Source organism: Enhydra lutris, unplaced genomic scaffold (genome assembly GCF_002288905.1).
Source record: "Enhydra lutris kenyoni isolate GAN:26980312 unplaced genomic scaffold, ASM228890v2 scaffoldscaffold93, whole genome shotgun sequence".
Classification (NCBI taxonomy): Eukaryota; Metazoa; Chordata; class Mammalia; order Carnivora; family Mustelidae; genus Enhydra; species Enhydra lutris.
In genome coordinates, this window is record NW_019154177.1 from 60,556 (window position 1) to 121,503 (window position 60,948).

Here is a 60,948-nt window from a genome sequence, read left to right on the forward strand (position 1 = left end):
ATTTGAATGTATTTTGGGGTACACTACTTCAAACACATAGGATGTGTTTTGGGGACACATAGGTATTTTGGGGACACTACTTCAAACACATAGGATGAGTAAGGAGGGAGAAGAGTGTCTGATGGAACAGACAGGAAACAGTGGCCCCTGCCAGTCTCCCTTCAGAGGCCTCTCCAGGCTCCTACCATCCGCTCTGTGCAGAAACCAGGACTGTGTTCTTGGATCTGCAGCTCGTGCCCCCGCCCTCCCCACCCCACATGCAGCAGCCAATAGGATCTGCGAATTCTGAAACATCACCAGTAACTGAGCAGAAAAGGTCAGAGCAGGTGGACAGGGGGCCGGGAGCAAGTCCACAGCAGGAAGAGAGGTGAACCTCACAAGCCCAGGCTCCTCACTTCCACATTTCATCTGCGCCCATTACCTTCTTAGCCCTTTGCCTCATTCCTGGAAAAGGAAGCAGAGAGGAGGCATCTAAAGCTGCTTAGCATTAAATCACTCTTCTCCTCCTCCCCCTTCTAGTCTTTCCTGCCTGGGCAGCCTACACCATCTTGGGGCAATGATCTCCCTTCTCAGGCAAGCAGGGAACCTGCAGAGAAGCTCCTGCACGGAGAGCCCAGGAACCACGTTTCTCAGGATGGTGTCTGTCAGAGCTGTACCCGCAGACCTGATTCGAGCTGCAGATCTGCAAGTCTAGCAGCTTCTGTGCATGGTTCCGAGTTCCCTGCCACTAGGTCAGAGAGCATGCATCTCCTTCCAGCTCTACCCGGTGTCAGGGATTTACACAGAGACAAGATGTAAGCCCTGCCTCCTCCAGGAAGCCTTCCCTAGCTCCTGTCCCGGTCTGGATCATGTGCCCATCCTCTGTCCAATCGTTCACCTTCCCCAAGCCCCTCAGAACAAGTGTCTCCAGCAGGAAGATTATCTGTTTATTTGTCTATTCGCCCCCATGAAACACTGGAGATCTGGGGTGGGGGTGGGGTCCATAATTGTGTCTTTTCTTTTTTAATATTCTTTTTTTTTTTAAGATTTTATTTATTTATTTGACACACAGAGATCACAAGTAGGCAGAAAGGCAGGCAGAGAGAGAGGAGGAAACAGGCTCCCCGCCGAGCAGAGAGCCCCATGCGGGGCTCGATCCCAGGACCCTGGGATCATGACCTGAGCCAAAGGCAGAGGCTTTAAACCACTGAGCCACCCAGGCGCCCCTCCATGATTGTGTCTTGACTAACTTGGATCGCTAGCACTTCCCAGGCATGCTGTCTGGTACACTAAATACTTAGCATTTACCGAATGCATGAATGAACTAAAAATTAAAAAATGAGTAAGTAAGTGAATAACAAAATTGGAAAATAACATTTAACGAGTACTTGCTAGCCTTCAGGAGCTGCACAAGGTGTTCGCAAATGGCCCCTGATGCACTGTTCTAGCTTTCTAATGAGGTAAGTGTCTGTTTCCCCACTGCGGGGCACGCAGTGAGCTCACCCACAGTCACATCGGGAGGAGCAGGTGAGCAAGTCTTCAGGTGCACATCTCAATGGCTGTCCTTCTGCTCATCTCCTCCCAGTGGAAAGGAAGGGGGGCTTGACATGCACGCCTTTGCATTACAGGGAGGGCACTCATCAGGGAAGGAGTGCAGACAGACCAAGGAAAGCAGAGCCTGCAAGGAGCCTTGTGAGGAATGAGCAAGGAGAGTCTGGGCCCATATGCGGGTAGGAGCCTCCCTGGAGGGGGGACCTGCCTAGACCATGGGGAAGCCACAGGCAAAGAGCCTGTGAGTACAGCAGGCAGAGACTGGGGGAGGATGGCAGCCCGCCCAGGACTGGGAGGGTTAACGGTGCCACTGTCACACTCGCCACAGGGGATCTCCAGCAGGGAGCTACCTCAAGGGCCAGCCTCAGATTCTCCCAGGAGTCACTGATTCAGGGGATTCCCTACCCAGCCAGATCTGGATTCTGAGAAACACTGTCCATTCAGGGAATCAGAATAACGAACCTAGACATTGACCTCTCTCTTTTCCCTCCTCCCTTCCTCTGTGCAGTTCCCTTCCACGCCAAGGGGCAGGGCAAGGGCTGCCCCCGCTGAGTCACAGCTAGGATTTTTCCCCAGGACCTGACCTCCACCCTGCTTCCTAGCACACGGTCAATCCGGCTTTTTTTCCCTCTGTGTCACAATAAATGTTTTCAGAGGTGGAAGGATCACTTTCCATCTGCCCTTCGACAAATTCAGGAAACCAGCCAAGGTAAAAGGTCATGAAGATCTCACCAGCTCATAAAACAAACGTCTCAGATACACACAGACCTCCCAGTGTGACTCCCTCGCTGATGGGCAGTCTTGGGCTGGTCATTTCTCTGCTGAATCCTTCCTAGAGAAGAAGCCTCTCTCCTGTCTCTTTAATGGCCCCCAGGAAGGTGCTTGTAAAACTGCTTTGACATCTAGAATATTGCTTCAGAAATGTAACCCAACCTCACTCAGAAACCTACTGTGACTTTTCCTTTATTGATGATTGGGAAAAAAATACTCATCTACGCTCAAAGGTCAATTTGGAAATACTTATAAATATAAGTCTTTATTTGTGGATATTTCCATTATGTTCCATCTCTTTATATGTCTATCCTTACATCACTACTACACTGTTTTTGTCTCTCAAGGTCATAATAAATTTTGAAATCAGAGCATATAATTTCAACATCTTTTTTTTTAAAAAGATTTTATTTATTTATTTGTCAGAGGGAGAGAGAGGGAGAGAGAGCAAGCACAGGCAGACAGAATGGCAGGCAGAGGCAGAGGGAGAAGCAGGCTCCCCGATGAGCAAGGAGCCCGATGTGGGACTCGATCCCAGGACGCTGGGATCATGACCTGAGACGAAGGCAGCTGCTTAACCAACTGAGCCACCCAGGCGTCCCTCAACATCTTTTTTTTAAACAAATCTGTTTTAGCTATTCTCAGTCCCTTGTATTCCCATATAAGTTTTAAGATTAGCTTGTCAGTTTCTAAAAACAAAACAAAAAAAAATCCTGCTTTTTAAATAGGTACTGTACCTATAGAGAAATTTGAGGAGAATACCCATTTTTTTTTAAATACCCAATTTTAAATGTTCTTCTAGAGTTCTTAGAGTTTAGCAGTTAGGTTTGTGATCCCTTTTGAGTGTATAATGTGAGATAAGGAGATCCAGATGAAAATACTTTTGGGTGTTGGTATGTGTTGATATCTGATTGTAACAGGACAATTTTTAAAAAGACTATCTTTTCAAGGCGAGGCAAGATGGCAGAAAAGTAGGGGACCTAATTACATCTGGTTCCTTGAATTTAGCTGGATATCTATCAAAGCGTTCTGAATGCCCATGAATTCAGCCTGAGATGTAAGAAAATATATCTGGATCTCCACAACTAGAACAGTGACTGCTTTTTGCAAGGGTAGGACGTGGAGAGTCCTGAATCTGTGAGGAGTCATCAGAAGATAAATGGAATGGGGAGGGAGCCTCCATAAGCTGGCTCCTAGAAAGTGACAGAACATCGAAAGCACAAAATCAGAACCCTTAGAAGACTGCTCCAGTGAGAGACATCCCTCTCTGAAAGGGGCTCAGGGGATGAAAAGGGCAGAATTCTAGGTGAGGCATTGTGGTTTCAGGATCCCAGGAGACAGAGACGGAATGGGGGTGCCTGAGCCAGTAGAGTCACTAAGCAGTGGAGCAGGGAAACTGGTCATGGTCACCAAGCCCAAGACGGACTCTCAGCTTGGCTCACCATAAACTGTGAGCTGGACCAGTCGGGTGACCACTCTTCCCCTGAGCACCCTGTAAAGGACTGCAACTTGCAGGCCATTTACCATCACCTGGAAGGGGTCAAACAGCTGTGCCCATGAGCAGCAACAGCTCTCAGGGTGGGGGTGGCCCTGGAAAGGACAGTAGGACAGCACCCAGCCGTGACCCAGGAGCAGCAGAGCAGGGTGTACGAGTGAGCTGGCAATAACTAGCAGACCCAAGTACACAAAGGGCAGTGGCGCTCGCAGGTCCCTGGGACTCCCCCCAGGGGACTGTAGTGAGCATGCACCACAAGACTCTATGAAATTTGGCACCTACAGAAGGAAAACTCTTTGTCCCAGAGGATTGATTGAAGAGGGGGGGCCACAATCTTTCAGTTCTAGGCCAGAAATCCAGGCACAGCAATTGTTGCTGACCCTCTGACATTGTACAGAAAGCCTCCAGGGAACAAAAACCACACAGATAACCAACTTACACAGCCCAGCCCCTTGACAAGGGGCGGGGCAGATCCATGGATGCAAAGACCCCTGAGAAGCAGCACAGCATACCCCTCCCCCAGAAGACAGGCTGGAAGAACAGGTGGACTACGACTTCATGGATCCACAAGACTGTACACCTCCAGCACCAGGAGAAACTAGTACACTGAGCTCCAGGTGTTTTCTCACAACTCATTCAACTTTCAGTCTAAAGTTTTCCATTTCTTTTTTTTTTTTACCTTTTCCCCATTTCACCTAGATACTTATTTTACCAACTTATGTTTTTAAACCATGTTTTAACTTTTAATTTTTACATCTGCATTTTATAGTTATATGCTTCATTTTAGTCCTTTGTTCCCTCCATTTAATTATGTAATATATATATTCTTTGTGTTATTTGCACTTTGGGGAGGTGGTGTCTTCTAACACCGAGACCAAAATTCAATCAGGAACAAGTGGTTCACCCTGCTTTGTCCACCCTGGGAGATTATAATCTCCCCCCACCTTTTTTTTAGGTTTTGTTTCATTTTGCTACTGTTTGCTTTTCTGTTGTGGCTTGAGATTTTTCTAGGGTATATTTTGCTAGGGTCATGGTTGATAAATTGGACTCTGCTCATTCGCTCACTCATCCTTCTCTGGGCAAAATGACCAGAAGGTGGAATTCACAACAAAAGAAAGACTTAGAGGCAATGTTCCCTGATACAGAGCTAATCATTATGAATATAGGTAAGATACCAGAGATGGAATTAAGGATAGCAATTATAAAGTTAATAGATAGGCTTGAGAAATGCATAAATGACAGTACAGAATCTCTAAGGGTAGAAATGAGATTGAATCATGTTGAAATTTAAAATAATATGAATGAGAAGCAGTCTAAATCGGATGCTATAACAGCTAGGGTCAATGAGGCAGAAGAGAGAACAAGTGATTTAGAGGACAGGATGACTGGAAGGAAGAAAGAGGAGGAAAAGAGAGAAAGACAGCTAATAGCCCATAAAGAAAGGCTTCGAGAATTTAACGATGCCTTGTAACAACCAATGTCAGGATTGCTGGGATCCCAGAGTGGGTGGAGAGAGAGATGGCTAGAAGGTATATTGGAGCAAAGCATGGCTGAGAATTTCCATAATCTGGGGAAGGAAACAAGCATTCATGTCCAAGTGGCAGAAAAGACCCCTCACAAAATCAATAAAAATAGATCAACACCCTGTCATGTAATAGGAAAGCTTGGAAATATTAGAGAAAAAAAGTTATCCTGAGAACAACTAGGGAGAGGAGGTTTCTTACATATGGAGAGAGGAACACCAGACTACTATCAGGCCTGTCCACAGAAACCAGGCAAGCCAGAAAGGGCTGGCAAGACATATTCAGGGCACTGAATGAAAAGAACGTGCAGCCAAGAACACGTTAGCCAGCAAGGTTCCCATTCAGAATGGAGGAGAGATAAAGAGCTTCCAGAACAGACAAAAACCGAACAAATATGGGACCACCAAGCCAGCCCTACAAGAAATATTAAGGGGGATACTGTAAGCGAAGAGAGACCCCAAGAGTCACAGAGACCAGAATGAAACAGATAATCTACAGAAACAAGGACTTTACAGGAAACACAATGTCAGTAAATTCATATCTTTCAATAGTTGCACTGAATGTAAATGGGCTAAATACTCCAATCAAAAAACACAGGGTATCAGATTGGATAAAAGAGCAAGAACCAACCATACACTGTCTATAATAGACTCATTTTGAAACTAAGGACACCTCCAGATGGAAAGTGAGGGGATGGAGAACCATTTACCACACAACGGACCTTAAAAGAAAGCTGGGGTAGTGAACCTCGTATCAGATAAATTAGATTTTAAACCAAATACTGTCGTAAGAGAGGTAGAGAGACACTATATTATGCTTAAAGGGTCTACCCAACAAGAAGATCTAACAATTGTAAATATCTCTGCCGATTATATAAAACAATTAATACCCAAAATAAAGTAACATGATGATAATAATACATTAATACAAGGAGACCTCAGTATTCCACTCACAGCAATGGGTAGATCATGAGACAGAAGATCAAAAAGAAACAAGAGCTTTGAATGACACATTGGACCAGATACACTTTGTAGATATATACAGACTATTCCATCCTAAAACAACAGAAAACTCATTCTTCTCGAGTACACATGGGACATTCTCCAAAATAGATCCCATACCGGGTCACAAATCAGGTCACAACCAGTACCAAAAGACTGAGATTGTCCCCTGCATATTTTCACACCACAATGCTTTGAAACTGGAACTCAATCACAAGAGGAAATTTGAAAGGAACACAAACGCTTGGAGGTTAAAGAGCATCCTGCAAAAGAATGAAGGGGTCAACCAGGAAATTAAGGAACTTAAACAATTCACTGAAACCATTGAGAATGAAAACGCATTAGTTCAAAACAGCAAAGGTGGTCCTAAGAGGGAAGTACGTAGCATTACAAGACTCTGAAGAAAATTAGAAAAATCCCAAGTACACAAGCTAACCATACACCTAAATGATCTGGTGAAAGAACAGCAAATGAAGCCTAAACCCAACAGGAGATGAGAAATAATAAATATTAAAACAGAAATCAATGAAATAGAGACCAGAAGAACAGAGGAACAGATCAACAAAACTAGAAGGTGGTTCTTTGAAAGAATTGATAAGATTGAAAAACCTCTGGCCAGGCTTATCCAAAAGTAAAGGGAAATGACACAAATTAATAAAACCATGAAGGAAAGGGGAGAGATCATGACAAACACCAAGGAAATACAGACAAGTATAATAACACATTTGGAGCTAATGCATCCCTCCCAAAAACTAGGTATCTGGAAGAAATGAATGCATTCCTAGACATTTATAAACAACAAGAATGAAACTGGAAGAAATAAAAAAACTTGAACAGACCCATAACCAACAAGGAAATTGAAACAGTCATCAAAGATCTCCCAACACACAAGAGTCCAGGGCCAGATGGCTTCCCAGGGGAATTCTACCAAACATTTAAAGAAGAAATAATACCTACACTTCTGAAGCTGTTTCAAAAAATAGAAATGGAAGGAAAACTTCCAAACTCATTCTATGAGGCCAGCACCACATGACCCCAAAACCAGACAAAGACCCCACCACAAAGGAGAATTAAAGACCAATATCCCTGATGAACATGGATCCAAATATTCTCACCAAAATACTAGCCAAAAGGATCCAACAGTACATAAAAAGGATTATTCACCATGGCAAAATGGGATTCATGCCTGGGCTCCAAGTCTGGTTCAACATCTGCAAATCAATCAGGGTGAGACAATACATGTATAAAAGAAAGGACAAGAACGATATGACCCTTTCAACTGATACAGAAAAAGCATTTGATCAAATACAGCATCCTTTCTCTAAAGATTTTATTTATTTATTTGACAGAGAGCACAAGTAGGCAGAGAGGCAGGTAGAGAGAGAGGAAACAGACTCCCCGCTGAGCAGAGAGCCCGATGCGGGGCTTGATCCCAAAACCCTGGGATCATGACCTGAGCCGAAAGCAGGGGCTTTAACCCACTGAGCCACCCAGGCCACCCATACAGTTTACTTTGTTGATTAAAACCCTTCACAATGTAGGGATAGAGGGAACATACCTCAGTATCGCAAAAGCCATCTACGAAAAGCCCACAGTGAATATCATTCTCAATGGGAAGAGAATGAGAGCTTTTCCCTTAAGGTCAGGAACATGGCAGGGATGTCCCCTATCATCACTGCTATTCAACGTAGTACTAAAAGTCCTAGCTTCACCAATCAGACAACAAAAAGAAATAAAAGCCATCTAAATCAGCAAAGATGAAGTCAAACTCTCTCTTTGCAAATGACTTTATGTGGAAAACCCAAAAGCGCCACCCCTAAGGTACTAGAACTCATACAGCAATTCAGTGAAGTGGCAGGATACAAAATCAATACACAGAAATAAGTTGCATGTCTATACATCAACAATGAGACAAAAGAACAGAAATTAAGGAGTCGATCCCATTTACAATTGCACCCAAGACATAAGATATTTTGGAATATACCTAACTAAAGAAGCAAAGGATTTGTACACAAAAAACTACAGAACACTCATTAAACAAATATGGAAGACACAAGGAAATGGAAAAACATTCCATGCTCATGAATTGGAAGACCAAATACTGATAAAATGTCTATGCTACCCAGAGCAATGTACACATTCAGTACAATCCCTATCAAAATACCATCAGCATTTTTTCACAGGGCTGGAACAAACAATCCTAAAACTTGTATGGAACCAGAAAAGACCCTGAATAGCCAAAGAAATGTTGAAAAAGAAAATCTGAGCTGGTGGCATCACAGTTCTGGACTTTAAGCTCTATTACAAAGCTGTAATCATCAAGACGTATGGTACTGGCACAAAAACAGATATATAGATCAATGGAACAGAATAGAAACCCCAGAAGTGGATGGTCAACTAATCTTCAATGAAACAGGAAAGAAGATCCAATGGAAAAAAGATAGTCTCTTCAATATATGGTTTTGGGAAAAATTGGACAGCCACATGCAGAAGAATGAAACTGGACCATTTCCTTCCACCACACATAAAAATAGACTCAAAATAGATGAAAGACCTCAATGTGAGACAAGACTCCATCAAAATCCTAGAGGAGAACTCAGGCAGCAACCTCTTCAACGTTGGCCGCAGCAATTTCCTGCTAGACATGTCTCCAAAGGCAAGGGAAACAAAAGTAAAAATGAACTATTGGGACTTCCTCAAGATAAAAAGCTTCTGCACAGCAAAGAACAGTTGTCAAAACCAAAAGGCAACCTAAGGAAAGGGAGAAAATATTTGCAAATGACATATCAGATACAGGGCTGGTATCCAAAATCTAAAAAGAACTCAAACTCAACACCCAAAGTAAATGATCCAGTCACGAAATGGGCAAAAGGCATAAACAAACATTTCTCCTCCAAAAAAGACATCCAAATGGCCAACAGACACATGAAAAAATCATCAACTTCATTCAGCATCAGGGAAAACGAATCAAAACCACCATGCAATACCACTTAACCCCAGTCAGAATGCCTAACATGAACAAGTCAGGAAATGACAGATGTTGGCAAGGATGGAGAGAAAGGAGAACCCTCCTACACTGTTGGTGGGAATGCAAGCTGGTGCAGCCGCTCTAGAAAATGGTATGGAGGTTCCTCAAGAAGTTGAAAATAGAGCTATTCTATGACCCAGGAATTACACTACTGGGTATTTACCCCAAAGATATAAATGTAGGGATCCAAAGGAGTACCTGCACCCCAATGTTCATAGCAGCAATGCCCACAATAGCCAAACTATGGAAAGACTCCAGATGTCTACCAACAGATGAATGGATAAAGAAGATGTGGTACATACATGCTATGGAAGACTATTCAGTCATCCAAAAAATGAAATCTTGCCATTTGCAATGATATGGACAGATCTAGAGGGTATGATGCCAAGTAAAGTAAGTCAATCAAAGAAAGACATTATCATATGATCTCAGTGATATGTGGAAGTTAAGAAACACAACAGAAGATCAGAGGGGAAGGGAAGGAAAAATAAAACAAGATGAAACTAGTGAGAGACAAACCATAAGAGACTCTTACTCGTAGGAAACAATCTGAGGGTTGCTGGAGGGCAGGGAGGGATGAAGTAACTGGGTGATGGGCATTAAGGAGGGCATCTGGTATAATGAGCACTGGGTATTACCTAAGACTGATGAGGGGCACCTGGGTGGCTCAGTCATTAAGTGTCTGCCTTCAGCCCAGGTCATGATCCCAGGGTCCTGGTCAGCGGGAAGCCTGCTTCTCCCTCTCCAGCTCCCCCTGCTTGGGTTCCCTCTCTCGATGTGTCTTTCTCTGTCAAATAAATAAATAAATAAACTCTTTTAAAAAAATACTGATGAGTCACAGGCATGTACCTCTGAAGCCTATAATACATTTTATGTTAATTAATTGAACTTAAATTTTAAAAATGTTTTTGAAAAAGAAGTTTTACTACCATGTCTGAGGGACCATGTGGAGAGGTCCTGAGAGAACAGGTGGGTCAAACAGAATCCAGAAGAACCAAGACTTACGGTTGAACAAACCAAGGTACTAATCGTAGGAGTAAAGCTGCCTTTGGCTCTGGAGCAGTCCATTTCCTGGCCGAACCCCTCCAAGTGATCCCAGCTGATGCTACATGAACAAAAGAAACACCAGCCAAACAATGCCTGTGTCCGGCTCACATGATGAGATACCATTAAATAGTTGTTGGCTTAAGTCACCAATTTTGGGGGCAGTTGGTTACGCAGCAGTAGGCAACTTGGAACACCCCCAGGGCAGCCACCGGTGTGAGTAAAGGGAGGGGTAGAAGCAAGAATGTGGAGGGCGAGGAGATCTGACCCACCTGCTCACAGGCCTTGTGCAGCTCTCGGTTCTGCTCGTTTTTGATCTGGGACATGGTATTTCTATCCAATGGTAATTAAAGCTGGAACTCCTGACCTTATCCCTTGATTGGTTTGCTAGAACCCAGATCATCATGGGCAGTTCCCAACGCCCCCATGGATACTCGCTGTGCCATGTCAGGAGCCCTGTCTCTGCTAAAGCCCAGGAGTGGGCCAGGAGCTATCCCCTAATAGGACACACCTCTTTGCAGGAGACAGCACGGCTCCATCAGGAACCTGGGGTGTGTGTCGTGACTCTCTGTTGGGGCCTTACCAGCAGGAACACCACTCTGCATCTTGTCCCACCTCGGCGACCTCTACAGCTCTTGGCTGTGGTGCAGCTACTCCAGAGCCCCGTTCTGTTCTGGGCTCCGGTCAGTCACTGGAAATGGTCTTGTGAACGCAAACATGTTGCCTCTGGAATAGAAGGAGGGTGTCCAGACGTTAGTGGTGTTACCATTAACTGTGTTAAATATGACAAGGAATAATCTGTTCTTTACCTTAGAGCAATGACCTGGCATGCTCCAGACCACTGGCCCTCTAGAAACTTCAGGGATGTGGAGGGCCTTGAAACATAACAGGGTTTCTCTCCCAATCTCAGGAGCACACTGCCTTACCAATACCACCAACATATTCACCAATCCTGGCTCATCCTGCTGGTGTAATTATATATCATCAATATGGTGGAACCAAGTGAGGTTCTGTGGCATGTCCAGAAGGCCCATACCCGGAGGCCACCCGAGCTGCCTCATATTTTCTCATGAAAGCAGTTAGATTTTCAGGCATTCTGCAAACCAGTTGTTAAAACAGCCACTATTGAAAACAAGTCATTATAAACTTATAAGTTGTATTAAAAGCAGAGATAATATTTTAAAGTGATCATTTCCTAGTTATTTTACTATATTTTGTGATTTTTTTTTGCTTTAATTTGTATTTATTTTATGTAGAATTTACTCCCAGGCCATACACTGTTGGTTCTTCAGTTCTTCCAGGATAGCTTTTTCTTCTGAGCAGCCTCCTCTTCTGCTTCAGGAGCAATCTGCTCTCTCTCAGTAAGGCTCATCTCAGTGTGGCAGGGAGAGCTCACGTGTGGTTGAATCTGACCATGAACCCAGTAACTTCTGTGTCACATCTTGGGGCTTTGTTCACCTGGATGTGCTCAGGGACCAGAGAATCTACTAAACTCTTAAGCTCAGCCTTACCCTTTGCATTTTTAGGCATGTGCAGTAAAATCTGGCACTCTTTTTGGGCCACCGGCCCTGTGTCCACCCCTCTGTTTGGCCTGGGCACACCTCCCAACGCCACCATTGTACCCAGGGAGTGGTGCACGCTGCTTCTGCAGTGACGTCTTTCAGATACATGGTGGCTTTCCAGATACGCTTATTTCTGATGGCCTGGGCAGTTTCAGGTGTGATCTTGAAGTGGACATGAAGATTCGAGCTTCTTGATTTGCATGATTTTGTAGGGTTTTCTGGGTCAAGTGAATAGTGAACTATTTTCAGAGATAACCTCAGACTGCTTATGGGACAAGCTATATTTTATGCTAAACTATGCTTATTGACATCTATTGTATCTGTATGATTAAAAAAATACAATAAGACACTGTATGGGGGTGTGTTACTGTGTACAGCTCTCCAAATCTGCATTTTCAGCAAAGTCACACTTTTACTCACAGCTTAAAATCAGATGTGGTAGAAACAGTCACACTACAAGGGTGCCTGGGTGGCTCAGTGGGTTAAACCTTTGTCTTCAGCTCAGGTCATGATCCCAGGGTTTTGGGATCAAGACCCACATCGGACTCTCTGCTCAGTGGGGAGCCTGCTTCCCCCTCTCTCTCTGCAAACCTCTCTGCCTACTTGTGATCTCTCCCTCTCTGTCAAATAAATAAATAAAAATCTTTTTTTAAATTAAAAAAAAAAAAGAAACAGTCACACTACAGAAATCAGCAAACAAGACAAATCATACTTTTCCACCTGTAGTACCAACACATGTTGTCCACGTCACTTTGGGCCACATTACAATGCCAGAGTTGATACAGTAACATAAATGTATAGTTGTACACATGTCATGCAGAGGCAAACTGCTCCTCGTCCTCCATCCTGACAGTATTTAAAAACACATTCATCAGTAGCCAAGAGCCACATATCAGAGCCCCAAACTGTGTTAATTAGGCATGACAGCTACTGTTAGGACAACCACCTGGTTGAGTTCCTCATGGCCTACTGTCACCTTCCAGGATCTGGTCTGGTATTTGTAGAGACCAGAGGGGTCAATGAAGGAGACAGGATAGGAACAACCAGCTCCTGCATCCATTTAAGTGGCATCAACCTCCACCATTTCCTTTGGACTGTGATATTGCTCTAGACTTAGTGTCTTTGTGGAGAAGGGGATATAGATTTGGGGCTCCTACTCAGCCTCCTCCTACCATGTCACTTACTCCACTGGTCCAAGAACAAATGTGGTGATTCTGCCAAATACCGGGTGTTCCAACTAGACATTCAGGGACTATAAGAATGACTACTAAGGGGCACCTGGGTGGTTCAGTTGGTTGGGTGACTGTCTTTGGCTCAGGTCATGATCCTGGAGTCCTGGGATTGAGTCCCGTATCGGGTTTCCAGCTCCATGGGGAGTCTAATTCTCCCTCTGATCTTCTCCCCTCTCATGCCTTCTCTCTCAAATAAAGAAATAAAATGTTAAAAAAAAAAAAAGAATGACTACTAGGTAGGTCCACAGACTTCACAGAGCCACTGTGATTTGGGTCAGGGTGCCACTGATCAGCCGATCCCATGATCCCCTACTGCAATGAAGGACAGGCATGTTCATGACTCAGCTACGCTGTATAACCCTTAGACTGTTCCAGCCCTAGGGTTTTGTAGTTCTGTGCTGCTGCAATCAGTCCAACTCAGAAAGAAGTCGATGGGACAGAAGGAAGTTGAGCACTTTAAAAGTAGGATCCTACAGAGTTGGATCAGAGTCTTAGAGGAATATCTAGAAGCCTGGGGGAGTCTCTGGAGTGGGAGGGTGGAGACCTCCTTGTTCTTCCTGACAGAAAGAAGCAGTGGGGGACCTCTTTACCCTCCACGGGGATAAATGCTGGTGCGGTTCCTCTAGATAGTCCCCTGCCTCTCTACAATAATCAGGGGCTAATTGTCTTTTGACTATGGGACCCTAGGGTCTTAATAAAATTAATGAGCTCTTTCCCCCATGGGATGGGAGTCATGCAATCTCACCCTCCAGCACCAGATCAACACTTTCACCTCCTATGCCCATGAAATAGCCTACCTTCTCCCCAGCCAAGGGAAAAGGCTGTTCACAAGCAGGGGCCTCGGACCTCTGGGGCCTCCCCTTCCCTGCAGAGATGTGGTGGGCTGAGGTTGGCACACAGCCCCTGCAGCCAGCCCACTTAGGTTCAGATGTCAGCTCTTGTGCTCACTGATCGGACTGAGGCAAGGGATCTCATCTGTCTCTGCTTCAGACTCTACGTCAAAGGGAGAGGGCACCCAGAGTCGCTGTGTGGGTGATGAGAGGCGTGCTGGTGTTTGGCAACCAGCTTAGCTGGGGCAGATACAGCCCCCCATTGAAGGGCTGGCCAATTTCTATGGCATAAATATTCCCACAATGGCTAAGCCAAGCTACCAATGGTTTAACTCTCTCTCACAAAAGTCCCCAAAATTTAACAGTCAAGAGCTGTTATGAGCCAGTTCCAGCACATCTCATGTCCGTGTGCCTAGAGAAGTGCCTGCTGGCAAGCATTAGCAACCCTCCATAAGACCAGGGACCCAAGGGCCCATTCCAGGCTACCCATTCCTCTCTGGTACGTCTCCCTCTTGATGTCCACAAGGAGGCGCAAGTGGAGAGTTTTGCCATCATAGGCAGCAGAGGAGACTTCTTTTTGCCCTCTTAACATTTTTAATAACAATAAACCACTCAAAAGAAGAGATAATAGGGCTTACACTTTTATATTACAAAGGAATTTCATTTCTTCATCAATATTGGTATTTACATAATAGCCTGGAATTGTAAAATGAAAAACCAAGCCAAAGCAAAACAAAAGAGAAACCATGTTAAAGTAAAAGGCAAAATGGTGATACTTTACATATGAAATAGAAAATGAAATTGATGGGCAGACAAATTTTGATTCTGCAACAGATGAATACAAAGCCTTCTAAGGGATTCACCTCAATCGAACATGTTAATTAATGAAAATAACAGCATTATCTGGAGGCAAAAGTTCTGGATTCAGTAGGTGGAAGTAAGAACCACAAATCAACCAAACATCATCATCAGGACCCTGCTTCCCTTCTACTATCTTTAATGAAGGAAGTAGTGAAAGAGGTGGTAATCCATCTTCAGGATGGGTAAAAAAGTTCAGGACCCTTAGCAGAAAATGTTGGAAATTCCAAAAGACACTTCACGCCCTTGCTTATTTCTTATTTTGTTACCCTTAGCCTATCCATACTCACAGACAACCAGACTATGCTCAATGGCCTATCAATGAACCTATAAATTACTATATACTGGTGCTATGGATGATAAGTATCATTTGGGGTATACAGATACTAATAAGCAGGACTAAACCACAGAATTTATGACAAATCTCTCAGCCTTCCAAAGGCAGTAAGTTTTTAAAACATATTCAGGGTAAATATTAAACAAAACAGTTTAATAAAACCATATTCATTTTCATTCCCAGCTAAATTTTATTTCATTTTTTTTATTATTATTATGTTCAGTTAGCTAACATATAGTACATCATTAGTTTTTGATGTAGTGTTCAATGTTTCATTAGTTGCATGTAATACCCAGTACTCATCACAACACGTGTCCTCCTTATTGCCCATAACCCAGCTACCCCATCCCTCCACCCACCTCCCCTCCAACAACTCTTTTTTTCCTAGGGGTTAAGAGTCTCTCATGGCTTTTCTCCCTCTCTGATGGCTTCCCGTTCAGTTTTCCCTCCCTTCCCCCATGGTCCTCCATTCTATTCTTTCTGTTCCACATATGAGTGAAACTATACAGTTGTCTTTCTCTGCTTGACTTATTCAACTCAGCATAATAACCTTCCAGTTCCATCCACGTCAATGTAAATGACAAGTATTCATCCTTTCTGATGGCTGAGGAATATCCATTGTATATATGAACCACATCTTCTTTATCCATTCTTCTGTTGAAGGGCATCTCAGCACCTTCCACAATTTGGCTATTGTGGACATTGCTGCTATGAACATTGGGGTGCAGGTGCCCTTTTGAATCAGTACATTTGTATCTTTAGGGTAAATACCTAGTAGTGCAATCCTGGGTCATAGGGTAGCCTATTTTTAACATCCTGAGGAACCTCCACACTGTTTTCCAGAGTTGCTGTACCAGCTCTGTACACTTACCAACAGTGTAAGAGGGTTCCCCTTCTCCATATCCTCACCAACATTTGTTGTTTCCTATCTTGTTAAATTTTGCCATTTCAACTGGTGTAAGGTGATATCTCAATGAGGTTTTGATTTGTCTTTCCCTGACGGCTAGTGATATGGACGATTTTGTCATGTGTCTGTCGGCCATTTGTATGTCTTCTTTGGAGAAGTGTCTGTTCATGTCTTCTGCCTCTTTCTTGAGTGGATTATCTGTTTTTGGGGTGTTGAGTTTGAGAAGTTCTTTATAGATCTTGGATACCAGCCCTTTATCTGAAATGTCATTTGCAAATATGTTCTCCCATTCCATGCGTTGTCTCTTTGTTTTGTTGATTGTTTCCTTTGCTATGCAGAAGCTTTTTTTAAAAAGATTTTATTTATTTATTTGACAGACAGAGATCACAAGTAGGCACAGAGACAGGCAGAGAGAGAGGAGGGGAAGCAGGCTCCCCACTGAGCAGAGAGCCCGATGCAGGGCTTGATCCCAGGACCCTGGGATCGTGACCTGAGCTGAAGGCAGAGGCTTTAACCCACTGAGCCACCCAGGTGCCCCTGTGCAGAAGCTTTTTATCTTTTTGTTTCCCTTGCCTTTAGAGATGTGTCTTGCAAGAAGTTGCTGTGGTCAAGGTGGAAGAGGTTGCAACCTGTGTTCTCCTCTAGGATTTTTATGGATGCCTGTCTTACAGGGAGGTCTCTCATCCATTTTGAGTTTATCTACGTGTATGGAGTCCGAGAATGATCCAGTTTCATTCTTCTTTATGTGGCTGTCCAATTTTCTCAGCACCATTTATTGAAGAGACTGTCTTTTTTCCATTGGATATTCTTTCCTGCTTTGTCAAAGATTAGTTGACCATAGGGTTGAGCATCCATTTCTGGGCTCTCTATCCTGTTCCATTGATCTATTTGTCTGTTTTGTGCCAATACCATGCTGTTTGGTGACCACAGCTTTGTAACAAAGCTTGAAGTCAGGCATTGCTATGCCCTTAGCTTTGGTTTTCTTTTTCAGCATTCCCTGGCAATTCAGAGTCTTTTCTGGTTCCATACAAGTTTTAGGATTTTTGGCTCCAGCTCTGGAAAAATGTCAATGGCATTTTGATAGAAATGGCATTGAATGTGTAGTTTGCTCTGGGTAGCATAGACATTTTCACAGTGTTTACTCTTCCAACCCATGAACACAGAATATTTTTCAATCTCTTTGTGTCTTCATCAATTTCTTTCATAAGTGTTCTGTAGTTTCTAGAGTATAGTATGTTTACCTCTTTGGTTAGGTTTATTCCTAGGTATCTTATGGATTTTTGTGCTATTATAAATGGGATAGATTCATTAATTTCTCTTTCTTCTGTCTTCGTGGTGGTGTACAGAAATGCAACTGATTTCCGTGCATTGCTTGTGTATCCTGCCACATTGCTGAATTGCTGTATGAGTTCTAGTAATTTAGGGTTGGAATCTTTAGGGTTTTCTACATAGAGTATCATGTCATCTGGGAAGGGTGAGACTTCTTGACTTCTTCTTTGCTGATTCAGATGCATTTTATTTCTTTTTGTTGTCTGATTGCTGAGGCTAGGGCTTCTAGTACTATGTTGACCAGCAGTGATGATAGTGGACAGCCCTGCCATGTTGCTGACCTTAGGGAAAAGCTATCAGTTTTTCCCCATTGAAGATGATATTTGCTGTGGGTTTGCCATAGATGGCTTTTATGATATTGAGGTATGTACCGCCTACCATACACTGTGAAGAGTTTTGATCAAGAAAGGATGCTGCACTTTGTCAAATGCTTTTTCAGCACCTATGGAGAGTATCATATGGTTCTTGTTCTTTCTTTTACTAATGTATTGCATCACATTGATTGATTTGCAGATGTTGAACCAACTTTGCAGCCCAGGAATAAATCCCACTGTACTGTGGGATCCTATTGGCTAGTATTATGGTGAGAGTTTTTGCATCCATGTTCATCAAGGATATTGTTCTGTAATTCTCCTTTTTGACGCAGTCTTTGTCTGTTTTGGGATCAAGGTAATGCTGACCTCATAAAATGAGTTTGGAGGTTTTCCTTCCATGTCTATTTTTTGGAACAGTTTCAGGAGAACAAGTATTAATTCTTCTTTAAATGTTTGGTAGAATTCCCCTGGGAAACCGTCTGGCCCTGGGCTCTTGTTTCTTGGGAGATTTTTGATGACTGCTTCCATCTCTTTACTGGTTATGGGTCTGTTCAGGTTTTCTATTTCTTCCTGATTTAGTTTTCATAGTTTATATGTCTCTAAGAAGGCATCCATTTCTTCCAGATGGTCAAATTTGCTGGTGTATATTGCTCATAATATGTTTTCATAGTTGTATTCCTTTGGTGTTGGTTGTGATCTCTCCTCTTTCATTCATGATTTTATTTATTTGGGTCCTTTCTCTTTTCTTTTTGATAAGTCTGGCCAGGGGGTTATCAATCTTATTCTTTCAAAGAACTAGCTCCTAGTTTTGTTGATCTGTTCTATTGTTCTTTTGGTTTCTATTTCATTGATTTCTGCTCTGATCTTTATTATTTCTCTTCTCTGGGCTTCAGCTTTCTTTGCTGTTCTTTCTCCAGCTCCTCTAGGTGTAGGGTTAGGTTGCGTACTTGAGATCTTTCTTGTTTCTTGAGAAAGGCTTGTATTGCTATATACGTTCCTCTCAGGACAGTCTTTGCTGCATCCCAAAGGTTTTGAACAGTTGTGTTTTCATTTTCGTTTGTTTCCATGATTTTTTTTGGAAATTTGTTTCGATGATTTTTTTAATTCTTCTTTAATTTCCTGGTTGACCCATTTTTTCTTTAGTAGGATGCTCTTTAATCTCCATGTATTTGAGTTCTTTCCAATTTTGTTCTTGTGGTTGAGTTCTAGTTTCAAAGCATTGTGGTCTGAAAATATACAGAGAATGATCCCAATATTTGGTACCAGTTGAGTCCTGATTTGTAACCCAGGATGTGATCTATTCTGGAGAATGTTCCATGTGCACTAGAGTACAATGTGTATTTTGTTGCTTTGGGATGGAATGCTCTGAATATATCTGTAATGTCCATCTGATCCAATGTGTCATTTGAAGACTTTATTTCCTTGTTGATCTTTTTTTTTAAAGATTTTATTTATTTCTTTGAGAGCGAGATCACAACTAGGCAGAGAGGCAGACGGGGGTGGGGGAAGCAGGCTCCTTGCTAAACAGAGAGCCCAACACGGGGCTTGATCCCAGGACCCCAAGACCATGACCTGAGCTGAACCCACTGAGTCACCCAGGCCTCCCTCCTTGTTGATCTTTTAATTAGATGATCTGTCCATTTCAGTAAGGGGAGTGTTAAAGTCTCCTACTATTATTGTATTATTGTTGATGTGTTTCTTTGATTTTGTTATTAATTGGTTTGTATAATTGGCTCCTCCCATATTAGGGTCATAGACATTTAAAATTATTGGTGTCTTCTTGTTGGATAGACCCTTTAAGTACGATATACTGTCCTTCCTCATCTCTTATTATAGTCTTTGGCTTAAAATCTAATTTATCTGATATAAGGATTGCCACCCCAGCATTCTTTTGATGTTCATTAGCATGGTAAATGGTTTTCCACCCCCTTACTTTAAATCCAGAGGTGTCTTTGGGTCTGAAATGGGTTTCTTGCAAACAGCATATTGATTGGCCTTGTTTTTTAATTTAATTTTATATATTTATTTGACAGAGAGAGCAAGAGACACAAGCAGGCAGAGCAGCAGAGGGAGAGGGAGAAGCAGGCTACCCACTGAGCAGGGAGCCCAATGCAGGGCTCAATTCCAGGACCCTGGGATCATGACCCTGGGATCAGGACCCTGGGATCATGAACTAAAGGCAGTCATTCAATCAACTGAGCCACCCAGGTGCCCCTGGGTCTTGGTTTGTTTTTTTTTTTTATCCATTCTGATACCTCATGTCTTTTGATTGGAGCATTTAGCCCATTTACATTCAGGGTAACTACTGAAACGCATTAACTTAGTACCACTATATTGCATGTAAAGTGACTGTTACTGTGTATTGTCTCGGTTCCTTTCTGTTCTTAGGCTCTCTCTTTGCTAAGAGGACCACTTTCAATATTTCCTTTTGGTGTTTGCAAATTCTTTTCATTTTTGCTTGGCCTGGAAGCTTTTTATTTCTCCTCTGATATTCAATGACAGCCTAGCTGGATATATTATTCTTGGCTGCATGTTTTTCACATTTAATGCTCTGAATATATCATGCCAGTCCTTTCTGGCCTGCCAGGTCTCTCTGGAGAGGTCTGATTCCAATCTAATATTTGTACCATTGTATGTTACTGACCTCTTGTCCTGAGCTACTTTCAGGATTTTCTCTTTGTCACTGAGACTTATAAGTTTTACTATTAGATGATAGGGTGTTGACATTTTTATTGATTTTAAGGGGGGTTCTCTGTGCCTCCTGGATTTTGATGCTTGTTTCATTCTCCAAATTAGGGCAGTTATCTGCTATAATTTGCTCCAATATACCTTCTGCCCCTCTCTCTATTTCTTCTTCTTCTGAGATCCCAATTATTCTAATATTGTTTCGTCTTATGGCATCACTTTTCTCTTGAATTCTCCCCTCGTGATCCAGTAGTTGTTTATCTCTCTTTTTCTCAGCTTCTTTATTCTCCTTCATTTGGTCTCCTATATCATTAGTTCTCTCTCTGCCTCATTTATCCTAGCAGTAAGAACCTCCATTTTTTATTGCACCTTCTTAATAGCTTTTTAAATTTCAATTTGGTTAGATTTTAGTTCTTTTATTTCTCCAGAAAGGGATTTTATTTCTTCAGAAAGGGATTCTCTAGTATATTCTATGCTTTTTTCAAGCCCAGCTAGTATCCTTTTTTTTTTAAGATTTATTTATTTATTTATTTATTTATTTATTTGACAGACAGAGATCACAAGCAAGCAGAGAGAGGAGGAGGGGAAGCAGGCTCCCTGCCAAGCAGAGAGCCTGATGCTGGGCTCAATCCCAGGACCCTGGGATCATGACCTGAGCCAAAGGCAGAGGCTTTAAACCACTGAGCCACCCAGGCGCCCCCAAGCTAGCATCTTTATAATCCTCATTCTTAAGTCTAGTTCTGACATCTTACTAATGTCCATATTGATTAGGTCCCTAGCAGTCAGTACTCTATCTTGTTTGTTTGTTTGTTTGTTTGTTTTTAAGATTTTATTAATTTATATTCCAGAGAAAGCTCAAGATTACAAGCAGGCTCCCTGCTCTTGTGGGACTTGATGTGGAGGAGCCCAATGTGGGACTCAATCCCACAGCCCTGGGACCATGACCTGAGCTGAAGGCAGATGCTTAACCAACTGACCCACCCAGGTGTCCCTCTTGTTCTTTTTTTTTTTTTTAAGGTGAGTTTTTCCACGTTGTCATTTTGTCCAGAGAAGAATAGATGAATGGGATAACAAAATGCTAAAATGGTAACAACGACCCCAGAAAAATATACACTAACCAAATCAGAAGAGACTCAAAACTGGGGGCAGAAGAAAGGGGAAGAAAAAAAAATATTTAGGCTGGTGAATAGAACAGAGCCACATGCTTGATTTTGAATGTATTATGGTCTGTTAGAAGAAATTGCCTCCCAAAATTTTAAAGAAAGAAAAACTTAAATATATACAAAAATAAGGGTAAACATGATGAAGGGATAGATTATGACAGTAAAGATGAAAATTAAAAAGATTTTACAGGGGCGCCTGGGTGGCTCAGTGGGTTAAAGCCTCTGCCTTTGGCTCGGGGCATGACCCCAGGGTCCTGGGATGGAGCCCTGCATCAGGCTTTCTGCTCAGCAGGGAGCCTGCTTCTTCCTCTCTCTCTGCCTGCCTCTCTGCCTACTTGTGATCTGTCTGTAAAATAAATAAATAAAATCTTTTTAAAAAAAGATTTTATAAAAAGAATTGGAAAAGAAGTTGGCTGAAAAAAGAAAAAAAAGTAGAGAATGTGACCAGGCTAGAGACTAGACCAAAGCCATACACTAGATTTAAGGTATATTTTGGCCTGTTGGAAGAAACTGTATCCCAAAATTTAAAGAAAGAAAAACTTATAGGAATACAAAAAATAAGGTTAAGTACAATGAAGGGATAGACTATGACTATAAAAATGAACATTATAAAAGGTATCGATAAGGGATGCCTGGATGGCTCAGTTGGTTAAGCAACTGCGTACAGCTAGGGTCATGATCCTGGAGTCCTGGGATCGAGTCCCGTATCAGGCTCTCTACTCAGGAGGAAGTCTGCTTCTGCCTTTGACCCTCTCCCCTCTAATGCTCTCTCTCTCACTCTCTCAAGTAAATAAATAAAACGTTTTAAAAAATAAAAAGGTATTGATAAGATAAACTAGTTAAAATAGGAAAGAGGAAAATTTCAAAAAAATTGAAAAAGAGAAAAGTAAAATTTTTAAAATTTTAACTTTGACAGACTAAAGGATCATGGGGGAAAATCCATGAATTCTATGTGTTGCATTCCTGTATCTCTGGAATTCCACCATTTTCATTGATCTGTGAACTTGGTCCTGGCTGGATGTTCTTGCTGATCTTCTGGGGGAGGGCCTGTCACCGTGACTCTCAAATGTCTTTGCAGAACTGCACCGCCCTTGCCAGGGGCCAGGCTAAGCAATCTGTGCGGCTATGGTCTTGGGAGCTTTTGTTCCCTGAGCGCTTTCTGTAGAGTTCTGGCGGACAGGAAAGAAAATGGTGGCCTCCCAGTCTCCCACCTGGAGGAGCCAAGAGCTCAGGGCCCCACTCCTCAGTGCGCCCTCAGAGAAAAGCGTTCAATCCCTCCCGTCTCCCTGGTTTCTGGCCACGCTCTGAGCTCACCCGGCATGTAGCTGAGCGTTGCTGTCTCAGGCGCATAGCCCTGTTTGGAGTCTCCAGACCCAGCAGATTCCTGCCACGCCCTCCCACGCCACTCCTCCTGGAGAAGGAGGGGGTGTCCCCAGATCTGCCACTTGTGGGGTCCCTGCTCCAAGGGCAGTGGCCGAATGTGCCTTGGATCACAGTTTAAGGTAAGCCCAAGGTGAGAGCCGCCGCCTCGGCTCCGTCTCTGCAGCCGGCTTCCCCACTCTGATGCCTGAGGGCTCTGTCACACTCAGACACCCCTGGTCTTTCTGTGACCCCACGGGTCCTGAGACCACACTGTCCCCGCGAGGGCTCCGCCCCCACTTAGCCTCTGGGGCCACGTCTCTCAGTGGAGCAGACTTCTAAAAGTTCAGATTTTGTGCTCCGCTGCTCTACCACTTGCTGGGAGCTGGCCCCTCCCCCACCCCGAGGTCTATCTTCCTGTATGTCGCTTTGGCTTCACTTCACACATCCTACCTACCAGAAAGGGGTCGTTTTTCTGTTCCTAGAGTTGCTGCTCTTCTCTTCAATCTCTTGTTGAGTTTGTAGGTGTTCAGAGTGGTTGGATAACTATCCAGCTGGATCCGTCAGACCAGATGAAATTTAGGTCTCCTACTCCTCCGCCATCTTGCTCCTCCTCTGAAAAGCTCTCAGCTTTTCCCTGTTGAGAACGATACTTTCTGTGGGCTTTTCATAGATAGCTTTTATGTTATTGAATTACGTGCCCTCTCTCCCAATATTTTGAAGAGTTTTAATCAGGAAAGGATGCTGTATTTGGTCAAATGCCTTTTCTGCATTAATTGAGAGGATCATAAGGTTCTTATCTCTTCTTTTGTTAATGTGACCCATCACACTGGCAGAGGGGATTTTAATCTGACTGACGGTGAGTAGAGAATTTGTTCTTTTCCTAGGAGACATCAGCTCCTACCAGCCCCCAACAGTGGAGCACCAGAGTGGAAGTTAACCACCATCTACACTCCTGGCCCTGGCACCCACTGGCTGGGTCACCTCAGCCATGTCTTAACCTCTGAAACTGTTTACTTCCTGATACAGATGGAGTAAGAGCATCTTGTTTGCAGGGCTGCTGAGAGATCCAGGTGATTGGGCAGCTGTGAGGCATGTAGGGAGCATTCCACACCTCCTGGTTACTAATAGCTCTAGATCATCACAAACTCCTTTGTGTTGGCCCCCTCCCCCCACTGGTGCCCTGGCTCCCAGTACACTGCTGGCTGGTGCTCGTGGAGCTCAGGGAAGGATCAAATGCAGAAACCACTAAATGACTGTATCAGGGGGAAGAGCCAGGAGCAAAATGGTAAGTGAGAGAGTGGAGAAGACAGAGACAGGGAGAAAAGGTGAGGAGTCACTAAGGAGAGGCCGTTCTACAGAGACTCAGGAAGGAGGTAGGGGAGCACCAGGAGAATGAGAAATTCAGAAATGCAAACAAAGTGATTAGGGTGAGAGCTGAGGAATAACAAGAACCACGGGCTGCTGTTTCAGTGATAGTAACTGCATATCACAAAGAAAGCAAAGGAGGGGAGACTGCTTCTTGGCATGAGGTTTTGTTTGGGGGTGATGAGATGTTCTGGAGGCTGATAGTATTGGTTGCACAATAGCGAATATACTAAAACCACTAAATTATACATTTTTAATTGGGTCTATATAAACTCTATCTCCAGACAGAAAAAGGAATAATAGGAAATGCAGCGTGCTGGTCCCATCTGGGGTGTGCGCACGAGGGAGCACCGAAGATACTCGAAACATGTCCTCGGTTCTTCATGGTCATGCCAGGGGTTGATTTTCTTACTCATTAAACTGTAGAGATGTGCTTTACTTATGCTTTTTTGAATGTATAAAAATATGACAAAAATTTAAAATGTGTCCTATAAGGGAGAAAAGCATGGGAGAAAAAGAACAAACCGAGGAAGATACTGGAGCAGAAATATCTAGGAGAAGGAGATGCAGCGGGATGGGAGCCTGTGTCAGGAGATGCTCAGGCCACCCTGCAGGCTGCCCAGGCACTTTTGCCAGCCGGCCCCACCCCAAGCCCTCCCTGAGGCTGGAGGTCGGCTCTGGCTGGGGAGCTGCCAATGGCCTCAGCCTCCTGCCCCAGCTCTGACTTGGCCTTCTATGCCCAATGTTCCTCCTTTTTTATAGAAAACATACAGTCACCTCCCCCAGGATGCTTTCCCTGATATAGCCAACCAAACTGGTCCTTCGCCGCCTCATAGACCCTATTCCCTCACTCAGTATGCTGGTATCCCGACCTTGAAGGCTCAGGGTCTTTGATAATGTCTCTGTGAACTGCTCAGTGATTTTAATATGCTTGGAGTCATGCCTGCCTCCTACCTGTAAGCGTCTCAGGGCAGTGACTGAACATATGGGCCAGTCCCCCCAGCCAGACAGCTGGCTCAGCTACTTGAGCAACCAAACTGCTCTGTGAATGGGGTCGTTACACACAAAGGGAAAAACTCTCTCACAGATACAACACTCTGTCTCTAAGGCTCCCCTGCAAAAAGGATGCACAGAATATATGTGGTATAAAGAGCTCCACAACAGTCACCTGACAGAGAAATGATGAACTCTACATAGATAGCTTATCATCTGAAAATCCACTTGAAAATACATGACTTTGCTGGCTCTTCCAACAAACATAAGGACAACGAAACACTCAACACTTAGAACAGGACGCAGAGGCGCTCCGTACAGGCGGTGCTGAAGTGCTTCGTCAGCTCACGCCTGCATGCTTTCCACCAGCCTCCTTTATGCTCAGCCAGCAGCCCAAGGCCCCAGCAGACAGTTCTGTCCATCTGTCAGCACGTCCTGCTGCTCTCACGCCTGCTAGACCACAGTGACCAAGAGGGACAGGAAGGGAAGAAGCTGCCGAGGGTGGTGTGCCAGGAAAGGACACTGGTGGGAAGAGGGGAAGAGAAAGGTGCACCTGCTGTGACCTGACCAGTACCAGCTGGGGTCTCAGACGATAGCTCGGAACATCCCTCCAGACTGGGGCAGGAAGAGGTCATGGCCACCCAGAGCTCCCCTGGTGGCTTCCTCCTTCTGGGTTTCTCTGAACACCAAGGACTTGAAAGAATCCTCTTCACGGTTGTCCTCCCTTCCTACCTTCTGACTCAGGTGGGCAACACCCTCACCATTCTGCTGTCCATGCAGGACCCCAAGCTCCACTCCCCAATGTACTTTTTCCTCTCTGACCTGTCCTTCTTGGACCTCCGCTTCACCATGAGCTCCATCCTCCAGATGCTGGTCAACCTCTGGGGCCCAAAACCCATCAGCTTCCTTGGCTGCTCTGTTCAGCTCTTCATCTTTCTGTTCCTGGGGACCACTGAGTGCACCCTCCTGACAGTGATGGCCTCCGACTGCTATGTGGCCACCCGCCAGCACCCCCACTACACCACCACCATCCAGCCCTGCCGGTGCCAGCAGCTGGCATCCGTGGCCGGGGTCATCGGGCTGCTGGAGTCAGTAGTCCAGACACCACCCCCTCTCCGCCTGCCCCTCTGTCCCCATCGGCAGATGGATGACTTCGTGTGTGAGGTCCCAGCTCTAATCACATTGTCCTGTGGGAACACCACCTACAATGAGACCCAGAGGGCTGTGGCCAGCATCCTCATCCTGGTGGTGCCCCTCAGCCTCATCCTTGTCTCTTACTATGCCATTGCCCGAGCAGTGCTGAGGATTAACTCCGCGAAAGAGTGGAGGAAGATGTTTGGGACCTTCTCCTCCCATCTCACAGCGGTCACCCTCTGGTACAGCTCAGTCATTGCTGTCTACCTCCAGCCCCAGAGTTCCTATGCTCGCAGACGGGGCAAGTTCTTTGGTCTTTTCTATGCCGTGGGCACTCCAGCACTTACCCTCTCACCTGAGGAACAAGGAAGTCAAGAGAGCCTTCAGGAGGTTGCTGGGGAAGGACAGGGACACAAGGCAGAGCTCAGTGCTGGTCCATGAGCTTCCCAGTCCAGAGGAGGTCCTCATGCCGTTGGCAGGAAGCCTGGGCTCCCCACGCCCATGCCCTCCCCCACGGTGCCACGCTAGTGGATGATGGCCACGTGTGCACGTGCAGGTGTGCTTGCATGTGCCCTCCCTGTAAGGCAGGGACTGGACGTGGGCTGAGGTGGGGAAGGCACCCATATGTGAAACAGGAGAGATTTCAGATTATATCCTCTTTGATCTATTTTGTCTTTAATGGTCTTTGCCTTCACCATGATGTGCCTATACCATCTGTCCTAATGGTTTCACACCCATTTCTGATCCCTGCCACACCATTTTGCTTCTCCCTTCAGTTTTTCCCACACTTCCTTCTGTGTGTTTTGCATTGTTCGTTCATTTCATCCTCCCAAATGACAGCAGGAGGGGGAGCTGAGGCCAGGCAAGCTCTGAAACCAGACCAGGAACACAGACTTTAGATCTAAGATCTAAGCCATGCAACCTCTCTTAGGGTACTCAGATGTCCCCGCACCTTCAGCCTGGGAACAGAGCAGCCTCGGGACAGAGAGGGGAGAGTCACTTGAGTGCCTGCATTTCACACACACACACCATGGGTCACATCAGCACCTGCATTTTACCCCCCTATCCCCACCTTAGAGGTCACCTCGGCACCAGCATTGCTTTCCCTGGGGTCCATGGGACACCTTGGTGTGGACATTCCTTCCTCCAGCATCCACAGGTCACCTCAGTGTGGACATTCCTTCTCTCAGCATCCACATTCCTTCCCCTGGCATCCACAGGCCACCTTGGTGTGGACATTCCTTCCCCTGGCATCCATGGGTCACCTCAGTGTGGACATTCACTCCCCTGGTGTCCACAGGTCCCCTCAGTGTGGACATTCCTCCCCTTGGTGTCCAAGGGTCACCTCGGTCCCTCCATTCCTTCCCTCAGCACCCACAGGTCACCTTGGCTTCTCCATGCCTTCCCCCAGTGTCCACGGGTCATCTCAGTGCAGGCAATCCTTCCTCCAGCATCCATGGGTCACCTAGATTTCTCCATTCCTTCCCCAGCACCCATGAGTCACCTTGGCATGGACATTCCTTCCCCCCACACGCACGGGTCACCTAGGTGCAGGCATTTTCCTCTGGGCAGAGGGAAATCTCAGAGCCAGAAGCGCCCCACCATGGGGACTGAGCAGGAACGTGTCCACCAGGTGGACCCACAGGGCTTCTCCTGGAGGTCATCATCAGCCCCGCAGTCTGCTCAGACCGATGGAAACGGAGACATTGTCGTCACTGAGTGTGCACTGATTAGGGCACTTCAGGTACCATTTACGTGATTTACACGTATCGATGCATTTAATCCCTGTCACACCATGAGGTGGATCCTAGCTTTTTCAGATGCACAGAGTCTTTTTCATAAGACACAGAGCTAAGCAGCAGCTTCAGGTCAGTGATCTGTCCCCAGGAGGCCGACTCAAGTCTCTACGTCCTTAACCCTGTCCTTCGGTAGAAACAGTGCTTCTACTGCCCAGGTAAGAAGTCTCAGCTTCTCAGTAAACTTTGAGGAACTCATCCCAATCCAGAAACTTATCTAAACCAATTTTGCATCCAAAGGAAGTTTCCTTCCTGGGAATAAGAATTTACTGAAGGCCTCAAAGCATCCCATGTGATCAAGACGCAGTAAGTGGTTGGACGTTTTGTTATGGCTCATGGTATGTGTTCCTGGCTTAGATGCCCCAGAAGGCTTCAGACTCCCAGAAGGCAAGGGCCAAAATGTTGCGGAAAATTGGCACCCAATTAATTCTATGAATGAATGAATGAATGAATAAATCTCTCCAAAGAATGCATATGACTTTCTGGAGATCCTAATTGCACACATGCTGTCTCTCAGCTTTTCCGCAGCAATGACAACACCAAATTCTCTTTGGTGCATGCTGATGAAGTAAGAAAATGGGAAAATCCTACTTTTATTCTAACGCCAACACAAAATGGCTTTGGCGGAACATTTTCTCCCTGCATCAGCACACAACAGCAGACTTAACTCCATGTTCATCCTAAGCCTCCCAGCAAGCCACGGGCAGTAACCTTATTGTCCCCTCATCCTCCTATCAGACCACGTCCTGATCTTAATGTAGATCCCTCAGCTGATATTAATATCCTAATCTCATCCCTGCAAGTACTACTGACCCTGATCTCACTTTTCAGATCATGTCATTTCTTTTTCTCATGACCCTCCACCTTTTCTCACCCACACCTGCTCTTCAGCTCTGGTCGCACAGAAGCTTGTGGGGGACACGACAGAGCCTGACATGAAGCAGTCTGAAAGGAACTGTTTTAATGAAACCTGCCGTGTTGAATAAAGGGCTTAACACAGGCTTTAGAACTAGCATTTCAGTGTGAATTAATTCTCCATGTGACGTTATCTACTCAAAACATCAGGAGAAAATCTATGCTAAACTTAACAATAACCCTCCAAATGTGCAGGGAAGACAGAGATGGTCGGAGACAGATTTCCAGCTTATGTAACTGAGTGTGAGGCTGTTAGCCTTACGAGTCAAACCCACCAGTTATCTCACCAGCACGAGATGGGTTTACTCAAGGATTAAAAAAAAAAAAAAATGCAGGGGCGCCTGGGTGGCTCAGTGGGTTAAGCCTCTGCCTTCCGCTCAGGTCATGATCCCAGGGTCTCAGCAGGGAGCCTGCATCCCCCTCTCTCTGCCTGCCTCTCTGCCTACTTGTGATCTCTGTCTGTCAAATAAATAAATAAAGTCAAAAAAAAAAAAAGAATTGTAATCTAGGACAAACGAGATTCAGCAAAACGGTACGCAAATCCAGGAAACACAGGAGAGTTACACTTTTTTCTTCTTAAGGATTAAAGGACTGAGTGGAGAATGCTGTTAGGAACTACCAGTCCATTGCGGTAAGCTGGGGATTCGAAGTGTGGTTGCTTTTCACTGCCTGAGCGGCTCTAGGGGCAGGGCTGAGAAGGCTCCCTCCAACCTGCTGGAATAGTAGAGGGGCGTCCACCCGAGAGCACCCCTCCCTGTCTTCCTGTCAGGTCTGCTTGTCACCAGGAGAGGTGGGGCTGACAGCTCGCACTGTTGGCCTCCCAGCCCAGTTGGGGTGAGCTCTCCCATCACCCCTCACAAGAAGCCCAGAACAAAAGAACAAAGTGCGTGAGTGCCTGGGTGTGTGGGAAGCAGAGGGTTCTTCCTAAAGGTCTGAACCTCTGCAGAGGGAACAAAATACGAAATATTTGCCAATGCCTCACGTGTAAAGAGCTAAATGGTCTTGCGCATGAGTGACGCAGGAGCAGCAGGCAAGCTGAGGACAAAGCGGGCACTGGCGCCCCACCATCCCCCCACCATGGGTATGTGTGACATCCTCAGGCACTCCGGCGGCCCTAAAGGAAGAACAAATGGTTAGCTTGTAGATCACAGTCCCGCAAGATGAGTCTCCCTCAGTTTACAAATGTCTTAGTGATCCACAAGAACAAAGCATTTCTATCAATGGCTTAGCTTCCAGAAGGAAATGTGGATACAATTAAATGTCCTTGGAACCTGCAGCCCATGACAGATTCCTGAAGCAGGCAGAGTGCAATGTTTCTCCAGGAAGCTTCCTACTGTCTTCTTGTTAATGCCTTGCTAGAGGGGGAAACAACCTTAACTTGACAATGGCAAGGCCTCCCGGTATCCTGCGAGTCTTCTTTAACACAGGAAAATCCTTTTGAAACCCCCCTTTTCCTTACCTCCCCAACCCCATAGTATATAATCACCAGCCCTCCAAACCTGAAACCCCGGGACAGCAACTCTTTCTGCCCATGGGTCCTGTCCCTGTGCTTGGTACCGGCACAAAAACAGACATGTAGACCCATCATTTTGCACCAAAGATGTCTCAAGAATTCATTCTTGGCTCCAGACCACACCCCAATGAACCCCACCTATATTCCAAAATCCCATCATGAGGCTGGGACGCTGTGGGAGAAGGGTCACCCCAGGGAACCAAATGATTGAGGAGGAAAGTAGGGATTGTGAACTGGATGAAACTGGAAAAAGGGATCCCTCCCCAATGCTTGAAGCCTGTAAGATTTAGGTCGCATGAGGACAGGCACGTACCTGCCCACCTAGTAAAGCACTTGAGTTGGAAGCCTTTAAGGGATGGCCTTCAGGAACTCGGTTTTAGCTGCCTACTCAAGTAGGGACAGCAGCTTCTTCCGATGGCCTCACTGAATCATGAGTAGACACGGGTGCACAGAGCCCAGCTCGCACTGCACCCCCGGCCACTGGTGGAGCCAGGCTCCTATTCTCCTATGCAGAGTTAATCATGCACCCCTGGAGGGTACCAAAGTTCACCTCCAAAAGAGGCCTCTTTGGCATGTGGATTATTTTGATCTAAGGCCTGTTGAGGATTCAGTAACAGGCAAAGTCTCCCTTTTGCAAAGCAAAATCACATTTCTAAAAGTGCCTTCCTCCCTGAACTCCCAGAGGAATCTTCACACCTTCTGTCAATGGGGAAGTCATCAACTTAAATCTGGGTAACAAACTGAACTATGCAACCCCCCTTCACTACTCCTTCCCTGACTTCCTTCCTTAGCTGTCCTCAACCACCCTTTCCCTTTGTTTGGCCTAAAGTGGTTAAGCCCCACCAATAACTGGCCACTAGGGTCCCTCATCACTGGGGCCCCATGTGTGTGTGTGGTGTGTGTGTGTGTGTGTGTGTGTGTGTGTGAGAGAGAGAGAGAGATGCAGTGTTCAAGATGTGCTTGACCATAGCATTGAGGGTCCATATCTGGGCTTTCTACTCTGTTCCACTGGTCTATGTGTCTGTTTTTTGTGCCAGTACCATGCTGTCTTGGTGATCACAGCTGTGTAATAGAGCTGAAAGTCAGGCAACGTGATGCCCCCAGCTTCGGTTTCTTTTTCGACATTTCCTTAGCAATTCGAGGTCTTTCTGGTTCCTTACAAGTTAGGGTTGCTTGTTCCAGCTCTATGAAAAATGCTGTTGGTATTTTGATCGGGATGGCACTGGAAGTGCACATTGCTCTGGGAAACATGGACGTTTTCACTGTATGTATTCTTCCGATCCATGAGCATAGGATGCTTTTCCATCTCTTGTGTCTTCCCCCTCCATGTCTTTCATGAGACAGATCCTTTACCTCTTTGGTTAGGTTTATTCCCAGGTATCTTAGCTATTGTAAATGGAATTGATTCTCTAATTTCTCTTTCTACAGTTACATTCTTAGTGTACAGGAAAGCAACTGGTCCCTATACACAATGGAATATTCCTCAGTCGTCAGAAAGGATGAATACTCAACTTTTTTATCGACATGGATGGGACTGGAGGAGATCATGCTGAGTGAAGTAAGTAAAAGCCTGGAAAAGGGGCTCCGGGTCCCTGTGCCCAAGCACGCAGCACCTGCCCAACAGGGCTGCCCGGGGCCTGGGAGCTGATGACCGCCCAGCCCAGCACCCCATGTCGCTCTCCCACCTACCCTGTTTCTGAACTTGACCGGCTTGCACACTTCCTCTGCCTTCCCACATCGAGAACCAGCGTCCCATGAAGCCCAGAGGAGCAGCTGCCCCAGCAGTGTCCCTAGTCAAAACTCACTTATTGAGAAGACAACGAAACCAAGGCGGCATAGAGCGCCCCGAAACGCTGTTAGTGACCGAGTAGGCAGACAGGCTCTGGGCGGCCCCACACGCACTGCACACTCCCACTGGCTCCGCAGTCCGAAAGCCGGCTGAAGCGGGCCGGCCGCTGAGTCCCCACGGAACAGAGGCAGGGAGGGAGGGTGGCCGGGTGCCCGCCGCCCCCTGGGGCCTCCGCCAGCCCCTCCTCTGAGGTTCCGGACTCCTGCTTGCAAGGGAGTCCGGCTTCCCAGGCCGCAGCAGGACTTCTGATCCCGCGTAATGTACACCCAACCAAGTGCAAAGAAAGCCGGAGGCTATAATTCTGGTCTTCTCGCATCCACCGCGGGGCAGTTCTGAAGTCCATGGTTCACTTTCCGGTCAGCAGGCTTACCTACTCCACAGGCCTCTCGCGAACAGGACACGTGGGAAGAGGGGAACTCATACTACGTCCCGTCAGCCTCAGCCGGAGAGTCCCGGCCCACTGGTTTTCAAGCTCGGGTCTGGTACTTCCTCTGCACGAGGTCTGCGGAACTTCAGAAACTGGCTCCTGAACAGGCTGATGAAATGGCAGGACCCACCCAACCCCTCAGCTCTTTGCAAAAATGGGAGAATAGCTTAAGGGAAAAAAAAAAAAAAACAGTGCGGAAGAGAAAGAGGAAAGTCCAGGTGCCAAACACCCTTCTCTGCGAGGACACAAGACCTGTAAGAGCCTCGGCAAGTTTCCTTCCTTCGCTGACCACTCAGTACGTTCTTTCCTAGGACAGTAATCTCCTTCCCAGCTGCTCAGCTCTCCCAGACTTTGCAGGCTGGGAGCGCTCGGGGCTGTCCCAGGGGCCATCTCCTCCACTGTCCCCAGCAGCACTCATTTTCCTGTTGTTCTTGGTTCTTGGGAGGGAGGGTCCTCACGTCTGAGCAGCCACATGCTCAGGTCTCCCAGGAAGTGCCCCCTCCCCCATCAGAGGGCTCATTCAGCAGGAGTGACAGGGGCCAGCACAGCCGAGCACACTCCCGGGTCAAGGACAGTCGGAGCACCAGTCCTCGCACCTGGTGTGGCTGCGATGAGTGGGATGTCTGCTGTTCTCTTCACAAATGAGGCCACGGAGATCAGAGATCAAGAACTTATTCCCACGCGGTGGTGACTGACCCGGGCCAGCGGACCCCACACTTGGAAGCTCTAATGCTGTCACTCACTTGTCTCAGCCTAACCCTGTCCTGCGTGGCCCTGCGAGGCCCTCAGTAGACCAACCCAATGCCTCTTTGAACCCCTGCACCCCAGGGCCTTTTCCCTAACCTGGAGACCCCTGAGCCTCCCTCCTTGGACTGAAGCCCATTCTGCTCACAGTAAGGGACGAGCCGCTGAGTCACACGGTTCACTGGTTTATTGAGACTGGGGAGATCCCTCCCCAAGAGACGCCTTGGCAGGAAGGGGATGCCCCCTCCTGCCCGGTGATTCCCTCTGTCTCTGACAGCCATCGGGGTTGGGGGAGCCTTCCTGTGGTTGGGATTCTCACCAACTGTCTACTGGAAGCAGCTCCCCAAGCCTGCCCCCATTTCTTCTCCCTCAAGTCCCCCCAGAAAAACACAAAACCAAAGGGAGCAGCCCTGGGAAGGAGGACGGGGAGCATGGACATAGTGTGTACATGAGCACAAAGGGGGGTGTGGGTTCAAGCAGAAAGCATGTGAGGGTTTGAGCTGCGGAGAGTGCATAAGGACGTGTAGGGTGCGCGCCTCGGGCTCTGCTAGGAGGATACAATGGTCTTAAGGTGCAAAGGCAAGGTGCCCGGTTCCATGAGCACACACAGGGGGAACGACGGGGAAACACGGATGTGCGCTGGTGGGGAAGGCCTCCGCTCAGCACACGAAGGGCGCAGGGGCCCCGAGCGCAGGAGGGAGGCGAGGACAGGGCACACACGTGAGCGCCAGAGGGAGAGGCACATGTGAGCACACATGCACACGCGCGTGTGTGTTGGGAAGTGTGAGCACGCACAGGGCAGAGGCGGGAAACTCCAGGGGGACGAAGCTGGCAGAGCGGTGAAGGGTGGGCGGTGGACGGAGACCAGGCTGCGGCCAGCACTGGCGGGAGGGAAGGGGCGCGGTGCGGCGGGGCGGGGAAGCTGCAGCCGGGCACAAAGCGGACAGCGTGGCGGTCAGAACGCTGCGAGCGCGCGAGAGCGAACGCGCCGGGTCTGCAGTCCTGGGGGCCCAGCCGATCCCAGACTCACAGAGGAGGCCTTCCTACCCGCCCTCCCCAATCCCTGGGGCCCTCACTTGTACAGCAAATGAACCCGGCTCCCGTCACAGCTGAGCCTGTCAGGGGGCTCATGGGGCCCCCTGGGCAGGCCCCCCGAGGGGTCTGGGGGCGTAGAGGGGTGGCGCCGGGGGCGGAGCTGCTGACGAGACCGAAGCTGATGGCGCAGCTCGGAGACTCGCTCCTCTTTCTGCAGGAAGAGAGATTGGGAGAGGTTGGCAGAAGGGGAAGTGGGGCGGGGCCTCGCAGAGAAGAACGTGGGGTGTGAGTGGAGGACGGGGGAGGGGCGCCAGGATGGACAGCAGACGCGAACATGAGGCACCAGGAACGATGGAGGAGAGCCAAAGAGCAAAGAGGGGCATCAGGTGAGGAGGGACCAGGGGAATGAGGAGTGGGAGGCGGGGGAGGGGAGAGAGGCCCATGCCCACAGATTTGTGCCAGTGCCCCTCACCCCCCAGCGCCCCCACACCTCAGCAATGATCTTCTCCAGCTCACGGTTCTCCTTCTCCAACAGCCGGGACTTCTCCTCCTCGTTGTTGTTGGTGGATGAGCCTGTCTTCATGGTGTCCTGCGCCTCCGACTGCCACTCGCCCCGGGTGATCAGCCTGCGCATCTGGGGACCAAGGATTGCACATGAGACGGGGGAGAGGACTGTCCGTGACCAGCAGGTGGCGAGGCAAGTGGGGCCCCTCCCAAGGGCAGGAGCAGGAGGAGGCTCCCAGGAAGCAGGGCTGGACTGCGGGGACAGAAGCGGGGACCGCCTCACCTTCGGCACGAAGAGCACGACCAGAGTGATGTAGGAGGAGAACACTATGGCAAGGGACGCGAAGGCGAAGGCTGCATCCTGCTGGCTGGACAGGATCATGGTGACCGGGGCAGTGATGAGGCACAGGACCTGTGGGTGCACCCTGTTTGGGACCTCCAGGCCTTCCTCCCCCAGGAGAGAGCCCATGAGGACAGGTCCTGGGGGAACTTCCCATCGCTAAAGGCTCCAGACCCCAGGCCACCCTCAACTCCAGAGCGGGAAGAATCCCAAACCACGTCCTGCTCCAGGTCAACCCCTCCCTCAAGGCAGACGTGCTGGGATCCTCACACGGGCCCATTCAGAGTCCCTGAGCACTGAGCATCTGGGAACTCTGGCCGGAAGCTGACTCGGATTCCAGCCAGGGAACCGGAGATAAGGCATCTCACTTCCCCACTCTGCTTCCTCACCTGTGCAGGGGGACAGTAATGTCTGCTTCGTGTGCTCACAGGCAGAGCTGTAAAACAGTGTCTGTACAGGGCTTTACCCGCTGGGAAGTGCTTTACAGACCCGAGGCACTAAAAGTCTTCTTCAGACTCCCGCCCACTGATCCCAGTCCCGATTCCTCCCCAGCAGCCCTGGGGTCAACACCAGGTGTCCAAGGCTCACCGCCACGTTGTAGATGGCCATGCCCACAGCCCGGTGGTCATTGATCTTCTCCGTAGACACGCTCTTGGTCTCATAAGCAAGAAAGATACCGAGCAGCAGCAGCAGCCCCTTGTAGCCGTAGAAAATGCCTGGAGCGGAGGCCACGGCCACTTGGCAACAAGACCTCCAGGCGTCCACTCACCCCCCCCGGCCCTCCACGCCCTCCACCTACTGCTGTTCCTGCTTTGAGCTCCACAAGTGAAGGGCCTCCTTTCCGATCGGCCCCTCTGACCTAGCACACCCGTCTCTGTCTGTCCCCCCAACTTGTCCCAACGTCCCCACTTCCTCATGGGACAGAGGAGGAAGACTGCGGAGAGCCGGCGTCTGCCACACTATGTCCCCGCCCCTTACCCTCCAGGCTGAGGGCGGCTTTGCCCTTTCTGATCCTGCACCAGTGTGCAGGCCCTCCCCAGGCCTCCCCGTCCTGCTCTCACTCTAGGCAGCTGGCCAGACAGATGGGGTAAGGCGGTCCCACGGGCCACTCTGCCCCCAGCTCTGCCCCAAGCCTGCTTTACACCCCCGGCTCCTCACGGAAGAAGACCGGCTCTCCCTCCTTCCCAGGAAGGATCAGGGCAAAGCCGCCCTCCTCCCGCGGGCCCTTCGGCACCGGCCCTCCCCCGACCCGCGCACCGAGCCACGTGTTCATCTTCCTGGAGCTGCAGTGCTCCAGCTGTGGCAGGATGGACACATCGATGTCTTCCTTTGGCTCCTCCTTGGCGAAAGTCTAAGGGAGAAATGGGGCCCCAGGGAGACGCCGGTCACCCTCCCTGCCCTGCCTCTGCTCAGTCCTGATGCCCAGCTCGGCCTCCTCTTTCCCAGGTGGCCCTCAGTACAGATGCCAGGCCCCACTCTAGGCCTGGGAGTGCTTTCACGAACACCTCGGAAGGGCGTGTTCCCGGCTTTCCATGATGCCTGGGACATCTACACATCCTTCCGGGATCCCCACCTGCACTGGGCCTCCTTAGGGCATGGAGAGGCGGCTCTCCTCCTGGGTCCCCAGGCATGCAGAGGCCCCGACCCCCAGGGCCTCCTCTCAATGGGTACCTCGATGGTGCGGTGCAAGGGGTCCACGATCTGCCAGATGGCGAGAGTGAGGACGTCCATGCCCACCAGCAGGCCCACGGTGGCGTACAGCTTCCAGGGTTCCAGGGTCTGGGTGGACACAGAGCACAGGCAGGTCGGGGAACCCTCTGAACCCCGAGAGCCAAGGACCTACGGGCCAAGGTGAAGAAGCAGCTCACCTTCCTCCACTCCTTCTTCTCCTCCTTCTTCGTGAAGACCGTGTGGACCCACCAGATCTTAGTGAACATGGAGCCATAGCCCAGACTAAAGCCCAGACCCAGGAGCCAGAGGCGCGCCTAGGACAGGAGAGGGAGCAGGGCACAACTGTGCACAAAGGGGTGCATTCTGGAGCCATGGGGGTGCACACAGGGCCGGCGAGTGGGTCTCTCTGCCTCCCGCAGCTTCCTCCCACCCACCTCCTCCTCTGCCAGCAGGGCCTCCTTGCTACACCCTCCTGTGCGAATCCCCAGCCCGGGTGTGCGGTGTGGCAGTACACCCTCCACCACACAGCCCCAGCCGGCCCGGCTCCTCACCCTTTCCTCCCCCCAGGCTCCAGCCACCCCGACGGCTCACCTCATCTACTGGCTGTTCGACCCCCGCAGGCCACCTGAGTGACCACCCCCCGTGCCTCCAGCTGAGGAAGGCCCGCACATCCTTGATACTCCGGTGCCGGTCCAGCTACTCCTGAGCCAGTCCTGAGTGGCCCCCCTCTGCTGCACAGACCTCTCACACATCCCGGAGGTCAGTGTGCCCCCTCCCGCTGCCTTCTCATTTCCCTGGGGGCTGACAGCCTCTGGGGAAGTGTGCTTGTGTGTGCCAATGCCACGTGCCCAGCTGCACGGTCAGGACAGGGCCCAGGATGGATGAGTACGGACGGGCAGGGACAGGGGCTGTGTCCCACCAGCATAACAGAGCTGCACATGTGTGGCCACGGAAGTCAGCCTTTCCCACAGCCCCGGGACCTCCCACACCCCAATACCAAGTGTGCGCCTCATCCCCGCCCCCCGCCCTCTGCTCTCAGGTCCAGTCCCTGCCTCTACCCTTCCCCCAGGAGCTCACAGTTCCTGGGCTCCATCCTCAGCCCACAGCCAAGATGCCAGTGTTGAAGGGTTCTTTGTGCAGACCCTTCCTGCACCCGAGCGCCCCCCTCCATAAGGCAGGCCATGGCAACCTTGGAACTGGCTAGAGCCACCCAGCAGAAAGGTCTGGAGGGCAGGAAGAAGGGACGCAGCCCACAGAGACTGGGGGAGCAGGGACAGTGCAGGAAAGGCCGTGCCCGGCGCCTCCAGGAGCGGCTCCCAAGCGGGGAGAGCCAGGGTCCACGGCGAGTCTGCCCGCCTCCTCCTCACCTGGCAGACGAAGGGGAACTGGCTTCTCCCGATGTGGTAACCATCCAGCCCGAGGGGGAAGACAGCCGCCAGCGCCAGGGAGCAGCCCACAGCAGTCAGATTGTTCAAGTTGGGCTGGGAGTTCTGGATGTAACTAGGGCAGAGGCAGGAGAGGAGGAGGGCGAGGAGCAGAATTAACCTCTTCTTCGGGGAGGCCCTGCTCTCCAGAGCCATGGGGCCTGCCCCAGCCGGTGCAGCCTGGGCCACAGCCCAGCGGGGGCGGGCAGAGGGCTCCCAGCACCCCCACGTGCACACATGGAGCAGAGCCCCGTGGTGTCCCCCAAGAACTTGGTAGTTGTCGGTGAGCTGCTCTGGAGCTGGGATGGGACTTGCGTCTGGTTTCCCCCTTTGGTGGTCACGGTCACTGGGAATGCCAGAGTGGACGCCTCGCCCCCCCCCACGACCTGGCAGTTACACCAGTGTCATCTCAGTCCCTGCCAGGGGCATCACGGTCTCCGAGGAGCAGAAAGGAGGAGGACAGCGTCCGAAAAGAAACTTACCGGACGTGAGAGTTGTAGATATTAAACGAAAGACACACCACAGCCAGGACGATGCCCAGGCTGGACAGCACAGAGACCGAGATGAAGAGTTTCTGGGACATGAAGCGAAATGTCTTGATGACAAGGGTCTGGTCAGCCGGGGGGGCCCCTCCTGCATGGCATAAGGAGGGTTCTAGTCAGCTGGGGGCGCCTCCTGCATGGCCCTGTGGGGGGGGTCTGGTCAGCGGGGGGGACACTCCTGCATGACACATTGTGGAGGGGTCTGGTCAGCTGAGGGGTCCCTCCTGCATGGCCCTGGGGGAGGGGTCTGGTCAGCTGGGGGGCCCCTCCTGCGTGGCCCTGGGGGAGGGGTCTGGTCAGCTGGGGGGCCCCTCCTGTGTGGCCCTGGGGGAGGGGTCTGGTCAGCTGGGGGCCCCTCCTGGGTGGCCCTGGGGGAGGGGTCTGGTCAGCTGGGGGCCCTCCTGCATGGCCCTGGGGGAGGGGTCTGGTCAGCTGAGGGGCCCCTCCTGGGTGGCCCTGGGGGAAGGATCTGGTCAGCTGGGGCCCCTCCTGCGTGGCCCTGGGGGAGGGTCTGGTCAGCTGGGGCCCCTCCTGGGTGGCCCTGGGGAGGGGTCTGGTCAGCTGGGGTCCCTCCTGCATGGCCCTGGGGGAGGGGTCTGGTCAGCTAGGAGGGGTCCCTCCTGTGTGGCCCTGGAAGGGGGTCTTGTCAGCTGGGGGGTCCCTCCTGCATGACACTAGGAAGTAGGGGGAGGGGACAAGGAAATGAAGGTGAGGCAGAGAAAGGGGCAAGGGACACCTGTCTCTAGCCCCGAGGACGTGGAGCCCTCGCTGCCCTGAATGCTGAGTGGGGGTGCTGCGGAGCAATGCTGCCCGCAGCCCAGGGTGGTGGGGGTCTCAGGAATTAGTCGGAAGTGAGAGGAGGGAATGGAGCTGGGGGCCAAGATGCGTCACCAAAGCTGTGGTGTTTCTGGTAGTGTCTGTTCTATGATATGTGTCTTTCTGACAGCAAAGGAAATGGGAGGGAAAGAAGGGAACAACCAAGAGGTGACGTTCGTGAGGTCTCTCAGAACTCAAATCAAAAGCTGCAGACGACAGCTGTAGAATCATAAAGCTAAGAGTTCGAAGGACCCACCTAGCCTCCGAACCCCAGGAAGACACACGACCTGGGAGCTTCGACCCTGGCAGGGTGATGTTCCCAACAGTGTCTTCTAGCTATTATCAAGAGGAAACTCTGATTTGTCAACGAGTTCACAGCAAAAAAAAAAAAAAAAAAAAAAAAAAAAAAAAACCTAATTTCAATTTGCTTAGCTTTAAAAAGAGAAGTGTAATTTAGGCCATGCAGCATTTATAGCAGTAGAGAATACTGTCCTAAATTCAAATTATAAAAAAACATGTCAGAGCTCCAGCAGTGCCGGCAACTACCAGCTTCCAGTGGGGAAGGGGAGCTGGCAGCTGGCTCCGTCCCTAACGTGCCCTCTTCACCGGCAGGTCCTTCCTCCTGTCCACCTGGAGCGTCCTTCCCATTGCCGGTCGTTTGGCCCACGAAGCGCATGAGCAACACTTGCTTTTACTTTGCCTCTTTAAAAAGCACATCTGAGGGGAAGACAATCCAGGAGGTTTTGCAACCTCTCCTATAATTTAAGCAACTAGTTTCCTGAGAAAGATGAAGAGGCGACTCCAAGCTCCAGTAGCTGGTTCAGATAGATCAAGGTACCAGAACATCTGGGAGACCCACACGGGGTTTCCACGGCCACCCCCCATGCGCCACATCTCTGATCCTATTACCTGAGCAGCGCATTACTTTTGCTAGTGCATCGCTCCCTCTTCAAATACATACCCCACCCATGTCTTCACCCGGACCCTGGCCCATCTCCTTGGCACATTTCCAGCTGATGGCACCTGCCACCCCAGCCTCGTTCACGTGCACAACACTTGGTCTTGCTTGCTCAGAGGCACCGAAGAATACAGACAGGACCCGCTTACCAATCCACTTGTCCGTTTTGGACCAGGAAAGATCGTCCTTAGTGCTGTCATAGTAGCCGATCTTCTTGTAGCTGCCCCCTGGGCGGGAGACAACGGAAGGCTGAAGAGCCCAGCCCAGGCCCGAGCCTCTCACTCCCCTCAAGTCACTCTCCCTGCTCGCATCTGAGCCCCCGAGGGGTCCCTGGGAGGACAGGAGGGCTCTCGAGTCAGCCACCTGGCTGACAGGAAATGCAAGGTGTCTGCCAAGGCTCATGGGTGTGTGAGAGCATCTCGGGGGTTCGAGGCCTCTGGGGAGAGGGCTCTGAGACGCCACTGCTCAGCCTCGCGCCTCTCCCGCTGATCGTCTCACACTTCGATTCTGGCTTCAGAAGCCTGCGACATCTCTGCTGATTCTCCCTCTCATGACAGACAGAATCACAGGATCTATTTTCCCAGTGGCTTTCATTTTAATTTTAGAAATTTCTCTTCTGTTGGCTTGAGTTCTAATTCCTTGGAAAGTTGCATCTGCCTCTTAGAGCCACGAGGTGGGGGGTAGTTCAGCCATTCCTAAGAATTCCTGTTCCAGAACTTTTCCCTCAGAAGCCAAACCACAGCCCTGGGGTTTGGGCTACAAGGAGGATCTGTGGACAGGTGGGAGCGGGGAGAAGGGGAGGGCACGCTCCAGGAGGCTGCGAGCGGCGTGGGGACAGCCTGACCGGCAGAGGCTCGGCAGGTACGTGTGTGCTGACGTTTAAGGAGATACAAGTGAGGAAAGCCAGACTACACAGGAGACCCAAGAATCAGAAAAGCTTGCTTAGACAGCAAGGAAATGCAGTAGGTTTCCTCTGAAAATAGCAGCTCTGCTAGACTCCACTAGCCTGGAGTCCACAGTCTGCACCTGACAAGGGTTAGCCCCTCAGAGCCAGGCTCCCAAAGGGACATTTCTGAAATCACAAGGGAAGCCCCTGGAGAAAGGCAGTGTGTCTGCCCCTTCCCAGGTCTGGGCACCCCCCACCCCCACTGAGCGTTTCACTCTTCTTATTAGATAAATGCTTGACGAACCAGTTCAAAGAGAAGAGCAGATGGGCACGCACAAGCCACCCTCCCGATCTCCTTCCTCGGGCGGTGACACCAGACCTCAGCCCGCACCCCTGGGCTCAACCTGCCACTGCCAGACCCCGTGGCCCCACACCCCTGCGCTCGCCATGCACCGCCCAACCCTGCGGGCCCCCCACACCCCTGCGCTCACCCTGCACCGCCTGACCCCATGGGCCCCCACACTCCTGAACTCACCCTGCAGCTGCTCAATGAGCGTCCAGGCCATCCGGGAGCCGCTGGCATCAAACACCACGTGACCCTGCGTGCGGGAACATGCGGAGGCGGCAAAGGTGATAAGAGCGGGAGCCAGGAGAGAGCGTCAGGGCCTCTCTGGATCCTTATGTGTTTGATGTCACTGAGCCTCTGCATGAATTCTATTTATGGCATTTGCCTGCATATAGGACATACCCCAGATGCCCATACCCTAGTTTTAGAAACATTCTTCTTTGGAAAAGAAGCTTCACCTGTGGGATTTGAGTGGGAAGCATCCCCGGACAGAGCCCCAGGAGCCCCGGCCTCTGGCTGTGTGACCCAGGCACAGCACCTAGTCCCTCTGGAGGCTGTTCTCCCCACTTGGAGAGGGACAGATGACCGTTCAGACTGTCTCCTCTTTTAAAATCCTGTGATTCTCATCTGACTCATAAATATCTGGACTGAAAATAAATGAGGGAAAGGCTGAAAGAAATGGAATACAGCATCTTCCCCTCTTGCCTCATGGGGGTTTTTCTGGCTTGGGGGATCTGAGACTGATCCCTGCAGGTTAACATGAGCGCAGGAAAGGAGGGCACGTGCCCTCTTGGGGGAGCACAGGGGAGCATGGGGGAGACTGCTGCCACTCACAGAGACGCCCTCAAAGGACGAGGAGTTCATCGCCCGGTAGATCTGGTCAGTAATGGTCTGGTTGTTATAATTGAAGTCTTCCAGGCGCACACCGGAGTGGCCACCCCCACCGGACGTCTTGTTCAGGGCCAGCGCCAAGGCCCAGATGGCATCGTAGGCCAGCGGCGCTTCCTGGAAGCCACCAGTCTCCTCGGGGTGTCTCTTGAGCCTCTTGGTCAGTTTCTCCACAAACTCCTGGGACGTCTGCGGAGGAAAGGATGGGGCAGAGGGTTGGCGGGGGCGTGGGGCACATTCCCAACGCGGCTGCAGCCCTGTAATCCAACAGAGGGTGGTGTTTTGCCATCAGAGGGAGCACACGGAACTTTGAAAGCTGGACTTGGAGGGCCTGGACTGGAGCTGGGGTGAGCCGGGCCCAGGAGCCTCGGCACACAGCCGCTGGCCCAGAACTGGAGCCAAAGTTGTAAGAAGTGGACACTGCACAACAGACGGCAGAAGAAAGTAGAGGTGGGCCTGCATGGCAACGTCCTCCCGGGCTCAGAAGTTCTCCGTGGGCCGGACCCGGCACCTCACAGCCCCTGCGATTCTAAAGCAGCTAGAGCGGCCCCGGCCTTCCTCACTGGACCCAGCGGGGCACTGCCTCCCTGAGTGCTCTCCCTGCTTTCGGATCCCAGGCCCTGGAAGGTTCACGGGACACGGGGCCCCAGAGACACACGTCACGTGATTGAAAGCTGGTGCTCAGGCTCTGCCCACCCCCCTCCACCCTCTATCTTTGTTCTCCAAGAAAGCTGAAGACAAGGACAGCTCCTGTAACTCTCCCATGAAATGGGTCAAGAGACCTGAATTTCTATACCTGGCAATGACCTCGTTGGGCTAAAAACCACAGGTAAATTGCTCAAGGGTTTGGAAATGTCTACTGTGCAATGGAGAAAAACACACCTGGCCTTTCTGACCTCCCATAAGCCACACAAGCAAAGGCTCGGTGGCCCCCTCTTCGCAAGGCAGCAGTAACAGAGAGGGCGAGATCTGGGATGTACCAACAGCCTCACCCTCTAAGGAAGGAGGGAGCAGATGAAGAATAAAAAAAAATCTGTTCCCCGTGCCCTGCCCGCTTTTCTCTCTACAGAACTTTCTGAAGACATGGGACAGGGGAGTGCAAGGCACAGACAGTGCGGAAACAGCCTTGGAAAACTAGCCCGGGACCGACCACACCCGCTGCTCCACAAGCGGGAGGCCAGGACCTCATCCCGTCCCCCTGCACACCTCTGCTCCCGGCACCGTGCCTGGCCCAGGACCGACCACGTCCGCTGCATCACGGCAGGGAGCTACTCTGTGTGGCGCTGTGAGGTGGTCCGTGTGACCGCACACCTGTCTCCCACACGGAAGGCACCGCCCAGACCACGCGCTCCAGGTGGGAGCGCTCTGCAGGGGAGTGCTTTCCACGGCGGATGCTGTCCAAGTGTGAGGTCCCGGAGTGCCCTCCGCTCGATTCTGCTGCAAACTCTGATCATGCTAAAAAAGTTTTAAAAATGTCCACTGGGCAGATAAACAGATGCATGGATGGATCCCAGTTCCAACCCATCCACCCGCCTGCTGAGGGACCTCAAACGAGTTATCAAACTGCACTGGGAGGTCATTCAGCTTTAGAATGGGGTGACACTGGCTACCTCGAAGAGCCACTACAGGAACCCACAACATATAGAAAATGCGGGGTATAAAGTCAAGTCGCAGTTTGTCTTTGAAAGTCCCCCTGTCCCTCAGCCTCACGTTCGTCATGGTCGCTCAGATCTACAGTCCAGCTTGGCATCTCATGTCCTGTGTCTCCAACTGTCTCTGCAGCATCTGGAGCTATAAGATCAATAATTCAAAATTTAAAATATCTAAGACGATGCTCCACTTTCCCTCACTCCCCAACACTTCCCAGTACATGAGATTGAAGGCTTGGAATCAGCAAGTCCTCTTAATTCTTCCATTGAAATGTTTCTTTTGGGTTTTTTTTAAGATTTTATTTATTGGGGAGCGTCTGGGTGGCTCAGTGGTTTAAAGCCTCTGCTTTTGGCTCAGGTCATGATCCCAGGGTTCTGGGATCGAGCCCCACATCGGGCTCTCTGCTCAGCAGGGAGCCTGCTTTCCTTCCTCTCTCTCTGCCTGCCTCTCTGCCTACTTGTGATTTCTGTCAAATAAATTTAAAAAAATTTAAAAAAAAAAAAAAGATTTTATTTATTGGGGCGCCTGGGTGGCTCAGGTCATGATCTCAGGGTCCTGGGATTGAGCCCCACATCAGACTCTCTGCTCAACAGGAAGCCTGCTCCCCTCTCTCTCTGCCTGCCTCTCCGTCTACTTGTGATCTCTATGTCAGATAAAGAAATAAAAATCTTTTAAAAAATTAAAATTAAGGGGCGCCTGGGTGGCTCAGTGGGTTAAAGCCTCTGCCTTCGGCTCAGGTTATGATCCCAGGGTCCTAGGATCGAGCCCCACATCGGGCTCTCTGCTCAGCAGGGAGCCTGCTTCCCCCTCTCTCTCTCTGCCTGCCTCTCTGCCTACTTGTGATCTCTGTCTGTCAAATAAATAAATAAAAATCTTTATTAAAAAAATTAAAATTAAAATAAATAAAGATTTTACTTATTTCTTTGACAGAGAGAGACACAGTGAGAGAGGAAACACAAGCAGGGGGAGAGGAGAGGAAGAAGCAGCTTCCCATGCAGCAGGGAGCCCGATCCCTGGGATCACAACCTGAGCCGAAGGCAGATGCTTAACCGACTGAGCCACCTAGGCCCCCTCTTGAAATGTTTCATTAAGACCACCAGTGCCTACACAGAACAGTCTTAATTATAATAATAATAATAATAGGGGCGCCTGGGTGGCTTAGTCGTTAGGCATCTGCCTTTGGCTCAGGTCATGATCCTGGGGTCCTGGGATCAAGCCCCACATCGGGCTCCCTGCTCAGTGGGAAGCCTGCTTCTCCCTCTCCCACTCCCACTGCTTGTGGTCTCTCTCTCCCTGTGTCTCTGCCAAATAAATAAGTAAAATCTTTTAAAAAATAATAATAATAATAATAAGACCTAACATTTATATTTCCTTACAATGTTCCAGGCATTTTTCCATTTTTCTGAGGTGTACATAAATAGAAACAGGCACATAAAGTTTAACTTGCCGGGAGTGACGGTGCGTGGCAGGGCTGGGATTCAAGCCCAGGCAGCCTGGCCTCAATGCCCATACTCTTCCCAGGACCCTCGCATCGCCTTGGCACGCTGACATGCCTCTCTCCCCAAGAGCACCTGCTCGGCCGCCGGCCGCGGGCTGCCTTCCTGAGTGGTCCTTCACAAGTCTGTCCCATCCCCAGTTCGACGTACACACTGGGCCACAAGAACCTCCAATGGAAAGGGACTCACGCAGCCAGTACGGTGCTCTCCCCACCCAGACCTTCGACTCTTCCCCGGCTCCAGGCCACTTGACAAACATGCTTACCCCAAAAATCGTTCCCCCTCAGGCCAGCAAAGATACCACTGCAAATTTTCAGGTGGAAACATTACTAAGCAGCTCAAGAAAAAGTAAACAGCAAAAATTCCACAACCCACAAAAATCAGTAAAGTAATCAAGGGCAGCATTATGACCCTAATTTTCTGGCGGCCCTGCCGGCTGTGTCTGTGTGAGGGATGCCTGACCTTGACCTCGAGTGTACATCCTGAGGCAGCTTCTGATTTCAGATTCTACCAAGATCTGACGGGACCTCTGCCCCAATCTGTGAGAACTGGAAGAGAATGTCATCTCCAGGTAAGGCCACCTCCCAGCTGCCCCTCTAGCCCAGAGCTATCATAGGTCCCCAAAACCACTCCAACTCAATCTCCCACGCCGGGTTCCTTTCTAAGCCAGGGTTTCTCCATCCCTGCATGACTGACATTCGGATCAGGAGAATGCCTTGCTGTGGGGCACGGACCTCTGCGTTCCAGGCTGCCGGGAAGCATGCCCATTTACCCGCTAGACGCCGATTGTGACAACCAAACTGTCTCTGGACATTGCTCCGGCCAACAGTTCTCAAAATATGGTCTCAAATCAGCAGCATCAACAGCCCTAGGGAACCTGCTGGAAAGGCCCAGACCCACCGCATCAGGACTTGTGAAGGAAGAGCCCAGTAATCTGTCCTCACCAATTCTCCAGGCCAGTAACGTCGGAGAATGAGGGCCCAAATGAAGAGACAGCAGCTCTGCTTCTCTTCTAGACCCAGTCTGCATCGCTCTGGGTCCCAGGTCCAGCCCCTGCTTCTCATCTCCCTCTCCTGGGCCTGCCTGATGCATCCACCATCTCTTCCCTGCTCAGTCGTTATGGCTGCTCTGCCCCCTGGAAAACCCTCGCTCTCCCACTGGGCACTTCCAGCGACCATGCAGACCTGCTGTCCCTAGAAGCTGTAGGGCCCCAAAGGCACCACGTTTGTCTAGAGACCCAGAGCCAGAAAGACAACCCTCCAGCGCAGTCAGCTCCAGAGCCCAGATGTCCATCCACACCCCTCCCCCGGTCCCTGCTCTCTGCCAGGGGTTCCTTTAGCTCCCTGCTGTGGGGCAGAAGCCAGGACGTACAGGTCCCGGGCTCAGGGTGCCGAGAAGCCTCTGGGCTTTGGGGCCAGCTCCTCTACTTCTGAAGGTCTCCAGGATGACTCGCTTCTCAGCTGCTCTACAGGGAGGTGACCCTCCAGAATCTTCCAGGCTATGTTTCAACCACGATACCTGAAACATGAAGTCCCTCGGAACTCCCCAGGACAGTGTCCACAATCAGAGTCCGCGGACACAGTCCACCGCGAGGACAGACGCCTGAGTCGTCTTCCTCTCCAGCTCAGAAGCTGCCGTCAGCCAGACAGTGTCTCCGGCAAAGGCACAGGCTCTTCTGTCGGGCTTCCCAGTTTCCCATGGCAGCAACACGGCAGAGTGGTTTGGAGTTAGACTCAAAGGGGGTCAACTCTGGCTTCCCCACTCAGCAGTTTTGGAGCCTGGGCCCAGTCCCTCAACCTCTCTGCATCAGTTTCCTGGTCCGTAGAATGGACATGAGAAACCTCCAGCCAGCTTGGCTGGGAGGTCACAGATACCAGGTCCCTGATTCCTGGGTTACTGCGCAAAAGCAATTATGACTACACCTCTGTTTTCAACGGGGTATTTGGGGCTTTACAACCATGAGCTCGCCCCTAGTGTGCTTCCCAAAACAGGCCTTCCGGGCCTGGGGTACCCCTGGCAAAAATAAGCAGACACGGAGGTTGCCTCATCAGCTCGCCCAAGATCCCCGTCTTCCCCCAGATAGAACCCTGAGCAAGAACGGAGCCTCGGCCTTGTGCCCTGCTCACTCCTGCCCCTCGCCTGCCGGCTGTCCCAGCCTTTCCAGATCAGGCGACATGCCTTCTAGCCCCAGGCCTGTCACCAATCAGCTCCCTGGAACAAACGGATTTCAAAAGTCCCTTGTACATCTAAAATTCTAAAAAAGGATCATTAAAAAAACATCAGGAGCCAAGCTAATTGAGTATCAGTCAGGAGTGAGTATTAAGCAACTGCAAAGGATGCTAAAGTCCCTGAGAAAACAAACCCCGTTCCTGCTCGGGAACAGCCCTAGTATCAAGGTGTGTGCGCGCACACCCGTCTGTGTTGTCATCAACGCCTCTCCCTCCTTTGACTTCTCACCAACCGCTCCTTGTTGCCATGGTAACAGCCCTTCCTCTCATCAGGGGCCTCGCACACATACCACTCCTGTCCCTCTCTGCGTTCCTGCTCAAGGAAGTCAGAGCAGAGGTGGAAGCCGCAGGAAGCGCAGTGCAGACAAGCCTGTGTGCCCTCGGGGCCTGCGAGGTCCACTCCCGCTCCCACCCCCCACGAGGCGGCCCCGCCCCTAGGCTCCCCACAGCCCTGGCCAGCGGCCCCGCCCCTGCGCTCACCATGTTGGAGATGCTGCGGGTGTTGGCAGGGTTCAGCATGACGATCTCGGTGGTGATGTGGCCTTCCACGGCCTCGGTCATCTCATCCACTGTGCAGTTGATGGACGGGTCGTAGATCTTGAACCAGTTGTCAGCGTACCACCCGATGAGGAACCAAACGTACTTCTTCCCGAAGAGCCGCTCCTTATACACCTGGGTGCAGAGAACGAGCAGGGCTGGGGCTCTGTGGCCTTTTCTGGCCTAACTCCCTTGACGCGATCCAGCCCCTCGGGAATCAGAGGAGAGCAGAGAACTGCAGAAAGGACTCTACAAGTTTTGGCGGGCGTAGGAGCCACTCAGGGACTCCACCTTCTAAGTTCCTCCCCAGCCAGTCAGGAAAGATGGGGTCCAGGGGATCCTGCGGGAACACTAAGGGGGAGGAAACGGAGACCCGGAGAATGCGCTGGGTGCGAGAAGCCAAGAGACGGAGTCGGAGCCGAGAGACAGGGACGTCATACTGACCATCGCCTCCGACCGCCGGCTACCAACCTGAGCAGAGAGACCCCATCAGACAGCCCCGGGCAGAGCCCACCCAGGCCCCTCCCGCTCCGGAAGCCAACTCTACCTCACAAAACACTTTCCGGGCTTCGGTCTCATAGAAAAGTCCCACGATGATTCGGGCATCCTGGCGCTAGAGAGAGAGAGAAACCGCTCCCGAGAGCCGCCCGGAAACCCCCAAGCACTTCCACACCTTGGATTCCCTGCCCCGGAGAGCTCAGTGCAGGGTCTGCTCACGGGGTGCTGGGCAAGTGCCAAGTGGACGATGAGAAGAAACGTGCCAGAACCGGAATTCTGTGATGGAACGGAGCTGCCGGGGCACGTGAGGGCGGCTGTCCCACAGTCGCGCTGCCGCACACCCACGCGTCCCGCCAACGGTTGGCTTACACGGCACCTTCCATCCACCGTGTGCGAGGCACAGTACGACTCCTCCCAGGACACGCGGCCTCACACTGTGCATGTGTGTACATGAAAACTCACCCACCAACGCTTCGCACACCTCAGGCTTATACGATGGTATATGCTAATTATAGCGGGATACAGAAAAACAAAAAACAAACAAACAAACGAAACCCACCTGCCCCTGCCTGGTTCTCCTCTCCCAACCCCCTCCATCCCCCCAACCTGGTCCCTCCACAGGCGGAGCCCGCCACTCCCGAGCAGCACACCTTCAGGTTTTTGACCGGCACAGCTGGATCGGAGAAGAAGCTCTGGCGGAAAGTGATCTCGATTCCAGCCTCCTTCACTCGCTCCTCTAGGTCATCCAGAGTCTTGGGTGGGAATGAGAAGGAAATGGAGAAAATGTGGGGCATGCGATGGAGTCAAGAGCAGAGAGCATACTTGGGGACTGCACAGAGCAGGAGGAGGGGCAGCTCTGAACCGTCCTCCCGCCACGCCTGTCCCCGGGGCCATGGAGGGCGGCAAGGAGAGCGTCTGCAGCCTCAGGATCCACACTCAACCCAGGAAGGTGCGCGAGAGCCCCTCCTGCGGGTCTGTGTCCCGGGAGGTCGCCCCACTCACCCCACTCCCACCAGGCAGCGAGAGCAGGGGAAAGGAGAGAAGACGCAGGAAGAATGAGACAGGTCTGGTGTGCACGGCACAGTCTCAGCTCAAGGGCCAGAAGCGCAGACAGAGGTGTCAGAGAAGGACGCCCTGAATCACGGAGGGACTAGGGGAGGCTTAAAGGGGGTGCAGCTGCAGCTCCCTTCCACTGAATATAAGGGAGGATGGGGGATCCGAAGACTGGGAGAAGTGAGAGGACCAGACTGTCTTCTCCAGCGCCCAGCCCTACATTTCCTCTCCCCACTCCCATGTCTCCTGTCTCTCTGCCTCCCTCCCTTTTCCTTTCTCTCCCTCCTTCTCTGTTCCCTCTCTGTTCCTGCTGTTCCTTCTCTATCTCTCTCTCAATCTCTCTCTCTCTCTCTCTCTCTCACACACACACACACATGCGCACACACACCAAGTGTCTGGAATTTGCTACCTTTCTTGGTTCGTATCTTATATTCCCTCTCTTATCTCAACTTTGGAGTGAACCTACTTTAATGGAAGTGGGTCATTTTGGGTCTATCCACCTGGGAAAGAGAGCATCAAAGGGAAAAAAGTGTCCTAAAACCAAAAACTTGGAAAGGATCCCGAAAACCTAACTCTGTTTATTCCTCTGGCTCCAGAGAGAACATGCACTTAACCCACTCAGAATGAGTTTGCTTTTGATAAAGAAACAGGTTCTTTGGGCACCAGGGTGGCTCAGTCGGTTAAGGGTCTGGCTTCGGCTCAGGTTTCAATCCCAGGATCCAGCCTGGCATCAGGGTCCCTGCTGGGCTGCAAGTCTGCCTCTCCCTCTCCCTGTGACCCTCCCCCTGCTCATGCGCACACACTCTCTCTCTCTCTCTCTCTCTCTCTCTCTCTCTGTGAAATAAATAAACAAAAATATTAGAAAAGAGAAGAGAAGAAAGAAGCAGGCTCTTCTGCCCTGGAGGACCCTGGCCACTGCCCCGGGCGCAGGGCCGGCCATGCAGGCCTGCTCACCGAGGTGAAGACCTCCGTGGTCTGCTGGATGGTGGCGATCCTCCTCCAACCCCACTTCTCAAAGAGCTTCACGCGCGTGGGGTTGTGCAGCGTGGCCGACGGATGAGTCCGAAAAAATGTGGGAAAACGCTGCCGGTTGGACAGGGCCGGCGAGCTGGAGCCATAGGACAGCTGAAGGACAGGGACACGGTGCGGGACAGGCTCACCCAGAGCTCCTCTGCGACCCTGCTGGCTGCCCCAAGCCTCCCGCCCACCTCTGCCCTGTGCGCAGCAGCTCCCACGGCCCACACGCCCGCAGCTCAGGTCCTGCTGAGGAGGAGCAGGGAGCTGCGGCTCTCGGGCTCTCGGGCCACCGCTGGGCCACCGCTGGACGAGGCCCCAACGGCCTGGGAGTCCCGGAAGTGGCCCCCCCGCGGCCCCCCATTCTCGGCCTTCCGCCCGGCCTACCACGATGAGGTTCCACATCCTGGCAGCCTCGGCCACCAGCGTGGACACGGAGCTGCAGCCGGGCATAAGGATGATCTTGATGGGGTCGTTGTACAGCAGTTCGTACAGGTACTTGGTGGCTTGGCCTGGGTCACACTGAAGGGGGAGGGGTAAGCGTCGGGGGTCCCCAGCAGTCCAGTCACTTCTCAAATACCCATCACCCCTGTCATCAGCACCCCGTTCCTCTCCTTCCCATCCAGTCTCTGGGCTCCCCTCACGTACCAAGCCCGCCCCTCATCTCCCCTGCACCTTCACCCATGCACACACCTCCACCACGATCGCTGCAAAGACCACCTTTCCTCCCTTCTTCCCCCCGCCTACCTTCCTCTGTCACCTTGTCCCCTTCCCCGTGTTTCTAAGCTCCCAAGGTCTGTGAGTTTTAGGAAAGAGTCTGCAGGAATGTGAATGAACCCCCCCAAGTCCCCAGACAGCCTCCTCAGAGCCAAGCTATGGAAATTCCTCCTTCCGCCTCTGCAAACTCCCTGTCCGTTGGCCCCTGTCGGTCCCCTGCTCCTCTCTTTTCCAGGCTAGTGATAAATAAACACGAGGACAACAGGGAACAAGGTCACCAGGGAGTCCTGCTTGGCTATCCCTCCCCTCCTGCTGGGCCCTGACATTTGACCGGTCCATTAGAAAAAGAGGCACTTCGAGGGGGTGGCAGTGGGGGAGAAACAGGGGAGGAAGACCTGGGGAGAACAAACAGTGTGAGGTTCTCAACAAACCAGATGCTTTTAGGGGTGCCTGAGGGAGGGGCAGGGAGATGGGGAAAGTAAACAATGCAGAAAGCTGGGGAGGGAAGGGACATGGGAAGAAAGAGCCGCACGGTGTCCCCCTGCCTGTTCCCCTCCTGCTGGAGGATGACATTTCAGAAGCTGCTGGAGCCCCAGAGGAAGTCGAGAAGAAATGGAAGGCCGTGGGGAGCCAGGGCAGCAGAGGCACAGGCAGGCGGCACAGGGGGCTGGGGACGGTGACATGGGGGCAGGCCAAGCAGGAATAAGGAAGGCCCCTAGAGCCTGCTCACTTCCCACTGGGGCCTGACATTTGAGACACTGAGGGAAGCTGGAGGAGGGGAGCCGGTGGAGCAGGAAGCAGCCTCTGCGGGCCCCCCACCCCCCGCGAAGGGGTGTTTTTGAAGACTTTGCCTTCCCACCCAGCTTCTCAGAGCATCTCGGCCATTCTTGGACCCCACTGTCCCGCACTGCCCTAGCAGGTTACCCCAGATCCTAGCCCAGTACCCCTGCAGCCTGGGAAAGGGTGGCGGGAACAGGGACACATAAGAGCACATACAACACACACACAGGGCGAGGAGGCAGGCTGACCCAGGGCTCTTCTCGTTTGCTCCTTCCTTCCCTACTCTCCCTCTTCCACACTCAGTTCCTCCCTGCAAATTCCCTGATTCCCACCCCCTCCCCAATAGACTTCCTCTCAGCCTCTCCTCCGCTCTGTCTTCTGCGAAGGCTCCGGGTTTGCAGGCAGGAAACCACACATTCCAGTTTGCCTGCTTTCTGCTCTCCCTCCCTGCTTCTTCCAGTTTCTCTTCCATCTCCCTTCTCCCAGGCCCCCCATCTGCTCCCCAGCACCTCCGGGCAGTCACCTGTCCCAGAGCATGAGTCTGAGCTCACACACGGGGCTATGGGGCTCCCAGGATCCCTGTGACCCCCTCTCCTGACCCTGGCACCCATCCCTCCCAGTTTCTCTCTGCAGGCTCCCACCTCCAGCAGACCCAACCCTCTGCTCCTCTCCCTGCCTCTCCCCACGACACCTCATTTTTTTTCCTGGTACTGCTGCTCATTGACAAGGACCCCAGGGGCAGCCACTAAGGCACACCAGGACAGGACGAATAATGGTAAAAATGCAGATTCTTGGGATTCATTCCTGACCATGGAGTTCGTTGAATCTGTTTTAAACCCAGTCCTCTGGTGAATCTTGTGTACACAGAAGTTTGGAAATCCCTGCCAAAGTGTCAGGAGGGGTTTGAAGTCCTCTCTCCAAGCTGCTAACAGTCCTTGTGATCTCTTTTCTCCAGGCACCCCACCTTCAACCCCACTCCGCCCGCTCCTCCCTCACAAACCTATTTCTCGGTGCAGACAGCTGCTCAAAAGAATGAGGACACATCCTGGGTCCACCCAGGAGAAATGACCACAACCTCACCTCTGTCCTCCACTCTCCTCTCCTCCAGCCCCGTGGGAGGCTGGGGGCCACATGTCAGAGAAGATAAATTTGAGGTCCCAAGTCTCTTTCCTTCCCTGTGCCACATCCTTCCCCACACTCCCAGTCACTCACAGGGGATAGGGTGGGAAAGGAGTCTTATGGGGCCACCCTGTGCCACCCAACCCAGATGTTCTTTCCTTCCCTTTCCTCTCTTCCCCACCACCCTCACCCTACACCGTACTTTCCTCCTCACATCTTGGAGGCCACAATGCCGTAAGGAAGATAAACTTAAGACCCAAGTTCCACAGGACGCCCAAGAATTGAGCTCTGTCCCACACTTCCTCATTGCCCCCTCCCCTACTACCATTCTTTCCTGCTCCCTCTCCTGCCTCTGTCCAGATACCCCCCTTTCCCCCACGCGACTGTGAGGGTTCCTGCGTGGACCTCTAATCCACTCATTTTCCCAGTGCCTCTGCCCAGCCCCGGACCATTCGCTTTTCCAGAACATGATATGCCACATATCCCACAGTCTGGGAATCCTCGGCAGGACAGGGCTCACAGCTACCCCACTGTTTGTTGTGACAAATAAACCAGAGCGCTCTAGTCCCTCAAATTTTTCCTTATTCGGTCCCAACCTGCTGCCAAGATTACCTTGTTACCATGGTAAATCGGAAGCCCTGCTCCAGCTCACCCCTGACACCTCCTCCATCCCCGCAACCCATCCCAGGGTTAGTTGACTCCCCGGGACCAAGATCAGCTTGTACCCTAAATCCACCACCAGTCTCCCCAACCCTCCCCCCACTTCCCTGCGTCCTGGGGAGCAGAAGGGTCTGCCTTACAGCCTGATTCACCCTACTAAGCCCCTAGACCCTCATCTTGAACCTGCAGCCCCTATGACTGTCCCCAGGCTTGCGCACCCCCAGCCCCTCTCCCGCTAGTCACACGTGGGAGGGGTCTGCTTCGCAATCCGGAGTCCCTCGGACCCAGGCGCGCGCGGCTGGCTCCTGCCCCCCAGACCCCCGCCGCCCGCCCACTCCCACGTCCGGGGCTACCTTGCTGTCGTGGTGGATGAGCTTGAGCTCATAGTCCGGCAGGATGTCCCTGCGGCTGTTCACGTCCTCCAGCGCCATCTCCACCGCGGGCTGGCAGGCCTGGCCCCCGGGCCAGCCCCCGCTCATGGGGAACAGCGCCCCGATGTACACTGCGCGCCGTTCTGAGGAGGGGTGCGGGGGGACCCGCGGGTGAGGCCGCGGGAGATGAGGGGAGTGGGAGGCCCACACCGGAGTCACCCCCGTCGCCATCACCACCAGCAGCGGCAGCGGCCACCGCACCCGGGGAGCGGGGACCCCCGGACCCATGGCCGGGAGGGAGAGGGGCTGTTTGGGGAGGAGGAGGAGCTCAGGGGGGACACTTTTCCTGGGGAGGGCTGCTGAGGGGGAGTCGAGGAGGCGCCTCCATCTCGGCTTGTGTAGGGAGGAGGGGGCGAGGGCCCCAGGGAAGCGGGGAAGGTCGGCTTCCTAGGGCCCCTGCGGCTCCAGCTCCCGCCACGGCCACCGCCACCTCCACCGCGGACTCTCCTCGCGGACTGACTGACCGACCGAGGGGAGGAGGAGGAGGAGGAGATGGCGGGCTGGGAGGGGGCCCTGACGTCACGCGCGGCGCGCGGCAGCTGCGGGGGGGAGGGGCGGGGAGGGAGGCGCGCGCCGCCGTGGGAACGACAGGCGGAGGGGAGGGGCGGGGAGGGGAGGAGGACGCGACCCCCAGCGGAAGAGGCCTGGACGGGGAAGGGGGGGGGTCCCACCTAAGGGGCGGCCGGGGAGGAGCCGAGAGGGGAAGGGGCGTGCCGGGAGGGCGGGGTGGGCCGAAGCTCCGGGGAACCGGGGATGGAGACGCGCAGAACGGCGGTGGGACGCGCGCGTCTCAGTCGGGGGTGTGGATGGATGGGGCGCAGGGCTGAGGGTGCGGGGGACAGGGCGATGGCAGCGGCTTAGGAGAGAGGTGGTTGGGTGGGAAGGGGGTGGCGTGAAGGGGAGTGATGGGGCGGAGGCTGGGAACCCGGGGCTGGGGAGACAGAGCTCGGGAAGGGATGGGAGCTGCGAGAAGGGGAAGGGTGGAGGTGGAGGGAAGGGACGGCCGTGCGGAGGAGCCGAAGCGGGGAGAGCCAGGCCCGGCCGGGGGGAGACGTCAGCGCGGGGCGGCCGGGGTCGCCCGGCGGAAGCCCGCGGTGAGCAGGCGGCGGACGCGCGGGGTCTGCCCGCGCCCCCCGCCGCCGGCCGGGCTCTGCCCTTTGGCCCGAGCGGAGTCTGGGAGGAGGCGGAGCCCGGGGCAGGGCAGCCAAGCGGGGAGTTGGGAGGGACCGCAGCCTCGCAGAAAACCGGCACTGGAGGCAGAAAACAGGTAGGGAAAGAAGGGGCCGCGAACTGGGACGGGGGCGGGTCGGGGGCAGAAGGACGAGACCCCACAGCCTCGGGGCAGGACCCCTGGGGATGGAGGGTGAAGAGTGGGGGGCAAGGGGGTTGCAGTGCGCGAGATGAGGGTTTATGATCTCACCTGAGTGCGGCGTTCGATTCACTGGCAGCAGGAAAGACGGGGATCAGAGAAGAGTTACCACTGGCGCCCAGCTTCCCCGGCCAGATCCCCAGCCCCCTCCCACACCTGTCCAGGCCGGAGAGGACCGGGTAGAGCAGAAGCCTGCGTTTCTGAGGGGAGGGTGCCTGGGGATAAGAGCAAGGTGGGGCTGTGGGTCAGGACCTGCCGGTTTTCTTCTTTTATTTTTCATAGGACAACAGAATTTGAGACAGGAGTGCCAACAGCTAAGACACGGGCAGATCCTGGTTTTGTGGAGCCTAAATATCATTAAATGCAGGGGTCTCTCTTTAAGAGAAAAAAATACAAATACAATTGATTTTAAACCATTGCCTTTAAAATCTTACTTTTGCATTTTTTACGAAAGCTATGACCATGCGAACACATTATATTACAGCACAAGAAGAACCCTGTGTGAATGAGGGTCCCTGACACTTAAACCGCAGTAGCTTCATGGTAAACCCACCCCCGGTTGGGGCTCTCAATTTCCGGAATGGAATGGTAAACTACACGCAGAATAATTACATTAAGGGAGGAAAGCCAGGTCCAGAACCTTGAAAGAGTCTACAAGAGTGGGGGAAGCATGAGGTATGCCTGTATCCCTCAGAGAAGACTACAAAGGGAGAATCCGGGTACCTAGGAAAGGGGGGATTCTGCAGAACGAAACGCCCAAAAAAGGTGTTGGACACAAGACTGAGTCCCTTGGGAATGATGGGGGTTCTCTGAGAATTCCAGAAAGGACTGTCCCTTTCCCCTCCCCCATCCCTGGGTGGTCCTTAGTGCTCTGACAGTTCTGCCCCCAATTTTAAGTCTTTTTAATTTTTACCCTGATAATTTTCCACCCCAGATATTCTTTCCAATCTTAACATTTTTTCTAAGTATGACATATGATTTATTTCTGAGTCTTTACAATAATCCAGTTATATAACAAATGGAGAGGAATCAGTTGTAGAGGAGAGTTATGCATAGAAAGCTCTAAGTTTAGAGAAAGGGACTGAGGCTAGGGGAAACTGGAGTATTCAAGCCTTAAGAAAGGTAATAGAGGGTGAGACTCAAAAGGGAAAAGAGAACATGTGAAGATTTGGGAGCAGGGAGGAGATATAAAAAGAGGGAGGTAGAGGAAGGAAGCCCCAGTGTAGGTAAAGTGGGCACTGGGGACTGCAGAAGGGGGCTGGAGACAGGTGGGAGGGGAAGAAGAGTTAGGTTTTCACCTCCAGTCCCCCAAAGCCTCCCATCTTGCACAGCTCCCCATCCTTTCCCGCCCGCCCTTCCCACCCTTCTCCCGTCCTCAGCAATCGCCCTTAGCGGCAAGCAGGCGGCCAGTCCCTCACCCTGGCACTGCGGCTTGGGAGTGCTCCACTGGCCCTGACTACAGATGCTCCTGGAGCTGCCCACAAGATGGAAGTCAGGGTCACATCGGAAATCCACCCGGGCTCCGTCCAGAGCGGGGAGGTCCCCACCCGTGAGGAAAACCTTCCCATTCTCCAGGGCCAAATAGGACTTGGAGCAGATTCGGACTGTGGAGAGATACGAAAAATGAGAAAGAGAGGCACGTTGGGGAAGGCTCCTTCCCCTTAAAGAGCAGGGAGGGGCCTCCGATTAGGGCTTGGGGCCTCAAGCATCCTCCTCTGCAGGAAATCACGGGTGCAAAGGACTTGCCTCTCTAGCTTCCATTCCCGCCTGAAGCCTGCAAGCATCCACACATTACCAACAAGAAAAAGGAAAAAGCCTTTTCGAGGTAGGAACCCGAGATGGAGCTATAAGCACACAGAAGGGGTCTCTTCAAAGTCAGCGTCAGTGGGCGGATCCCTGGCAGTGGGCGGGTCCCTGGCAGTGGGCGGGTCGCTGGCGGATGGATGTAACTTTAGATGTACAATCAGATTTACCTTCCTTGTTATAGCTGACTTACACTGTCAAACTGGGTTTTGCTTTGTGGGTATATGATCTCTGCGTTGGAGACAGAGGTATTCAAAAATGCCACGAAATCATTCTGAGTGTTTTTGCACAATCTGCCACTAATCCTCCTCAAAGAAAAGAACTCACAAGATGAGCATTTTATCAGAGGGTCCGTGGCCTAACGCAGGGAGGATGAGATGAAATGAAAGGTGTGCGCTGCTAACTTGACTCCCTCGAAGTGGGCATAGTAAAATCCTTCTCACACAGTGTCTGCTCCATAAACAAATCTGGATTTTGTTGCAGTGGATTTAAAGTGCTGACTTGTAAGCAATAATGCTAAGTTTGAGGCAGGAAGAGGAAGGGTCTTGAAGAGAAGAGGGGCTTTCCCAGGCTACTCACCGCATCTGCTGGGCGTGTCCATGTCCGTCCAGGAGCCGTTGGCCAGGCACTTCCGGACCTTGGGCCCCACCACCTCGCGCTCGCCCCGGCACACATACTCAATCTCATAGTCCACGGGCAGGAAGTTGATAGCCTTCACCTGGTCCCGAGTCAGGCCCCTGTACCTGATGCCCCCTTCCCAAGGCGGGTGTATGATCTGGCAACCTGAGGGGTGAGTCCCAGGAGTCAGAGAGGGGTGGGAGGCGGGCAGAGTCAGCTTCGGGAAACACAGGAGCCTAGGGCGTGGTCAGTGGGCAGGTGGCAGACCAGAGCCCAGGTGGGATGCAGGGGGATGGGTGCAGAACCCTGGGCTAAAGGACAGAGAGCCCTGATCAAGGGTTAAGGCCAATGAGAGCTCACAAGTGAGGAGGGAAGCGTGCTGTCTGGGGGTAGTGGGAAGATTGGGAATTCGTGAAAGGGTACAGTGTGCAGTGAGCCTGGTCAAACAGGCTATAGGAGGATTTCTGAGTAAATTAGGAGGAGAGTAAAGGGGGGCTTCTCCTCTACCCAGGCAGCAGTGTGGGCAAGAAGGAGGGGTGGGGTCGAGAAAACAATGCAGGGTCACCGAAAGGTGGCCGATGCAGTGACGTGGGGCAGAGAAGAAGGAGTGCTGGGTCAGAGGCGGGGTGAGGGAAAGGGGGTCAGGGGGGTTGACGTGGGGCCGGGCGGACAGGATGGCCAGGCGGGGATGCTATCTATGTAGGGCTGACGGGATAGTAATGAGGACCAGAAAAGGGGTGCAAGGACAGCGGAGTGGTGGGGGTGCCCGAGGTCGCCGGTGAAGGCGCACCTTCTGAGGTGGCGTTGGGGGTCTGCGCCCCGCTCGCGCCCGGGGGCCGGAGGAAGAGCGGCGGCAGCAACGGCAGCAGCAGCAGCAGCAGCATCTGAGTGACAGGCGGCCGTGAGGACCGGACCGAGCTCCGCCGGTGCGGCCCAACCCGGCGTGCGGGTGGTGGTGGGGGGATGCTGCCGCCCGGCCTCGCTCGCCCGGCCTCGCCGGCTCCGACCCGGCTCCGACCCGGCTCCGCCTGCGGACCAGACGCGCGCCCCGCGGAGGAGGCGGGGGCGGAGCCCGGCGCGGGGAGAGGGGGGAGGAGAGAGCGCCTGTCCCCACCCTCCTCCTGCCTCCCTCGGCCCCCCACCCTCCCGGGACTCCACCTCTAACCACCTCCTCTCCCCCGGCCCCCGCGGCTCTCCGAGCCCCGCGTCCCCGCGCGCCCCGGCCGCTGCCCCGCGCGCCCCGGCGCGGCCCTCCCCCGCGCGCCCCTCTCCGAGCCCGGCTCCCGGCCCGGCTCTTACCTCGGCGCGCCGGCCCGGCTTCCCGGCTCTCCCGGCCTCTAGGCCCCAGGCCCAGCCGCTCCTCCCGCTCCCCCTCCTTTCTCCTCAGCCTTCCCCTCCTCCCAACCCTCCTCCCCGCGAATCCGGGTTCCTGCCCGGCCAGGGTCTCGCTCCCCTCGCGCTCCCCCAAACCCCACCCCGGTCTCTCCTTCCCGGGGCGGCGGCGGCCGCGGGAGCGGGAGCCGGGAGCGAAGGAGGCGGCGCCGGGGACCGGGGGAGGCTCCGGGCGGAGGGAGGAAGGAGGGTGCGGAGAAGACAGAGCTGGGGGAGGGAGGGGGAGACCGAGGCGAGGGCGCCTCCCACAAGCCGAACCCCGGGAGCCGCCCCGGATCCCGGCCCCGCCCTGGACCGCCCACGGCGGCGGGCTGAGGCGGGGGGGGGGCTTTAGCGGCGGCGGGCTTGGGGGGAGGCTGGGGCGCGCACCGGAGCCGGGTGGGGGCGAGGGGCCCCGAGCGGAAGGCGGAGGAGCGGGTGCGGGGCTGGGAATCGGGGCTGCAGGTGGAGAAGGACGGCTGCACGA

General features: G+C 51.7%; 2 protein-coding genes across 7 annotated transcripts; one reads left to right on the forward strand and one right to left on the reverse strand.

Annotated features, from left to right (window-relative positions):
* Positions 1-25,962: 25,962 nt before the first annotated feature.
* On the forward strand, positions 25,963-26,998 carry LOC111138586 (olfactory receptor 2H2-like). The gene is given in 2 exon segments (XM_022490602.1): positions 25,963-26,810; positions 26,812-26,998. Coding segments are annotated over 2 exon segments (1,035 nt in total).
* A 6,878-nt stretch (positions 26,999-33,876) lies between these two features.
* Positions 33,877-60,554, reverse strand: LOC111162572 (gamma-aminobutyric acid type B receptor subunit 1). Of its 6 annotated transcripts, none has more exons than XM_022527069.1 (24): positions 60,390-60,551; positions 59,881-59,974; positions 59,052-59,255; positions 58,088-58,273; positions 56,721-56,741; positions 55,223-55,383; positions 51,981-52,115; positions 51,534-51,704; positions 50,177-50,278; positions 49,576-49,641; positions 48,972-49,163; positions 43,064-43,306; positions 42,419-42,482; positions 41,147-41,224; positions 39,164-39,314; positions 38,625-38,757; positions 37,455-37,571; positions 37,258-37,365; positions 36,844-36,937; positions 36,175-36,302; positions 35,857-36,036; positions 35,530-35,658; positions 35,233-35,376; positions 33,877-34,953 (listed from the first exon to the last, which is right to left on the reverse strand). In XM_022527069.1, the coding sequence occupies exons 2-24, from the start codon at positions 59,972-59,974 to the stop codon at positions 34,780-34,782; spliced, it is 3,075 nt and encodes a 1,024-aa protein (XP_022382777.1). In that variant the 5' UTR covers positions 60,390-60,551; the 3' UTR covers positions 33,877-34,779. The 6 variants fall into 6 exon arrangements, with proteins under 6 accessions (XP_022382777.1, XP_022382779.1, XP_022382778.1 ...); XM_022527072.1 differs by having other exon boundaries at positions 34,829-34,953; positions 35,976-36,036; positions 60,390-60,549; XM_022527071.1 differs by lacking the exon at positions 58,088-58,273.
* Positions 60,555-60,948: the final 394 nt, after the last annotated feature.

Coding starts and splice junctions, on each gene's coding strand:
- LOC111162572 (XM_022527069.1), bottom strand. CDS start 59,974: ATGCTGCTGCTGCTGCTGCTGCCGTTGCTGCCGCCGCTCTTCCTCCGG. Junction 41,225..42,418: donor GCTCATTGAGCAGCTGCAGG/GTGAGTTCAGGA, acceptor TCTCCCGCCCAG/GGGGCAGCTACAAGAAGATC. Junction 37,572..38,624: donor AGTTCCCCTTCGTCTGCCAG/GTGAGGAGGAGG, acceptor CTCCTGTCCTAG/GCGCGCCTCTGGCTCCTGGG.